Source organism: Carex rostrata, chromosome 4 (assembly GCF_964058835.1).
Source record: "Carex rostrata chromosome 4, lpCarRost1.2, whole genome shotgun sequence".
Classification (NCBI taxonomy): domain Eukaryota; kingdom Viridiplantae; phylum Streptophyta; class Magnoliopsida; order Poales; family Cyperaceae; genus Carex; species Carex rostrata.
In genome coordinates this window covers 13,988,737-14,051,867 of record NC_135921.1, presented here as the reverse complement: position 1 = coordinate 14,051,867, position 63,131 = coordinate 13,988,737, and the positions used below count along the sequence as shown (strand labels likewise).

At 33.5% G+C, this 63,131-nt stretch overlaps 4 protein-coding genes across 7 annotated transcripts; 2 read left to right on the top strand and 2 right to left on the bottom strand.

Moving 5' to 3' along the window:
* Nucleotides 1-1,521: 1,521 nt before the first annotated feature.
* Nucleotides 1,522-4,307, top strand: LOC144553531 (F-box/RNI-like superfamily protein). Of its 2 annotated transcripts, XM_078301736.1 has the most exons (5): nt 1,522-1,815; nt 1,942-2,088; nt 2,665-2,800; nt 3,251-3,349; nt 3,897-4,307. In XM_078301736.1, the coding sequence occupies exons 1-5, from the start codon at nt 1,721-1,723 to the stop codon at nt 4,095-4,097; spliced, it is 678 nt and encodes a 225-aa protein (XP_078157862.1). In that variant the 5' UTR covers nt 1,522-1,720; the 3' UTR covers nt 4,098-4,307. The 2 variants fall into 2 exon arrangements, with proteins under 2 accessions (XP_078157862.1, XP_078157863.1); XM_078301737.1 differs by lacking the exon at nt 3,251-3,349 and having other exon boundaries at nt 1,605-1,815.
* Nucleotides 4,308-13,657: 9,350 nt separating this feature from the next.
* On the bottom strand, nt 13,658-16,338 carry CCOAOMT1 (S-adenosyl-L-methionine-dependent methyltransferases superfamily protein). The gene is made up of 5 exons (XM_078301749.1): nt 16,047-16,338; nt 15,869-15,948; nt 15,632-15,776; nt 14,449-14,580; nt 13,658-14,249 (listed from the first exon to the last, which is right to left on the bottom strand). Exons 1-5 carry the CDS (start codon nt 16,179-16,181, stop codon nt 13,956-13,958), a joined length of 786 nt encoding a protein of 261 aa, XP_078157875.1. The 5' UTR covers nt 16,182-16,338; the 3' UTR covers nt 13,658-13,955.
* An 18,383-nt stretch (nt 16,339-34,721) lies between these two features.
* On the top strand, nt 34,722-36,501 carry LOC144552845 (uncharacterized). Of its 3 annotated transcripts, none has more exons than XM_078300853.1 (3): nt 34,722-34,967; nt 35,329-35,609; nt 35,703-36,501. In XM_078300853.1, exons 1-3 carry the CDS (start codon nt 34,803-34,805, stop codon nt 35,731-35,733), a joined length of 477 nt encoding a protein of 158 aa, XP_078156979.1. In that variant the 5' UTR covers nt 34,722-34,802; the 3' UTR covers nt 35,734-36,501. The 3 variants fall into 3 exon arrangements, with proteins under 3 accessions (XP_078156979.1, XP_078156976.1, XP_078156978.1); XM_078300850.1 differs by having other exon boundaries at nt 34,743-34,967; nt 35,329-35,557; XM_078300852.1 differs by lacking the exon at nt 34,722-34,967 and having other exon boundaries at nt 35,217-35,557.
* Nucleotides 36,502-42,032: 5,531 nt separating this feature from the next.
* On the bottom strand, nt 42,033-46,580 carry ALC (basic helix-loop-helix (bHLH) DNA-binding superfamily protein). Its single transcript, XM_078301735.1, has 8 exons — nt 46,164-46,580; nt 45,966-46,067; nt 44,243-44,308; nt 44,081-44,146; nt 43,416-43,721; nt 42,813-42,882; nt 42,476-42,638; nt 42,033-42,386 (listed from the first exon to the last, which is right to left on the bottom strand). Exons 1-8 carry the CDS (start codon nt 46,281-46,283, stop codon nt 42,332-42,334), a joined length of 948 nt encoding a protein of 315 aa, XP_078157861.1. The 5' UTR covers nt 46,284-46,580; the 3' UTR covers nt 42,033-42,331.
* Between the last annotated feature and the right edge of the window lie 16,551 nt (nt 46,581-63,131).

Genomic DNA, 63,131 nt, shown 5'->3' with positions numbered 1-63,131 from the left:
AACACTAGTGGATAGGAACCCTAAGAAACCCTAATTTCTCATACTTGTTAAAAACTCAGATTTTGCTTTAAGACTTTAGTTTAATTCAGTTTAATTGAAACCAAACCAACCTTTGAACAAACAAAAACCTTTTTTACTTTCTTTTACTAAATTAAATTGTTAGGTTAGATTTGATATTCCGACTTGTCCCTGTGGAGACGATCCCTAAGTACTACTTGACAAGGTTGTACACTTGCAACCGAATTGAGTGTAAATTAGGATTTATTACTTGTGTAGTAATAATTCACATCATACATATGCATATATTATACATATACACATATATATACATATATACATATATACATATACATATATTATACATATATTGAAAAAAAAAACATACCATAGATATTTTCTTTCTCCAAATTCTAAAAGAAAAATTAAAAAAAATCCGCGCCTTGGAATAAAAATTCTAAAAAAAAAATTTCCGGGCGCGGATCTTTATCCGTGGCTCGGAATAAAAATTTCGGGTCGCGGAAAAAATCTGCAATCTGGATATTTTTAAAAATTCCACCAAACCATGGTTATTTTTAATAAAAAAAAATTTTTGGGTAAAAATAAAATCTCGGCTGTATTCATGAGTTTTTATTTTTTTTCAGAAATGAATTTTTTTTAATTTTTTTAAAATTACATCTCACAAAATTCCGTGACAAACTAACGTACCCTAAAATATTACTTTTTCCTTACTGTTTAAGACAGCAACGAGAGAGTTAACGACTTAACGTCAATCGGTAAAAGCTTGAGTATGTAGCATACCTGAATTAATTTTTGAAAACCTTTATAAAAACTGCAAAGTCGTGAGGTCCTCACCAACCTACCTCCCCTTCAAAATTCAAAAATAATACATTGACTGCGCATCTATCAGCCGTCCGATCTCTTGTGAAACAATCCAAAACGAATCATGATGAAATCATATGACGGGCAAGCTGCGAGGTAGGTGCATCCATAGTTCCGTACATGTTGTGCGCTGCATAAGATCTCACGTGGGCTAAATTTTCTTGTTTGTTACTGTAACGAGTAACGACCTTATGATTCTTGAGTGCGTATCCTCTGAGATATCTCAATTTTTGCATGACCGACGTGTACTCGGGGATATCTCAATATAAACTTTGAGATTCGTGTAGAATGTATTAGAACGGGTTAGATGTTCTGGAAAAACACTCAAAGTTTGAGATATCTCAGAGATGTGAATTCATGATTCTTTTACTGTGGTCCCTTCTCACATTATCATTACACCTAAAAGTATCTCAGAATCTGGATTTAGATCTAGACCGTCAGATATGTAGTGGCACGAATATTGAAACAACACTTGTATACAATTTCAGACTGAATTGGTCCGGATTCTGAATCTAGATCTAAATACAAGATTTTAGGTACTTTAGAGGAACCTGACGCAGATGTCCGCTTCCGTGACCTCTCCGTAAGTAACTGTCAGCCTTTTTTAGTTTGAAGTAACCCCATTTTTCTCCCGCAATGCTCTTCCTTCCTCGTCCAGTTCCTCTCCAGTGCCATTCAACAGCTCATCTTCCCCCCCCCAATTACCTTGAGATTCGTGCGACAAAGCTGGACCTCACACTGGGAACCGAGGCAATCGAATACTGGAGAAGAATATTTTCTTCGTCGGTAGCGTCTATTAATTCCTCCGCCTAGGAAGTCATAGAACTTCCCTCTCCAATTAATGGCGACGGAGACAGAGGCGGAGATCGAGAGGCTTCCGATCGACCTACTGGCTTACACCTTCTTCCTCCTTCCCTCCTTCCGCGACTTAGCCCAGTAAGGATTCGCCAATCTCTGCTGCTATACTAATTAGTAATTACAGTTTCCTGTTGTATGCTTTATTTTTGTTTATTTTTTATGTGATGTTTTTGAATTGAATTTTACCTTGGTTGTTGGTTGAAGGGCTGGTGGGGTATGTAAGAAATGGAGATGGGCAGCGCTGGTATCACTGGCAGGGAGAGAGCGGCTGAGCTTCGCCGATCAGCAGATGGATGATGAGTCGACAGCTCGACTCGTCTGTGCTGCTGACAACCTTAAAGAGCTTAATATGTAAGCAGCATGTTGTTTCCTATTTCGTATCGTTTTACATTTCACACCTTATTATTTTTAGATATATCATAGAGAGAACCTTCTTATTTGGATAATTATAGTGGTACTGGTTCTGTGCTGGTCCATCTTCACTGACCTTTACCCGTTGGAATATGTGGAAAATGCATACTGAAATTAGTAATTGATCTTTTAGATAAATTTACTTTTGAATGTTGGAGTACATCCATAGACTAAAGTATTTGGCATCCCAAACAAGCCAATTCAATCAGCCTTTTTTTTTTCATTGTAAGGTTAAGTTTGTGTAAAATAACTTTTCCATCAGTATCAAATTAAAGATTGGATTTAGTGTTGTGAGAAGAAAGTAAATATTGATGACCTGCCTTGATTAGTTACAGAAAATTGACATACAGTCCAAAATCAACATGTAAATTCCTTTAAATAGTGAGTACTAATTTTAGTATGTCCGTTGAGAATTTGATTGCAAGAATGCCGAGGATAATTTCTTTTTGATATTGGATTTGCTCACATATGCTATTTCATGTTTGTTGACTCTTTTAAAATTTACACTCTTTCTAGTTCGCGAAGCTGCTGGGGTTGCCAGATCACTGATGAAGGACTATTCAAAATTTCATCAGCAAAATGTGTTGGGAAATTGACATCTATTTCTCTGTGGGGAATGGCTGGAATAACTGATTCAGGTGTTATTAATCTGGTAAGAACCTCATTCACTGTCATAGAAGTTCTTCGTACTATCAATTATCCTTCCTAATAGTAGTGAAGCAAGATAACTCCTAAAGGTGAATTTCAGAAATTACAAAAGCATCATATTGTACCGATGATTACCGTGGTCTTAGTGAAAAAACTAGGGCTGAATGGTATACTAATGTTACAGATGAAGAACGATTAGGTACAGTCAGTAGAAAGCACAGAAATTTAAGAAAAAGGCCATATTTTGTATGTACATGTCAGAAAATCTTTAAGCCTCCATGCTCAATTAGGCAAATAGAGCAATAAATCTAAGAATGTAGAGATCAGAACTGTTGTAAATGGTCATGGCTATGGTATGATCCAGAACTGCACTGGCACTGAACCCAATATAGCTCCAGAATCTAAGAGGGGCCCATGCTGGAATCTATAACAGTAGGTCTGTCTCTATCTCCAGGTTTCAAAAGCCTATTCTTTGCAACATCTTAACATTGGTGGAACCTTTATTACTGATGAATCATTATATGCAATCGCAAATCACTGCCCAAATCTGAAGGCAAGTTCCATTTATGCTTTTTTTAATGTACATTGTATTGCACTAATTTTGATGGTCGATCCGTAAAATTTCTGAATGCAATGATTAGGATTCTGTTGATAAGAATTTTGAGAGCCTATATTGCCTTGCTACTTGGTCTTGTATTCTCTCACGAAGGTAGAAAGAACAATTTACCGTTTGTGGAATGATTTAAAAAATTTTGATGGCACGAGCGGAAAATATTACTACCCTGTTTTGAAGTTTAGTCGGCGTTCCCAATCTTGTCCTTTGATGATAATTGATTTTTACCATTTAGTTGAATTCGGTGTTAGAGTTGCTTCTTCAAATTTCCTCTTTATGTCTTTTACTAAAATAACTCTTGCTGCATTGCATTGAGCAATGACTAATATGTTTCCGACTCATCTAAGATGTAGTCTGGTTTATGAGTCATGAGACTCATGACAATAAAAATGTATGATTGTTAATAGCAACGTGAACCAATTCATTTCAATGCCTACTTGTGAGATGTCAGACAAATATTTCATTCAGTTAAATAATTATTATGCAGACTATAATTCTATGGAGCTGCCGCCATGTTACAGAGAGTGGCTTGATTGCACTTGTAAATAAATGTCGCAAGCTTGAATCTATCAATGTTGGAGGAATGAGAGTGCCTCTAGACTGTTTTACTGGTTTGCGCACTATTAGCCCCGCACTGCAAATAAGATCTGTTTCTCAGCACTTGAATATTAGCACACAAGTGGTGTAAGGTACATACTTCCATTGATTTGTTGTAAATAAAAGATAAAATCACATATTCACATTGTTGTTTATATATATACATCCCAGTGCATGATTAAGTTATTGTGATCAATTAAGAATTGTAGATACTTCTTTGCAAATAAATTAACTATACTACCTTGTGAATATTTCATATTTGTAAGGTGAATACTATTCTTCAATGATGTAATTTATGACATGTGGATATACTTCTATATTTGTGAGTTGGTTTAGGTGTTTTTCTCACCTTTGATACTAAAAATGAGGGTGTTTTTCTCACCAGCAAGTACTCATTTGAAAATCATATGTAATTTTTGTATAGAAAGAGTAATATGACAAGAAAGTTTGCGTCGTTAATTGGCAATACAATAATAAAAATATGATTCGAACCAAAAATATAATTGAGAAAATTTAAATTCTACTCATGTAATAATGAGTAGAGATCTAAATAATGTCAGAGGTTTTGGTTCCAAATCATTTCGAATAAAATTAAATCTTATGTAACTCTTGATAAAATTTATATGATTTTTTTTTATACTTTTACTTCTATAAATTAGGGTTGCATTTAAATAAATGAAACTTAGCATTTAAATTGAATAGTTCATATTTGTATTCTTAAGATATGTTTTCATTTATGGTTATAGTGTATTTAACTTTCATGCTTTATCTTTCTTCCTTGTACTTTTTTATAAGTAATGCACGGATTCAAGGGTAAATTGGACAATAAAAGAAAAAAGAAATCTTACTGCCCTTAATATTACAATTTTTATTCTTACCTACTACTTCATTTGGTAGTTGTTGGTTAAGAACAATCGGTATCGGGGTATAGTAGCAATCTGAAAAATGTGAATACTGGTTCTTTACCTAATTGTAGAAAAGCTAATTTTAGTGGGGAGATTTTAGATGTTTTAGAGGGGATCTCTGTAGGTAGAAAGAATACACTATTATGAAGGTCATGTTATCTAGTCCTGGCACCAGAGAAGATTTTTTACGAGGAAAACGTCCTTGTGACAACGCTATGCTATTCCTATTTCCGATTCGCAGTCCTGTTTGTTTTCATTCCTACTTGCTATTCAGGGATGCCTGATCTTGCTTGTTTCTTCATTTCGATTCTAATTATTATTAAAAGTTTGGAATTTTAAAAGACAAAGCCACAAAGGGGAGCAGAATGGTATGTCTGTTAAAGCACTAGAGCTGTTTGCTAAAATGAAATAGCGTTTTCCTAAAAAAAATAGGGAATTTTTAATTCTTCTGTTATTATTCAGGTATTAACTTGTTTATAAGGCATTAGTGGTACGGATTGATTTGTTTTTTATCAGATGCACTACAAAAATATACCAACTATTCTCGAGAGTAAAAAGTGACTATCTGTAGAATTCACATCCTTTGGGATATCTCATATTTTGCGTGACTTTTTGGGAAATCTCAGCCGTTCAAATACGTTCTGTACGAATCACAAAGCTCAAATAATAATGACCTCCACGCTATCTCCGAATAGGCACCACACACGTCGGTCACGTAAAATATGAGACATCTCAGAAAATACACAGTACTCCTATTCGCAAGAGTACACTGACAAAAATTGTAATTTTTTAGTACGTTAGTATCATTAATAGATGTATGTGCGAAAATATCATCAGTAAAAAATCACTTTTTATGATAGTGAGTCAGGGGTGAAAACGGAGCGGATACGGAGCGGAAAATTGTAATTTTTTAGTACGTTAGTATCATTAATAGATGTATGTGCGAAAATATCATCAGTAAAAAAATCACTTTTTATGATAGTGACTAGGGGTGAAAACGGAGCGGATAACGCTGATATCATATCCGCATCCGTCGGATAATGAGCGGATACGAATACGGATACGAATACGGATACGAATACGGATACGGATACGGATAGTAAACGGATATCAAAATTCAAAACCAAATCCACCTTAAACGGATACGGATACAGAACGGATAGTCCACGGATACGGATTCAAATACGGATATAAAACGAATAATGGTCGGATAATTAAATTATACAAATATCAATTAACAAAAATAAGAAAAATATATCAGAAAATCAAAAACAAAAACAAAAATGGAGACAGCCATACAATCCGAAATGGAGAAGAGAAATATTAAGAAGAATAACTTGGAGAATGGGAAATAGCTGCGTGCAGGAGCGCCAATAGCGAAAAAAATAATAGAACGGACGGTCCGGTCAACCGTACTGATTGAAGTTAGTCCCACTACGGAATTTATATGTGCAACTAAACAATATATATGGTAGCGAATAGAGATGCAATGAATATTGCAAGGTGACAGACGAGAGAGGGCACAGAATATTTAGTGCGGATATTGTTCGGATAGATACAGATATCTGATCCGAACAATCCGGAGCTCTTCTGGGATATCTCCGTATCCAAATCCGGAGCTCTTCTGGGATATCGGGTTATTATTCGTATCTGGTAATTATCCGCTTCGAATTAAAACGGATTCGGAGCGTATATCCGTCGGATAATCCATCCGGCTCCGTTTTCACCCCTAATAGTGACACATTTTTATAGGGACGAATTTGATTGATACAAGTTGTGCTTTCTTGACATAAATAATGACAGCTACAGAATCCCCTATCTTGTTTTGTTCCCTTTTTTTTTATTTTACTTTTACTTCTGCCAAACATTTGGAAATGGGAACTTTAGATAACTGAGAGATATTTTGGTTAGCCGTGGTTGGTGAGATATTTTAGTCGGTATCACTGTATCAGAAGATATTTTGAATTTCTCGCGAACAAAAAGTGATAGAGGTCCTAAAGTTAATTACTGTTTTGGTAGGTTTATTTCTTAAGGTCAGTATCTCTGAAGTGAAAATGATCCGTTGTAGAGATTTAGATAGGTCGGAGATGTAAACTACTCCGGGAGTTTAAAATATTTCAAGCGTCATATCTTAAAAAAGTTTGTCATAGTTTTCGAAGTTGATGGGTCAAAATCAGAACAAATAATATTTATAATTTTTATTGTCTACTTTATAATCAATTCACAAGTGCATGAACCTATCGTATGATATAGATCGGGGGGTCGATCCACATGGATAGTGTATTATGAGATTTAATCACTAATTAAGTCTAGGTTATCGGTTCTTTAGGTTGTTTGATTGAGTTGCTTGGTTGTAATGTTCAATTACAACAGTGCAATAGATAATTGGTTGTTTAGAAGATGAACTTCTAGGGATCAGCCATTTTATCCTTCTTACTCGTTTAATCTAGTTACTGGTCAAATAAGCAAATCGCATGCAGTTCTGTCACCATCTGCATGCAAATGCGCAAACCTGTCAATTATGGTTTCTACTCCAATTGGAATCGCATGCGGTTTGGCCAGAACCGTACACGCCCTGTACTAGTATCAAATGCAATCTGAGAGTTGCTAATCATGTTCTAGTCCTAATCACAGGTACCCTATAGTACCATAATTGAAGATGACTGGTAAGGGGATGGTACCTTAGCCTCACCTTAATCAATCGCATAAAGACTACAATGATTTAAGTTCGCAGTTACGTCCTTCCTTTATACCTTCCGTAGTTGAAATAATCAAGATTACCCCACCATCAGTCTATTATGTAGTTGAAATAACCAAGATTACCCCACCATCAGTCTATTCCATAGTTGAAATAATCGAGATTACCCCACCACCAGTCTATAGAACGCGACGTTCGTCTGTAGATCTATATTCCAATAGGTTTCTAACTAAGGTCGGATTATAAGGGATCAACAGGTACATCTATTTCCCTTATTGAATCTAAGATAATTGTACCATATTCCCATCGGTCAACTATATATGCCTACCATGGAGTGTACATCGCCATGGTGTCGAGGTTAAACGCACCAAGTTAGGTAGTAATACAAAGAATAAATCACAAAAAGTATTCAAATCAAGTGCAAATGATAAATATAAATAAATTTCTAGATTAAACTCATAAAAATTCAAAATTACATGCCTTCACCCTAGAAAATGGTTGCTTAGCCACTCATGGCGAGTTCAACAACAAAAGATACAAGAAACATGAATAAAAGCGATAATAGAGAGATAGAAGGAGTACACCTAGATAGTCTCTTCTCTCATGCATGCCATCTTCAATTCTTGCACTAGCCTCTCCTGGAGAACCCTAGATCTATCTTATATATAATACATAAGTACACTGAGTTCTCTGAGCTGTTCTAACAAAGAGATGAGTTCCTATCCGTCCAAATGTGTTAGTGGGCTTAGTAGAGCTTGGCTACCAAGTTTAGAGCTGTAACCGCTGATCTAACAGTTATCACGTGCAGATATCGCATGCATATGAATATTCAAACACACGCATATATGTAGAACCACACACACTAGTGGAGAAACTGGAATTAGGATCGGCCTATCTAGATCGGTTATTATCAAACACCGATACTAATACCTATCTGGATCGATTAACTTCAAAAAATCAATCTTTATAATAACCGGTCCTAATGTATATACTATTAGGATCAATTCTTTAAAATAACCGATCCTAATAGTATTATGATCGGTTATTTTAGAAGACCAATCATAATATATAATATTAGGATCGGTTATTATAAAGAACCGATCCTAATAGTATATACATTAGGATCAGTCTTCTAAAATAACCAATCCCAATACTATTAGGATCAGTTATTTTAAATAACCGATTCTAATAGTATATAAATAACCGATCTTGATAGTTTTTAGGATCGGTTTTTTCGAATTAACCGATCTTAATGCTAATTTAGCGCTAGGGTTTATTTTTGTTTCGCGCCTCTGTACTTAGCCAAAAATTTTGAGTCTCAACTCATCCCTCTCATCCGTGTCTCTCTCTTTCTCTGTCTCTGTCTCTCCCTCTCATCCGCAGTTTTCTCTATCTCCGTCTCTCCCTCTTAAAGCCGCTCTCCCTCTCGCCTCACCCTCTCGGCTCTCCCTCCGCTCGGCTTCACCCAGAGCCCAAAGAAAAAAAATTCACCTGCGCCTCCGCTCGGCGCTCAAGCCGTTCTCAAATCCTCTCAGTGCTCAAGTCCGCTCGACACTCTCAAGTCGCGCTCGGCTTTCTCTCTTCTCTGCTGCCACAGAAGAACGGTTAGAATTTAGATACCAATTATTCAATTTATGGTGTATTAATTAAATTCTATTTTGGTATTGGTAATTTTGTGTTCAATTCAAGTCATCATTGTCTTTAATTAGTCATTTTATCTTGTTGATAACTTGGTTTTAGAATTTTAATGCTGCATGTAATTTGCAAACAAAGCCGAAAGATGCTGACTTCCATTGCAAATATATATGATCATAATCCTTATTTTATGGTTGTGCTATGAAATATTGGTGGTTTCTTTGATAATTATCATGAGTAATATCTTTTTTATCGTGATATGTAATATTAATTTTTTTGGATTTAAATTTCTTGTTATAATATGTAATGCATTATATCTGGATTCACAAAATGTTGGTTCTGCAAAAAAAAGGAATTAGGATCAGTTGTTTCAAATAACTGATCCTAATTAGTACTATTAGGATCGGTTATTTTAAACAACCGATCCTAATGGTACATTATGATCGGTTAATTGAAATAACCGATCATAATTCAAACTTTTAGGATCGGTTGTTTAACCGATCTAGATTAGTTTTGTATTAGTATCGCCTGCATAAAGATTGGTTAAATTCCGATCCTAATGTGTGTAAATAACCGATCCTAATTCTAGTTTTTCCACTAGTGACAGATTCATCGACCTATCGTATTTTGGCTATAGATTTATCATCCGAGCTACGATTGAGTTGATTCAACTTGCATTGGAAATTAGACAATGAGGTCTACAACTTTTTCTATGCACCTCCGTGCGGATGGTGGCATTTGCACGACAGTGACTTAGTGTCCAGAATGCTACGTTTTATGTCCGTTTTAGCTTCAATAACATTGAAAATCTGCAATTCTCCAAAATCAAGTAAAATAGCAAAATGAATTTGATTATATAGAAAATAAGCATTTGTGATTTGATAAATAACAATATTTTAGGTTGAGTGATAGGAAAAAACACTAGATATTTCACCCCTATCAAAAGTGTAATTAAGATTCATTTTAAAGAAATTAACGGTTATAGCATCTCAATTTGATAATTTTATTCTAATCTCAAACTTTAAGAGGCAATTTCATCTGCAATCTAAAAAATATATGATAATTTTATAAATATAAAATTTATTTTAATGAAATTATTTTTAAAACGTCATGTTGACAAATATTGAAGACCAATGATGTAATGTCTTCACTTCTATTTATATCAAATTACAAACAAGTCCAAGTCCATAATTAATTTTTATGAAGATATCAATAATTGTCTAGAAACTATCAAATAAAATATCTTGTAGTGTAGGATGTAGAAATATCTAGAGAAAACCAAAAATATCTTATGTCTAAATGTTTTCTTATTGTATGTACATGACCTCATCTTAACGTTATAGAAGAGATCCGAGAAATATGGGAGAACTTAGTAGTTCATTTTAAGATGAAGAAACTTAGAGAATTGAAACACTTCTTAGGTCTCGAAGTAGAGAAGACGAAAGAAGATATATATATTTGCCAACAAAAATATGCAAAGGAACTTTTAGAAGAATACATAATGATAGAGTGCAAGCCACTATCAACACCTATTGAGGCAAACCTCAAGTTGCATACGGAAGAAGGGAAGGATCTAGAAGACACTTACCGACCACTTGTATGAAGTCTTCTCTACTTGACTCTTACTCGACCTGACATCACTTATGATGTGGGAGGAGTAAGTTGGCATATGCAAAATTCTAGGAAGCCGCACTTAGAAGTTGTCAAACGGATTCTATGATATGTGAATGGTACTTTAGACTATGACATCTAATATTGTAAAGGCGGAGAATGTCAAGTGATCGGTTATTGTGACACTAACTATGCTGGAGACTATGATAGGAGGCGATCAACAACATGTTATGTCTTTAGCTTAGGAATATGAGCAGTGTCCTGGTGCAACAAGAGATAGCCTACTGTGTCACTCTCAACAACCGAAGAATAATACAGAGCAACAGCTATGGCAATACAAGAGAGCACGTGGTTGATATGCTTGTTGAAGGATCTTCACCAACAAATCGATCAAATAACACTTCATTGTGATAACAGGCAGTCATATGCCTACCAGAGAATCTAGTGTTCCATGTAAGGACCAAACATATAGAAGTACACTACCACTTCATACGAGAGGAAGTTCTACAAGATGAGATTCACATGAAGCTGACACCGACAGAAGAGCAAGTTGCAGACATATTCACAAAAGGACTCAATACCAGAAAGTTTGAAGAAATGCGGGCACAACTTAGAATGGTTAGTCAGTCGAAGATTCAAAAGGTGTCGACATTGAGGGGAAGTGGTGAATGCCCATGATGCATGTCTTCACTTCTACTTATAATAAATTATAAACAAGCCCATAATTAATTTTCATGAAGATATCAAGAATTGTCTAGAAACCAGGGGTAGACCCATGTTGGTTCAGGGGGAGGCAACTGCCCCTCCCCCCTGCTGGATTTTGAAATTTAATAGAAAAAATGGGTTCAATTCTATCCTGCTCCTCCTGGAAATGAGTTTGCCCCTCTCTTAACTCATTGGGACGGGATGGAGGAGATAAACTAAAGAGGAAAGAAAGCCATTGTTAGATCTCAAGTTAAATTGGGGAAGAAGAAAACACAAATTGAAGAAGAAGAGTCTAAAAAGTGGAGTAAGAAGTTAAAGACACGTAGAAGCTGCTCTTTTATCTTTTTATTTTTTTTATTTTCACTTTATTTTGTTTTAACATTTGGGTTGGGCCTAGCCTATATATTTGCAATAAGGAACTTATAATTATAGATAGAGATGTAATGGCTGGACAAATGATTTCAAACTTATCTCAATACAAAGAGACACGTAGAGAGTGTTAGAAGCAGGAAATTAAATCTGATAAGCTAATTATATAGTAACCGATTAGTTAATGGATTTGAATCCGATAAGCTATTGGAATCTAATTTTTGTTCCTCCTGATAGAAATCATGCATCCGCCCCTGCTAGCTAGAAACTACCAAATAAAATATATGGGATGTAGAAATTTCTAAAGTAAAAAAAAAAATATCTTAAGTTTAGATGTTTCCTTAGCTCTTATGAAGCTAATATAAATATGGAGTCTTAGTCCCTACTTTGAACCAAGCAAATAAGCAAACAAAATAAGGAAAGAGAAACAGTAAAAGATCTAAAAAGAGTACTGTATTAGTTTGAAGATTTAGGAAATATTGATTAGTAGAAGTGTGATTGTAAAAAAAGTGCTGTAGTAGTTTGGAGGTTTGCAAATCAAATTTTATATGTTTCTGATTTTTTTTATTATTTATTAAGATGGATAAAAAATATAACTTTTTTTTTTTACTATTTATTAAATAATAGAAAGTATTTAAATTTTAAAAAGACAGTTAATACTCCGTTTAGATTGAAACAAGTATAAGATGTACAAACGAATTAACCCTCCGTAGAGTAATTTCCTGCGCACATAAGCTCAGAAGATTTGGTTCGAAAGATATGACATTTCTAAAAGTCCTTTGACTTAGGAAACTGGTCCGGAGCAGAACAGAACCAACCTAACATCACATAGGCCCGACTAAGAAAACTTTTTCCAGTTTGTTAAATGGGATTTGATTCTGTGTGGCAAGCCACTTTTGTAAGCGTATGAGAGCACTCGCAACTTGTTTCGGCGTATAGATAAATCGATAGTATGGCAATATAAAAAGGAAGTCGATCAGCATCATTTACGATCCACCCACCAATCCACCATTCGCCAACTATGTTAGCAAAGTCGTCACGCAATTTACAAATTTCGTACTCTAATCCATTTGGACATCGTCACACCGAGGCGGAGATCCGTTGGAAGAAAGCAACGGGTAATATCTAAGAGAGCGCCAAATCTAGCAAAAGGAAATCGATTATGGATTTATAGGTTAATTTAATTTATTAGCATGTGGTGTGTGTATATAATTGTTAGGACTAAGAATCCAATGGAGAGCAATACTAACTAGCCACTTATAATTCTCTCTCGTGAAATTGCACACTACCTTCTCCCATTTTATAGAAGTTTTTGTACTAAGAAGCACCGGTTCAACAATAAAATAAAAAATAACTTTTTTAAGAAAGTTTTAAGTTTAACAAAATACTTAAATCATGTAAAATCATGACTTAAAAACTTGAACAAATTTAAAAAAGTGGACAAAAAGACCACAAAAAAGGTGACCTTAAGTTGAATAAAGAAGTACCCGTTCAGTAAACTTAAAGACTTCTTAAAGCACTAAAAAGCTCTAAGCAATAGTTGCCGAACACAACCGATATGAGATTATACATTATTGAAAGGGCCAAATTAAGACAATTTCCATACAGACAAAAATGAACGGACCGACATCACATCAGTACTGTTGCATTTATGAAATAAGGCTGCCCCAGAAAAGGGAAATATCCACAACTGTAATACCCCACATTTACGGATCACGATTAATCTTCTTTTGTTGCCAACCAAGAATCTTTGTACCGCATTTACTACAACAGAAGTAGAAAATAATAATTGCAGAACATGTATATATATATATATATATATTTAAGTACACTCCCCTCATGAATGAACATTATTTGTTACAATAAAAGGAACCTTCCATTTGCCCCAAACATCCCTCCATACAAATTCAGTTATCACCAAACATCAGTATAAAATGTTCATATAATAGTAAAAAAGCTCAAGAACAACAGGTATCACTATTAAAAGAAAAAAAAAGGACATCTGTAATACACATAAATGATGCAATCATTTGATGCGACGGGTGATGGTGATGCCATCACCAACCGGCAGCTGGGATAGCTCGATACGAGGATCAGCTGTGAGAGCCTTGTTGAGCTCAATCACAAAGTCACGGTAGTAACGGATGTACTTCCTCATGGGTGCATCTGCTGGTAGCACAACGGACCCATTCCACAAGGTGTTATCATAGCCGATCACGCCACCGACCTTCACTAGCTCAATCAGCCTCTTGTGGTAGTTCAGGTAGTTGTCCTTGTCGGCGTCTACAAAGATAAAGTCGAAGGATCCATGGTTTGCTGGCTGTGATTTTAGAATGAAGCTTTTGTAAGTAACTTAACGCTACAAGTGGCATTGTCTATTTTTAATTTATTTGTATTTTCATTTTGTTAGGGTCGATCTAAACAAGTTTAGATTGAGCTTGCCTGAGAAACATAATAGCTAAGTTCTTAATGTGCAAAACTGAAAACAACAAACTAAAATGAGTAATGAGAGATGTTACATCTTCAAGCAATTGGTCAAGGACTGGCAGGGCGGGTCCCTCACGGAAGTCAATTTTGTGGGCCACACCGGCCTTTTGGATCACAGGTAGACCGAGCTCGTAATTCTCCCGGTTAATATCCATGGCCAAGATCTGTGCAATATAATTAATTAAACTAAATTAGAGATACTAGTACTGTACTGCTGATGTCTATTTCAAGTAGCAATTCAATTTTCATCTGGTATAGTTTTGGAAAAAAAATCTAATCGTGGATTTTTTTTTTTTTTCTTGGTTGGATTTCCACTTGGTGATTGACTAAGTAATTTTTCCTTTTTTGTTTTTTTACTTTTTAGAGCAATTAAAGAAAATTTCAGGGGTGAGAAATAGTCAGCGTTACGTAAAAGTTAAAACAAAGAAAAAAAAAATTTTGAGTTTAAAAACAAAGAAAACTGAGGGAGACATCTGAAAAAGTCTGAACAAAAATCTGAAGTACTATCTTTGTCAGAGGAATTTGCAGTTGAACAATCAAACACCTTCGAAATAATGCCATTTGTGGTAGACCCACTACAGCTGTGAAATGACGCACTACCGGTAATGAAATCAAACCTTGAACTTTCAAAAAGCCTGATAGACCCATTTTATTTTAAAAAAAAAAGAAATCGTGAAGTACAAGTTAATCGTGAACTAGGGGTGTCAATGGCACCCTTTTATCCGTACCGTATCCGAAAATACGGTAAAGGTATTTTTTTTTTCCGTTAGCTAATTGGATATGGATAAGAGTAATATTTTTTTTTTTCATTAACTTATCCGTTTTCGTATAAGATAATTTTAAAAAATAAAAAATATATATAAATAGATATATATTTGTACGAAGATGATACATGACACAATGAAATTTTGTATTTTATTAAATTTTCATAATACAAATTAGTTGTATTTATTATTTTTTTATTATTTTGAAAAAAATTTTATCGAAAGCACAAATCGAAATGTTAATGACATTTTTTTATCCGTTTATCCGATCCGTACCATATTCAAAAAGACGGGTAAAGATAAAGATTTTTTTTTCTTTATCATAACGGGTACGGATATGAAAATATCTCCACCCGATCCATATCATACCTGTTGACTCCCCTACAAAGAACTCAGATCTAATGGGAAGAAAAAATGGAAAATAAAAGTCAAATAAGAATAAGAAAATTACCGTGCCATCTTCTGGAAGCGCAAGTGCGGTAGCAAGGAGAGAATAACCAGTGTATACCCCAATCTCCATCGTTTTCTTCGCACCGATCAGTTTGAGCAATAGATTCAGAAATTGTCCTTCGTCAGCCGACGTGGTCATGAGATTCCTATTAATATCACCATATCCATTACCATTAAATAATGAATGCCAATTCAAAATTATAGTAATCAGGGATTCAAGTTTTTATAAGTCAATTACCATGGATGCTTGGCGGTAATATCTCTGAGCTCCTTCATGCACTCTGGCTCTCGCGGGTACACGCTAGTCTCCAAAATATACTGAAATTGAATGATCAGAAATCCCGAATTAAATCTGAGACGGATCAATACAACACGAAAATATATTTAATTATCATCGAGATCTAAGCTTGACTTACTTGATAGAGATCGTCGCTTTGAAGGAGGCTCTTGTGGCCAACCTCTGAATGCCTGGTTTGCTGCTCGGCTCCATTTTGGGCCTTAGTCTGAGTTTGACTTTCAGCTTTGGTCTCGGTGGTGGTGGTGGTCGACATTGTTGGAGCTTGTTATTATTTCTTCTTTCTTTGATACAAACTACAAAGTCTGTTGTTGCTTGGGAATGGGTGAAGCGGCCAGGCCAGTTAAATATAAAACAAAAGCGACCTCGGATGGAAAGATTATCTAATTCTTCTCTTAAGTACGATATCATGTGGTGAGTCAATATCTGGTACAATAATTAATTTAATTATAATAAAAAACCAGAAATCATGGACCCGCTACAGAGTTAATATTGATACCCGTTTCAGAGTTTTTGGAGCATAAAAAGACAGAGCAGTTGGGAGGAAGGTGGACCGTGGAAAGTAAAAGAGAGAGTAGGCGTGACTGCCACAAAAGGCCCATTTTCGGAGTGGGTGAGGCGCTTGGGCTGGGCTTGATACAAATCTTCTGTGGCCTAATTTGTTAAGAGCTTTTGTGTGTGAAACATCCGAAAAACGCGTCATCTATGAGGATTGAGGAATTGATGATGGTCATTAATTAGGTACAGTACACAAAACTGTAAAAACTGAGACATAGAGGATCTTGAAGCCTACGTTTCTGCGGTTGGTGAGTGACGTTGGAGTCTCTCATGGTGAAGAGGACCCACCACCACCACTTCCGTGGCCCACTCACCAAACACGCTCGATTAAATGAGTCAAAATATTCCATTTAATTTTATATGTCAACAATAAAGCAGTCTGATCGGTGCCACTTAGCAATTGTTAGGCCAACTAGTTGGTATATCGTTTTTTTTGTTTTGTTGCACTACTATTTATTTATTGGATTATGTTAATGGTCCCTGCACCTCTATTTTTCTATTTATTCATATACTTAATTTTTATAACTGTTTTGGGGAACACAAAAGTTCCAGCATTATTTTTTTAAAGTATTAATCTCCATGCACATAAGTATTTATATCTAAGAACATAAATATTTAGACCTGTAAGATGAATAATTTTTACATAAATAAATATTTCTCCAACCAAATCTCAAATTGCATGGGGATACCATATACGTTTTTAGATGTGGATATTTTTTTTCTTAATTCAATCTCATCAACATTACTAACAATTTATGTGGAATTTTATGAATCTAAAACCACGAACGTCTTTTACGTAATTTTCTTTTTCAAAAAAGATATATGATGACATACTTTCAGGCTCGTCCTCACACAAGTATTTATACATCTTCATGCAAGTATTTATCCCTATACTTGAAAGTACTTTTTACATATGACACTGACTGACATATGAAAGTATTAATATCAAGTATTATAAGTATTTATAGCTATACACTAGAGTATTTATATCTATATAAAAAATACTTCAATAATCACTCCATATACGTTTATCATAATAAATATTTTTTTGTATAGATAAATAATTAGTGGGGACAATTATCACCTTCTTTATTTAACGTGGACCTTCTAATTTTAGAAGTGTTTAAATACTTAGTGGGAACCATAATACAAACTTTCTAAATTATAATTGTGAGAATAGAAGGAGAATAGAAGTGTGGAGATAAATATAATTATTCCTATTTATTATTGACACTGAAAATCTGACACATCTGTTTCCTTTCTCCGAAGTCTTTGTAATAGTATTCATGTGATCGCATTAATACGGGGCGGAAATTGAGATCGGTAGATAGAAATAGACGAAGTACATTCTGTTGACGCGTTATTATATTTTCGAATTAGCTTTGACTTTTGACTCGGCTAGTTGACATGTTCTTTTGATTGTTCATATATGCAAAATGTGTAGAATAATAAGATTTCGGATTTTTTTTTTTTTTCGCATTAACATTAAGGTGTAATTTCATATATATCCCTAAAAATTATTATAATTACTTGATATGTATGGTTTTTTCTTTTCTAAATTTCATAATATCATATTTATCCATTTACATTTAAAATTTCAAAAAAATTATCCGTGTTATTGTTTTTTTTTCATTAAAACTCATTTTAAACTTAAAAAGTTTCCATTCTATTCTTTACTAAAAAAAATAAAAATATGTAACATGCTTAATCAATCTTATAATTAGTTGATTTCCGAAGACATTATTCATTTCTCTACTGTGGATGCTTACACATGCATATACTTAAATGTCATTCTGTATGCGTCAGAAGTAGAAAAATAATTAATTTGTCTTCGAAAACAGACAAATTAGATGATTGAATTCTTTTTAACCAAACTACGCATTTTAATTTATTTTAAATAAAGGATAAAAATAGGTACTTCTTATATTTAATATAAAACTACAATAAAATAAGTAAATTCGTAAGTGTCTTAAAACACAATAAAATAAGCAAATATGATATTATGAATTTTAGATGAAAAAATACGTAATTTCATAGTTTTTTAAAACTATACATGCATAAAATTCCCCCTAAAAATAAAAAGGAAAGAAAGATCTCGGATTTTCTCTCTCTCTCTCTTTTTTTGTTTTACTCAGTGTTTTAAAATGCGGCCGCATGGACCGCATATGCGTATGCGGTCGGCAGCCGCGCTCAAAACGGCCATGTAGTCATTCCATGCGGTTTTGAGCATGCGGCTGCATATGCGGTCCGAATATGCGGCCATGCAGTCCTTCCATGCGGATCAGCAGCCACCGTTGGATCAGCAATTTTCAAAGTGGCTTAATAAATAGTAAAAAAATTCAGAAAAATATAAAATTTGGTCTCCAAGCACATATTAATATGGAGAACAAGATGAACGGTTCGGATCGACATTTTGGATTTTGAAATTTTAAATTTGGACCGTATGCATACAAATGCACATTAGTCACACACACTCTCTCTCTCTATATATATATATATACGTGGATTTTTATTTTAAAATCCGCATATATAAATCCGTATGAAAATCCGCATATGCGTCCGCATACCGCATATGCGGTATGCAGTGGCCTTCCGCATGCATGAACAAAACTGCATTTTAAAACACTGGTTTTACTCAAATACGATGTTCACCAACCACCATTGATTATGTCTTGTACTATTTATATTAAGTAGGGTTTTATTTTTGTGATTGAATCTTCTGATTTAAAATAATGTATTTAGTTGATTTGTTAGCATTATCCATCTTAGATCGGAAGGTCCCAATTAAAATACATGAATACATCCATCTCTAATTCTCTACCCTAGTTTGGTTCAAAACCAATAAAACTAAGGAGGCTGATAATTATCCCCGCACCTCCCACCCCGCAATTAACCCCACACAAAACGTCAAAAAACTTCAGCTGTCATTTTCTTTTCATAAGGTATTAATACTTATGTACAAAAGTATTTATCTCTAAGAACGAAAGTATTTATCTCCAAGTACGAAAGTATTTAGGGGATCATGCAAGTTTTTTTCATGGAGGGTGGAGGGAATCTCAAATCACATGGGGACCAGGCACGTTTTTAGAGGTGGTTTTTTTTTATCTCATTTCAATCTCGTCCACATTTCTCACAATCTATGAAAAATTTTGCGAATCTAAAACCACGAACGTTTTCTACGTAATTTTCTCTTTCAAATGAGATCCATGTTGACATACTTTCGAGCAAGTCGTTACAGAAGTATTTATCCCTCATAGTACAAGTATTTATATCTATACTTGAAAGTATTTTTTTGAATATAATACTTATAATACATGATATTAATACTTTCATATGTCAGTATAAATACTTATAATACATGATATTAATACTTTCATATGTCAGTATAAATACTTATAATACTTGATATTAATACTTTCATATATCAGTATAAATACTTATAATAATTGATAGTAATACTTTCATATGTCTGTATAGGTATAAATACTTGCACGATGAGGGATAAATACTTCTGTAACGACTTGTCCGAAAGTATGTCATCATGGATCTCATTTGAAAGAGAAAATTACGTAGAAAATGTTTGTGGTTTTAGATTCGCAAAATTTCTCATATATTGTGAGAAATGTGAATGAGATTGAAATGAGATAAAACTAATTTGGAGAGAGATAGAGTGGGGGGATGGTGGGGGGATGGAATGGGGGGAGTAATATAATTGTTCAAAAACTAAACCATAAAACAAATTTAAAAACCGTTGATTTGGTTTGTTCAATGAGTTTGATAAAGACATTCTATAAACAATTAATATCATAATAGCCAACCACTTATATTTATAGTTTTATACTGTTAGAAATACATAATAATAAACAAATCACCGTACCAGCTAAGCTGAGTCCAACTCATGAACTAAACAAAAAGGCAAAATAGCTTTATTTCTTACCAAAACAGTTCAGTTCCAACAAACATAATAAGAAAGAAAAAGTCAAAATCGAATTACTTTTTCAAAACAAATGAACGGTTAAGCACAGCTTGAAAAGTTTCTCTGAACTTGTCTCTGTACCGGGGCCAACTAGAAATTTTGATAGAGGAAAGGTTAAACAATATTATTTTTTCAAATTTTTTTAATAAAAATTAAAATTTATATTACACAACATAATAATAAGATGCTTTACTATTTTATTTTATATAAGAAAAATTATTGGTAAAAGTTATTTTTACTGCATCCCATTCCCATAGAAAAGGATACCAAAGAATTAAATCAACACACTAAAAAGCATGCTAATACATATCAAAAATAAAATTTAAATAAATGTTCCATTAAATTTCAATATACGTGAATTTTTTTTAAAAATTATGAAGTTGATTAAGCATCTCATAAACATAGTGCAGATGCGCTCATCTATAATTCACTGACAGACATAACCGCAGACAGCCCACAGGTTTGAATTCCCACGGTAACGCTGCATGAATAAGGTATCCGATGAAATGATAGTGTTTCTTCTAGAAAATATTTGTAATCAAATATGAGCATAAAATTTGTTTTAATCATTCAAATTAAAGAACCTATGAATAATATTTGCATTTGATATACTTGATTTTTTTTTAAGAAATAGTAAAGAGTTTTGCTAACAGGATAAATTGGAATGGGTCGCTTTAGGTATGTTTCAATGTGAACTAGAATAATTAGAATAGCAAAATTTAAAAATAGTAAATAAAAATAGAGAAAAAATAGTGATTTTCATATTAGTGTGAAAATGGTGTTTTTTCGAATCAGTGAAAATGTTGTTTGGATTGTACATGTAGAATAGTGAATAGTTGTAATCAATTAAGAATAGTGTTAATAAGGTCCTAATTAAGATAAAAAAATAGGCAAGTGAGATCTCAAATGAATTATCACGACATAGAGATAGCGGAAGTGGTGTCAAATTTATTTTTTCGGGACTTTGTTGGCAGAAAATTCGAAAAGGAAGTATTTTTTTTCTCTCTTCACATTTCTGAATAGTTACTATTCTAACTATTCCGAATAGTAAAAATGTTGTTTGGATGCACATTGCTATTTTGAATAGCTACTATTTTAGAATAACCTCTATTCTTGTGTCATCCAAACATAGCCTTTTTTTTTTCTAAAATTGTGGATATACCAAGAATTGAAAATTTTACTAGCTCGGGCAGAACAAGAAAATTGAGATTATTGAAGTTCAAAAATCAACTATATATAATTTTATTTAGAGGACTCAAAAGAATTAATGAGTCCGGTTAGTATGACATCGGTGTCATATGACACTAACTACAAAATTGATTAGATAGACTTCAAACGACTAATCTAAACCGTTCAAACCAATTTACTTTATGAGTGATGAGTTTAGATAAAAAAAATTTATATTTTCTAATTATTTTAGTATCAAATCAAGCGGTAAAAAATGTTGAAAAATGAATGCATTAAAATTAATTTAAAAACTCACACATTTGACAGCTTGTCTTGATACTAAATAAATTCGAAAAATTATAAATTTTGCATGTAACACACAACTAATGAAATGGATGGGTTTGAACGATTTGGATTCACCGTTTGAAGTTGATTCGATAAGTTTTGGAGTTGGTGTTATATACGCTGAAATGACACTAATATTATACTAATCAAACTCAGTATTAATGTATATCAAATTTATAAAATTTATTGGACACAATTACAAACTGAATTTACAAGGGCGCTTGACATTATTTTCATCGTAGCCTTCCGCCCTAGTGGGATCGTATTGAAGCAAGTATAAACATTTTTGTTTGAATCAGGAGTCGGAGGTTGCACCATGTTCGGTTTGATAAGTTGGATTTGTATTAAGATTTGTGTGTACTTTTTTTTTTGAAAAATAGTGATATATATCACCGATTTCATTGAAATTAGAAACCATGACATATTTGACATTGTACCTAAAATTGTTATCAAAATCAAATACGGCAAATCTTTACAGCTGTTCAAAACAAAAGCAGCAACAAAAGAAAATATCAAAACATCATAACATGCTGCATGCATAAAACTAAGGCAGCAACAAAAAAAATACCAAAACATCATAACATGCACAAAACTAAGTACTACAAATCTAATAAGTCTTCATCCTCCTCATCTTTTTCAGACATTGGAGATGGGGGGTTGTCATTGTCAGAACCCTGCATATCTTCCACTAGTGTTTCTTAGGCAAAGGACAACAGAAAGTCCATCGCTTGAGTCGTAAATTTGCGTGTACTTAATTAATGAGTCGTAATATTAATTGGCACAAATATTGTACATATACCTTAATGCAGATTGAATAATTTGAATCAAATATAATATCAAATTTGATTTGATACCCACTAAACAATCTCATTCCTTGAGCCGGAGAGTAGCGAACCGAATAGGCCCTAGTTAGTTTGCAAAAACAGTGTCGTTAGCCTGTCAGGGCTAGGGGCCTTGTCTGGCCCCATAGCAAACAACGTTTCTTTCACTTCTTCAACTGTTGGGATTCTCTGTAATCTTGGGTGGGCCTGGGCTGGAATGACTGAGAATTGCAGGCGATTGCAAACCTCGATATAACTAATTGGGTCCGGGCCCTGTGCTGACTGGTGGGGGCAGAACAACTCTATGTAGTGATTCACAAAAACTCTTCTAATTTATGCTTCCCCTGTTACCTGATCGCCATTATCAGAGTGTATATGGGTAATAAGGTTGACCCTCCTTCTTGTTGTTGTCATCGCATGGAAGAAGGTTATGTTTCGGTCCCCCAAGAGGTTCCACTAAATCCGCGTCCGTTGTCTCCAGTACTGTTGCACATTATCCGCCACTTCGTTATATTCCAGTATTAGATCTTGTTCGTACCCTTGGTTTTGCAAGGCTGGGTGAAGTAATTGATGTTAGTAAATTTGGTTTTCGATCTCTTTGAGTCTGTGTTGCGGGTTTTGGATAGCAGCCGCCCATGATTGGATATTCCTTTTCATCGCCTTTATTGCCTCAGCCCACAGTTTGCCCACATAGCTCTTCCAAGTTTCAAGGCATACCTTTTTGAAACCTTCATCACTTTCCCACCATTTTTCAAATCTGAAAGGCGGTACCCGAGACGGTCTTTTGTTTTTTCTTAGAAGATATTGCGAAGAGAGAGCGGGTTCAAGATGGAGGAATATTCTCATTGCTTTTCGGTCATTCACACTTCATAGTGTGTACCAGTGCGTACTACCCTCGCTTTTAGATATTGTTGTAGGCTACAGTACTGCCCCACCTTTCTACTCCTTGTTTACACATGAATTTATCTGAAGTTTGATTGGACATTATGGATTCAAACTCTGAGGTAATGCAGAGAATCTGTGTCACACCCCGCGGCCACGGGTCGCAACAGTCCCCCGCCGTAAGCATACAACGTCGTGTATGCTTACAAGGCAACTCACAATTCAAACAAATAAAACAAGTAATACACAGCAAATTTCTAATATATGATCAGAGTACACAGTCTGGTCAGAACATAATACAACAAAAGTATCTCATCCGGATACCAACCATGAGGCCTACACTAAATCTATACAACAAAATAAATCTAGGGTCATGTAATGGTAAGCTACTAAGGCCTACTACTCGCGTGCCTCTCCGGAATCAGTCGCACCGGTACCTGTAAATAACCCGGGGGTGGGGGTGAGAATATAATTCTCAGTGCGAATTTGCCACAGTTTAGACTATTGGACTTGTAATCAAACTCCATATTCAAAAATGAAACCCAAACCAAAACAATTCAAACAGATATATATTCGTAAATAACAGAATGCCAATGCTCGACAACAATTAATCCAATTTGAACCACAGTTAACAGAATTTCCAAGATGAATTTCAAACACAACACATATTTGGCTTAACTCGACTCATTAGGGCTTGTAGCAACTACAGATGTTCTTTCGAGCTGGACCCTTTATCAAACCCACATCTGTAGGGTTACTGACACCTACAGATGGCCCACCGAGCTGGACCCTTTATCTGACACCCATCTGCAATCGCTTGGCTTAACAGTTATTAAGGTCTGGTTCAAGTCACATAAAGAAAATCATCTTTAGAATCGTTTCCAATATTCATAATATTCAATTGACCTTCCAAATGCATTAACACGTAGGAGAATTCCACCGAGCCATAGACGTTACACACTAGTCACCCACGATTTCAATCCACACATCATACATAATCACCCTCCCTCGTCCCAACCGGTACTGGGAAACATTGAGGGCCGTTCACCTAAGGCCATTTAGGATCCTGGGAATCAAAGTCAGCATACAGCCCGACTTTGCAAATTCATTGGATCCAAGTGCTTAACTTTGTAAATCCATTCACATACATATCAAATCGTGGTGACTTTCAATCAAATCAGATCATAATAGATCGACACAATCTACAACCATACCAGCATGCAAATCACTCAAGTCACATCAATTCGAGTTTAATTTGATTGGGCTATGCAAATGTTTTACACAATTCAATGATGCAATCAATGATATTCAACATGACAAACGAATACACAGTTTAATTCCTGAAAATAAAGTATCAAACAAGTCCAAGAATCCCGCACCTGAATACGACGAGCGTACCGCTTAATTAAGGATCGGACGTCTCGAATTGCCTCGCAACGTCTTGCTCAACCGAGCCTACACCTATATTACACGTATACTAGATTTAACATTGGTTCACTCGACCGAGCCTACACCTATATTACACCTATATTACTCGAGTTACTTCTAGGGCTTATACCTTCTTTAATCAATTCCTATGTTTTTGGTATCAATTCTTTTGATTTCTCTTTTCTTACCAACAATCTCATACATTTACCTCTAGGTCCTCTTGACCATATACAATTCCAATTAGGTAGCAATCCATTCACCGTTTCACTACTTTGGTGCTCGGAACAATTCAATTTACCGATTGGTTAAACCCTAATTTTGTCAAAACCTCAAATTAACCGTTAAACGTTCTAGAAATTCAAGATCAAGGGGCAACCCTACCGATTACAAGTCTAATTGGTTGGGTTAAACAAATCAATTCACGATTATGCCCGATTTCAGTTTTGGCACGAAACCCTAGAAATCAGAATCCACAAATCGGAAGGAAATTGGGAAAGAATCGGTAAACAGATGGTCAAAGAAGCTCAAGGAGCTAGTTTACAAGCAATTCGAACACAAATCTCGGGTTTAAAACGAAAACCTGAGAAATCGAGAAATCTGAGATTTTAGAAAGCAACGGAAAGAGAAAGAAATACCGAATAGGAGAGCTAGGAGAGATCCACGGGCGCTTACTCGGTTCCAGCTTCGATTTCTCGCAACAATCGGGGGCTTGAGAGGGAAAGGAAGCTCTCACGCTCTTTTTCTTCTCTCTTAGCGAAAATCACAAAATAATGGGGAAAGGGGCGGAGGGGAAGAGAGAAAGAAAGAAATTTTGGGCTTTTATGAAAAGATACCCTGAGTGCGGACGCACTCAATTCAATGCGGGTCGGCCACCCGCACTCAGCACTTAGAATAGATTTTCAACAGTTGAAAATACACAGAAATATACACAAGTGCGGACGCACTCATTTTCAGTGCGGGTCAATCACCCGCACTCAACACTTAGCAGAATTTCGGCAGCTTGGAAAACACATAAAAGAATACCCCAGTGCGGACGCACTCATTACTTAGTCAAATTTTCATGAAAACGGCACTGAACAAGGAAAATGTCTGAGCGTAATGCGGACGCACTCAATTTCAGTGCGGGTCGGTCACCCGCACTCAGTACTTAGATGGATTTTGGAAATAAATTCAATCAACACAGAAGAATACTCCAGTGTGGACGCACTCAAATCCAGTGCGGACGCACTGAGAAGAAATTCAAAAAACAACTAAGGAAAACAGAATCCAGTGCGGGTCAGTCACCCGCACTCACCACCAGTGCGGACGCACTGGACCTATAAAGGTTCAGAACTTCGAAATTCCGACGCGGTTTTGATTCATACTTAATTTACTTATTTAGGGGAACCTTAATTAAGGTTTAAACTTCCATTTTGTTAGCACGATTTTCGATTCTTGCCTTTAAATCATTAAAAATTAATTGTAAAAGTTTTGTAACGTAACAATCTGTACTCCTTAAATGCTACATGTAAGGTGTCAATACCACCCTTTTAACCGTTTATCCCATCTACATTGTATTAAATAAGCCGGATATGAGTAAACTTTTTTTTTATTAGCTTATTGGGCGTTGGTAAGGATCTTTCCTTTTGTTAGCTAAATGGGTAAGAGTATGGATATAGGTTATTTTGTACCCATACCTCATACGGTAATTATAAAATAATGAAAATTATATATAGATATGTTTTAAATTTTCTTGTTTTATTAAAAAATATTAATTGAAATTGATTGCATATTTGTATTTTTATATTTATATTTATATTAGTGATTGTATATGTGTGTGAAATGAACAAGTTTTGATAGTCTATTGCTAAAAAAATAATAATACTAATTATTATATTAATATTTTTTTTATTTGTTCGTTACCATTTTATTATCATATAATTTTAACAGATAAAGATAGAGTAAAATAAAATCAATTTTTAGAGCCTGTTCCACAGCCTTAGTTCCATTAAAATTTGATGAGTTTGAACCATCTGTAATTATAATTCCATTTGGATGTTTAGCATGTCTATGTTTTTTTCAAAGCATTTCGTTGGTAATTTCCAACCAATCCCAATTCAGTGAAATTTTATGAGAAAACTTCCGATTGGACGGAAATTATTCACAGAAAATTTTGAGAAAATAAATAAATATGAAAATACTTCCACTGGAGTCGTACCGTACCCATTTACAGCACTATAGCTCGATGTGTCCTGCCTAACAAACGCCGACAATTTCATTGCAACATGCGTGTAACGACTATATTACGAGACATCCACCTGTAAAAATTATTGATAAAGGACATATAACAACTTCGATTGCAACCTATATATCTTAGGTTTCTCGGTTCACTAATGTACTTCCCTATACTAATTATTAACTACATGCTCAATTAATTAATTTTCTTTGTCGAACCTTGTCCTTCTTTAATTTGCTGATTTGCCTTCATTGATGTGCATGCATGCCCTCTACATTTCCTCTGGAATTATACAGAAATACCAGATCAATGGAGGGGCCAAATTAAATGTTTTTATATTAGTGGATCAAAATAAATAAACAATTAATATCCTGGTTTGTATAGATATGAAAATCTAAATATTCTTAGAATCAAGAATATATTTAAAAATACTGTTGCAAAAGGAAATGTAGGTGAAATTAGTTGTTTTGTTGGTCTGTAACCAACCAATTAGTTCTGTCAGCTTCAAACAAAATCAAATAAATACAACTCTTTAGAAAACGATCGACGCAACCACTGAAAAGCTAAAATACCTAAACCAAAACAAAACTTTATATCTATTGTATGGAAATAAGCATCATTTCAATTTTCAATTAATATATTTCAATTTTATGCTTAGTTGGTACATTTTGGTCTTGAGTTGATGTCACCAGTGGCGGAGCCAGCTTATTCCAGGGGTAGGCAGTCGCCTACCCCTGGATTTTGGAATACGGTGTCAAGTTTGTATATAGTTAGTTTGGATTTAGGTTTTGTCTATTTCTGGATTTGAGTTTTGTCTATCTCTGGATTTGAGTTTTGTCTACTCCTGACTGAGTCAAAGCTCTCGATTAGTAAAATTGGTTGAGTCGTCGTTACAAATTTGGTAGTCTTTCATCAATCAATTTTGAAATATACCGACAAGAGGAAGGTAATTAAGAATGATATGATAGTGGAACTACAGTAAACATTTTTTTTTTAAAAGGAATAAAATAAAATGTTTTATAAAGTAATATACTAAAATTTAATGTAATGCATTAAATTATTTTTATTAGGTTTAACTATTCAAAATGGATTGAATTTTAATAGAAGAGTCTTGTGAACTATAATGCAAAGTAAAATTTAATACTTCAATATTTCAAATTAATTTTTGTATCTTAATAATTTTTCAAAAAAATCGAGTGTTCGATCTAATTCGGTTGATTTATACTGATTTTCTCAATTTTAATTTATGGTCAATTACCGATTCCACTTCCAATGAAAATTCTGGCTACGCCACTGATGTCACTAGTGCTATGTCTTTATTAACACATATCCTGTATTACCCAAAATTTAACTGGTTGTGTTTTAAGTTTTTAATACTTAAAAGGATGGAGCTTGAACTCAAATAAAGAAATCAAATACAAAAATACATCCTTAACATCCCATACTAGACTAACCTAAAACTGCTTAGGAAGACAGAAATTAGATGATAGAGACCTAAATCAATCATTAATTAGGTCATAAAGAAACAACTGAATAAGATACACGAGCCGAAATTACAAACTGGACTAATGAAGTATGACAAATTAAGTAGCTTGCTGAAGGTGATGGTCACACTAATTTTTTATATTGTTGGAGACAGTTTATCATAATTTCATCATAAGTAATATGGTTTTGAATAGAATACAATCAAGTATGATATGTAATAAAATTCCTTAACTTGCTAGGAGGTCTAGTGCAACATATACTAACCTGCAAACATGATTTTGATTTGTGTCACCTGAGACTTAATTTTTTTCGTCTATTTGACTAATTTGCAAAACATATAATTATTGAATTTTACTATTTCTTCTATTTTAGAATTATGCAAGTTCAAGCAAATTGAAATTGCAATGTAAATTGCTTGAATTGGAAAAATCATGAAGACATTTATCAAGAATTTAATTTATAATATTTTAAATTTGGTAAAGTGTGTTTGATGTTGTTTCAACAGGATACAAACATCGGTTACGTTTGTAAAACGTTATAACGATTATACCTGTAAGAAAACGCTGTGGAACAGCTTGGTCAAACTCAGAAGGAATCACAAAAGTTATAATGTTTTACAAAAAGTTATAACGTTTTAAAAAGTTATAACATTTCTGAAAAATTTATAACTTTTATGAAAAATATCTGTGAAAAAAGTTATAACGTTTTTAATAAAGTCAAATTCAGAAGGAATCACAAAAGTTATAACGTTTTACAAAAAGTTATAACGTTTTAAAAAGTTATAATATTTGTGAAAAAGTTATAACGTTTTAATTAAATTTTCAAACTTCATAAATTTCTATTTTTGATCAAGTTTCCACATAATTAAATCGTTGGTAACGTTTTATAAACGTTGGTAATGTTTTAACTGAGCTCGCAGAAAAAGAAACCCTAATTCATATTTTGAACTAAAACGTTGTAATGTTTTAATAAACGTTGTAACGTTTAACAAACGTTTGTAACATTTTAAGTCAAAACGCACCTTTTGGAGCTGTGTCTATAAATAGGGCTTAGGGAATCCGGGTTGGACATTAAATTATTAATTTTTGTAACCGTATCCATAATTTAACCGGTTATATTTTTTAAACCATATCCTATCCAAATTAATCGGATCTGGGTTGGGTCCGGGTCGAATCCGATTCGGTTCCAGATCAAATCTGAGTAATCGGGTAAAACTAGCACCTTTACTTATTTGACCTCGATCACACCCCCAAGCTTAAATGTTTGTTCGTCCCAAACAAACAATATGAGAATTTTGTTTGTCCCCAAATAAAATGCGAAGATTACGAATGTGAAAGATTTGATTGTCCCCAAGCAAATCTAAACAATTCGTTCCTGGGTCATATTACCTTAGTTCGAACCTTTAACCATTTCTTCTAAACCAAATTACAAGACTTGTCAAATTATTTCAGATCTAAATTTGCCATGAAATTGCTTGCTCAAACTCTAATTTTGTACTTGAATGTAGATCTTTTAGGAATAGAAACCTTTGCATTCACAATACCATTCTTGACTTTAATCGGAATATTTCAAAAACAGAATTTTTAAAACTATTACTATTAAATCCTTTGCATACCTATAAAGAATATAAACATTCATTTCACAATTTCCTTTATAATTTGATCCCTTATTCGACCATACCCTTGGGTTTGAGATAAAGCTAAGTGATAAAGTGTGTTAGTAAAATATGACTTATGCAAATGTAAAAATTTTGAAAATTTAATGAAGAGGTAAAAATTAAAAATGCAGAAATTAAAAATAGAAATATATAAAATCCACATTCTCACTCGATCCGGTTTCACCCTTCTAACGCATAGATATAAACGAGATGTTATGTTTTTCGAATGCACCTAAGGATTTCATCGAGCCCTAGATCAAGCCGAGTGGATGGGAGATCTTTCAAGCCTATTGACAACTATTCTTGTGTAGGCGTCCGTACTCATTTTTCTATCTTCACCCTTTATTCATATTTTTCTATTTTCTGATTTTTTTTTTATATTTTTGTATTTTTCTGATTTTTTTTTGTGTTTTTCTTGTATTTTTGGAAAAGTAAATAAACACATATATATAAATGCAAAGTTTGGGTCATGTTTACTATGAATACACACAATTCCTAAATACGCATACCTAGAAATTATCCTTAAACTTCATCAAATTATCGGGGTCAAAATTAAAAAAGAATGTAATTTGAATATTTTCAACTTTATAAAAATTTTCATATGTAACAATTCTAATAAATCCATTTCTGACATTATCATGCATATTTTTGACAAATTTCATATTTTGAAAATCTTATGTGCATATATAAGTTTATATATAATCAAAATATTAAACATTTAATAAAAAAATCTGCATATATAAATCTGCATATGCGGTCGTATACTGTATATGTGATATATATGCGGTGGCCTTCCACATACCGCATAAAAACCGCATTTTATAACACTAATTTTGACCGAGTATTTAACTGAATTTGATTCGATACCGATCAAAACCCTGCCTCCCTCTTTTTTTGTACAGAATCAGATGCAAACATGCTAATCATTAATCAACAAGCGGGGAATTAGATGCAGCGAGAATGCACCTCCGTTGAAAACAAAGAAACTTTATTTGTTTAAATTTGATCCAATGCATGTATTGAGTCAGAGCAGTAGCACGAAGAGCTGTGACCTCACAACTCGCAAGTTCGAACTCGATACATTCATGCAGATATGATACTTATCATGCATAAATCATGCTGCTCTCCCTTAGACCCCCAGATATCTCAAACTTTGAGTGATCATCATGTGCAAAATTTGGACCATTCAATATTCTCTCTGTACGAGTCTCAAAGCACATTAAACTGCCCCCTCCTAGCATTTTTTTTTTTTTTTTTAATTGCAAAACTGATACGTATGGTAATATAGAACGAAGTACGACTGTTGAACTGACCTAGAATGAGAATTGGTTTGTAAAAATTGAACGAAAGAAAGAGAATGGCGCAAAGGGTTTATAATTTGAGTGAGTCTATGGTACTATCCATATCACGGGTTGTTACCGTGCTACGGCTCTATATTCGAGTTTTCAAATCCTAACGGTCGATCCGAACCGTTCATCTTGTTTTCCATATTAATATGTGTTTGGAGACCAAATTTTACATTTTTTGAAATTTTTTTACTATTTTTTTAGATATTTAGAAAATCACTTGATCTGAAAATTCTGGACCATCCAAAAACAGTGATTTTCATTCAATCTAAAAAAATAGTAAAAAAATTTCAAAAAATGTAAAATTTAGTCTCCAAACACATATTAATTAATATGGAGAACAAGATGAACGGTTCGGATCGACCGTTAAGATTTGAAAATTCGAATATAGAGCCGTAGCACAGTACCAAATCGTAATATGCACAGTACCATAGACTCACTCTTATAATTTTATATATATGAAGAGCGGCGACACGACACGACACGTAGGAGAATTGACTGCTACGTGTCTGGAGAGTTGACTCTTACGTGTCTGGGCTGAGTTTTAACTTTTCAGCATCGCTGCTGGTCCCTAAAATAAAAAATGCATTTTCCTTCAAAATTTGAAAATTTTGGGCCAGTATATCTTCATCTGATAAAGCCCATCTCATGAACTATTATGATTATCCCTTTGCAAATCTGAAGAAATCACAGGCATTTTTTGACGCGTTTTGTCCCGAGTTTTTTAAAAATACCCAAATTTATTAAAATTTTATTATAAATAATCAGATGTTTAACAAAATTATATTTTTTTCCAAACCGTAAGGAAATTTTACGGTTTGAATTAAAAGTTCAAACAGTAAGATTTCCTTACAGTTTGGAATTTTTTTTTTTCCAAACCATAAGATTTCCTTATGGTTTGGAAATTTTTTTTTTTTTTAGTCCAACTTTGCACCTCTGGTTAATATATCAAAACACCTTTAAAAATCATGAAAATTTACCGACATGCATTTTTTACTTCATAGAATAAGGCTGTGAAGTTTCATACAAAATCTCAAAACAGATAATTGCCCGAACTGCTGAAGGAGTGCTTATGAGCCCAAATTTGCACCTCTGATTAACATATCAAAACACCTTCAAAAATCATAACAATTTACCGACATGCATTCTTGACTTCATAGAAGAAGACTGTGAAGTTTCATACAAAATCTCAAAACAGATCGTGAGATATCGGCTCTCAAAAATTGCCCAAACTGCTGAAGGAGTGCTTCTGAGCCCAAATTTGCACCTCTGGTTAACATATCAAAACACCTTCAAAAATCATCAAAATTTACTGACATGCATTATTGACTTCATATAATAAGACTGTGAAGTTTCATACAAAATCTCAAAACAGATCGTGAGATATCGGCTCTCAAAAATTGCCCGAACTGCTGAAGGAGTGCTTCCGAGCCCAAATTTGCACCTCTGATTAACATATCAAAACACCTTCAAATTTGCACTTCTGAGCCCAAACTTGCTGAATGAGTGCTTTTATTATGTTTTATTATGTTTTCCTCTAGCGCAGTATTATGTTTTATGTTTTATTATATTTTGTTCAATTTAGCTTCGTTATTTTATTATGTTTTATGTTTTATTATGTTTTGTTCAGTTTAGTTTCGTTATATTTTATCGTTTTTGGATAGTATTTAAAAATAGCAAAAAATACTATTTTGTTTTAAAATTCGTACAAATCTCTAACTAGATAATTCGAACAAACTGAACAACATACTATTTCTTACAATGATTAAAAATAATATACTGAAAATAATATATTTGAAGGTGTTTTGATATGTTAATCAGAGGTGCAAATTTGGGCTCAGAAGCACTCCTTCAGCAGTTCGCGCAATTTTTGAGAGCTGATATCTCACGATCTGTTTTGAGATTTTGTATGAAACTTCACAGTCTTAATCTATGAAGTCAAAAATTCATGTCATCAAATTTTGATGATTTTTGAAGGTGTTTTGATATGTTAACCAGAGGTGCAAATTTGGGCTCACAAGCAATCCTTTAGCAGTTCAGGCAATTTTTGAGAGCCGATATCTCACAATCTGTTTCGTGATTTTGTATGAAACTTTATAGTCTTGTTCTATGAAGTCAAGAATGCATGTCGGTAAATTTTCATGATTTTTGAAGGTGTTTTGATATGTTAATCAGAGGTGCAAATTTGGGCTCAGAAGCACTCATTTAGCAGTTCGGGCAATTTTTGAGAGCCGATATCTCACGATCTGTTTCGTGATTTTGTATGAAACTTCACAGTCTTGTTCTATGAAGTCAATAATTCATGTCGGTAAATTTTAATGATTTTTGAAGGTGTTTTGATATGTTAATCAGAGGTGCAAATTTGGGCTTAGAAGCACTCTTTCAGCAGTTCAAGCAATTTTTTAGAGCCGATATCTCATGATCTGTTTTGAGATTTTTTATGAAACTTCACAGTCTTATTCTATGAAATCAAAAATGCATGTCGGTAAATTTTCATGATTTTTGAAACTATTTTGATATGTTAACCAGAGGTGCAAAGTTGGACTAAAAATATATATATATATATATATTTTTTTTTTTTTTTTTAAAAAAAAAATTTCAAACCGTAAGGAAATGTTACGGTTTGAAAAAAAAAATTCCAAACCGTAAGAAAATTTTACAGTTTGAATTTTTAATCCAAACCGTAAAATTTCCTTACGGTTTGAGTAAAAATATAATTTTGTCAAACATCTGGTTATTTATAATAAAATATTAATAAATTTGAGTATTTTTAAAAAACTCGGCGTTTTGTCAATGCACACCACCAAAAAAAAAAAAAAAGCTTTCTATTAACAAATATTAATTTGGTTGGGCCGAAAGACTAATTTCAGAAAAATCAAATTATATTTATATTGAAGGTATCGCGTGTCTAATTACTAATTAGAGAAAAAGAAATTTGATCTATCTCCGCCTCGATCCATCTCGCCAATCCCCACGGCCAGGACTAGGAGGAAGAAGATGAAGACAGAAACAGGATCGCATCTCCCCGAAGGAGGAGGAGGAGGAGGAGGAGGAGGAGGGGGAGGAGATAAAGAAGAAGAAAACAGGCATTCCGAGTTAGAAAGCGGCCCATCTGCAGACGTCATTTGTGATTTATCCTTCGAAATTCAGAAACACCCTGAGGTCACTTTCTTTCTCTACACACACACACACACATATATATATAGCTAATTAAGCTGATTGGGATTGATTATTAATTAGATGGTCTCAAATTAATCTTGATATACCACAAACAGACTGTTAATTGTTTTGGTAAATTAATATCAAAGTTCAATTCAGTTTTTAAGCCCTTCAATTCCCCTCTAAATAGCTTCTTATTTGGCATTATATTATCTGTTTCACAAAACAACCTAAAGCATGACAGATTTTAAAATTGTCATACTTCCCTTTAGATTGACTGACTAGTTTGTTTAAGAGTTTGCATTAATTAATGAATTCATTTTTAATTTGCTGCTTAATTTTCAACCTTTTTCATATCCTGTAGGATTATTATTCTGACTCTGAGGGAGGAGATACACAACCATCATGGAAACCTCCAATTCCTATAGAAGATGGCATTTGGAAACCAATTCGTGTGGAGACAAATGGCGAAGGCAGGGAGAGACTCGTGTATCCAGATCCATTAGTCGAGATTTTTGACGTGAAAGTGGACCTATGTGGGAAGGAGCACGGAAAGATCCATGGCAAGATCCTCTTCGACTGCACTACCTACGGTACATACATCTTTGATCACGACAAAGAAAGTGCAATCATGATTCACAAAAGGTTATATATCACTTCTCTCACTCTCTCTCTCTACATATATACCCCTTCTCTCACTCTCACTCTAACTCTCTCTCTCTACATTTATTTTTTTAGGGTTCCTTGCCGTTTAACGGTCCTGATGTAGCCCCTTTAGGTTATGATCCCGTCGTGATCCTAGTGGACCTCAACATAGATGACGACAAACTATGTGAAGGTGTTGTGTATTGGAATTATCTTTACAATCCCATCAACGAGTGGTTGTGTAGCAAGGTTGAAGGACAGAATGGTTCCGTGCAGGTGATCTATAATGGGATGAGGGGTGCTTGGCTTGGTGAGATAGATGTGAAACTTATCAAGTCAACTGAACAAACAATAGGGTTCAGAATTCATGGTGATATTATTGTTTACATCAATGATATGTCGTATGTGAGAAGCTTCATTTTCAGTAAGAAAAGCGGTGATGGCTTCACTATCAAGTCTATGGAGTCCATCCCCTTGTCTAAATCTTTGTTTTGTTGTCGTTACGGATCGTCCCTAGTTGTTAAGGTTGATCTGTGCAATTCTGACACAAACCAACCTCTTGCACGTGGCGCATTGCTTTTTCCGCCCGAGTATTATGGTGACTCTGTGGGGAAACTCAACAGTCCGTATGGTGAGATTCAAGTAAAAGTTAATTGGGTGGACTATCTCAAACATTCAAAAACACGCGAGGCCCTACGACCTAGTGTTCCTTGGATAGACAAGTATTAGCAAGAGTTAATTGGTTGTTCCAAGCTCAACCTCTCCTCCAAATTAAAGAAAAAGTACAAGTTGCAATATATACTTTTGATGGCTGTGCTCTTTTATTGACCTTTGTTATTGCAATGCTATTAATCGTTGAAGTACCTTTGTTGGTTCAGGACATGCCTTGCTTAGTTAGAAAAATGCTATTGTCATACCTTTGTTATTGCAATGCTATTGTCAAACCTAACATGTTTTTGATTGAAAAGAAAATTTTAGAAATGAATTTATTAGAATTGTTAATTTCTATAAAGTTGACAATATTTCAAATTACATTATCTTTAAGTTTTGATCTCGATAATTTGATAAAGTCTAAGAATAATTTCTAGATATATGTATTTAGCAGTTGTGTGTATTCAGAGTGAACATGACTCGTACTTTACATTTATTTATAATTCTTTACTATTTCAAAAATGCAAGAAAAATAAAAAAAAATATTCAGAAAATAGAAAAACACAAAAATATGCATGAAAAGATGGAGATAGAAAAATGAGTACGAGTGCCTATGTAAGAATGGTTGTCAATAGGAGCAAAAGATCTCCCAATAAAAGGACATAAAAATACGAATCATTCTACCTGACTTGATCTAGGGCCCGATGAAATCCTTAGGTGCATTCCACTACTAGATTTCTGACTTTTTCCATGGGCCCGACGAAATCCTTAGGAACATATAACCTCTTGTCTGTATCTATGCGTTAGAAGGGTGAAACCAGAACAAGTGAGATGGTGCATTTTTGCAATCTTGCCATTTATTTTATTTTAAATTTTTATTTGCATTTGCATAAGTCATGTTTTACTAACACGTTTAGTCACTTAGCTTTAACAAGTCTTGTAGTTCGGTACAGAGTAATGTTTAATGGTTCGAATATAAGTTATGGAGTGCGTAATCCACTCATACCCAATATCCTATGAATATAAGTTATCTTAGATACAAGTAGAATAGACTGACCAACCACCGCTGGTATTCAAACTACAATAAGGGACTTATTAGGACATGGTTTCACAGACAAATGTCGCATTCCATTACTAATAGTGAGGTAATCTTAATTTTTGCTATTACCAAAGACTAGAGGAAGGACCGACCAAGTGAACTTACTCAATTAGGGTATTGTGAGACTGACCGGAGATCAACACTAGAATAGGATTAGCAGCTCTCAAATCGCATTGATACCAGTACAGGACGTGTGCGGTTCCGACTGGAGTTGAGACCAAACTTTGTACAGTTTACCAGAACGTGTGAGGATGCAGTTGACAGAGCCGCATGCTACTGAGTAACTCTACAACTGACAGGTATTAGCAGTAGCATGCGATTGGTGACAGATCGTGTGCTATTGTTATGACAACCAGAACCTAGATTATACAAGTTTGAATGATAAAATGTCTGATTCCCTAGAAGCCCATCTTCTAAACACTTAACCTACTATTACTCTGTTGTAATTCAAATTACAACCGGGCAACCAACAACCAATCAACCAAAATACAACCAACCAATCCTAAAGAACCGATAACCTAGATCTTAGTTTACATCTTAAATCTCTTAATACACCATCCCTGCGGATCGACACTCCAATCTATACTATACGATAGATTCATACGTTTGTGAATCGAAATTAGAGTAAACATTAGGATTATAAATATTATTAGCATTGATTTTCACCCTATCACAGATATAATGATCACGAATGGAGTTACATGTATAATGAGCTCACTAAGAATAGCACACAAAATCGTGCTTTACCGAGTTTGAAGATGTGTTGCAAAACTTGAAATATGATTTCAATTTTTTTTTATACATGGCTAATCATAGTGGATGTACTTGGAACGAGGATACACACATGTCAGATGTGTCCGAAGATGCTTGGACAGATCCTGAAGTATTTGAGCATTTCATAGTCTGTTAAGCTTTTAATTAATCAAAGAAAATAGGTTCAGGTTGTACACAGTTTTAGGATTTTTTTTCTAGATTTTTTTTGTTTAATGCCTCATCAGAATCAAACTGAGTAGGCTTCGAACTTATGGTGGTAAAATGGGATTCTTCCACCAAATAGTGTACTAGTACTCAAAGTTAGAGTATTGGATCTCACTTATTGCTCAATTGAGCCAAGCAAATCAGGTACATGATCAGGTTTGGAACAAGATAGAATCCTTGGCATTACCAACAGCAATTCACGTGGATATGGAGATGAGTTTAACTTGTAATTCTTGGATAAGAGGTTGTTTTATCAAAGAAGTTGATAACGAACGCTTGATGATGATTGTCGACCGTGCAATTGGATTGTTTCGGTCTGGTCAACTAGCTCTCAATTCCTAACTAGCCCAAATACACTCGATAGATTTGAACTACTTTTGTTAAATAGGTTAATGATATATAAATTAACTTTTATTCAAATGACATAATTTATTATAGTTTATGTCATATTTTTTATATAGTAGCTTATATATTGAACTTGGATCACAATATATTATAGGTTAATTATATGTAATTGTGTTGAACATCTAAAATTAAACCCGGTGATTATGTTTTTACTTTATTATGTTGTGTGATTAGTATATATTGTTTTGGATTAAGCTCGTCCAATAATTTGATGCAGATTGTAGTATTTTCGGTTATATTTTTTATTTATTCATTAATGTGCAAATGAATTCTTGTAGTTTGTACATATTAATAAGTCAATTGAATTATTGTAGTTTGTACATTTAATAAGTTAATTGAATTATTGTAGTTAAAACAATTAGATGTTCTTTCCAGCCAATAATCACTCTACATGTTTTATAATAGGGGTAGGATAGTCATTAACTTGATATCTCATGTAACAATATATATTTTATTCATTTAAGCTTCATCATCCTAATCTTATATGTGCCAAACAACTCTTTTTTAGCACAACTTAAATTCTTAAGTTGCAGTCCTCTAAGCTTCCTTGTCGAACACTACCTATGAGCTTTGTATAAATAATATTATGTTGATGACAATCTTATTTTGAGGAGGATTAAAATAATTCATGGATTTTATTTCTCAAGCCCTCAACGTATCTTACATCCTTTATCTATTTGTTTTTTCAAAGTCAAAACAGTCAATTTGAACTAATAAACATAATTTTCAAATTAAAATGTTTTTGGAGATCAAATTTTGTATATTTTGGAACATCTTTACTATAGTTTTAGATAGTTACAAAATGAGTGTTTCTGGACCATTCCGAAACATTGATTTTGTGTCCTATCTAAAAAATAGTAAAAAAAAAATCAAAAAATATAAAATTTAGTCTTCTAAAACATTTTCATATAGAGATCATGTTAATGGTTTGAATCAATTTTGACCTTAAAAACAAAGATAAAAGATACGAGACATGATGAAGCATGAAAAATATGATTTATTTGAATCCTCCTCTCTTACTTTACTCTAAGTTAATGATTTAATAGTTAAATAGCGATAAAATGGGATAGTGTAGTAATCAAGAACCAAAACTACTATTCCATTCCTTCTATATACTTGTTTCTTAGTTAATATTTATTGATATGGACTCAAGTGCAACAAACTTGGCCACACTGAATTATCTTCCACTGCAACAATGGTGCAATGAAAATGGAACTGATCCATTTTCAGAAAGTTTAGGGTTGTTATAAATAGCTAACTATAGCTACGCAGTAGCTATACTATAGTTTTTTCAGACCTCAAAAGTTATAATGCTACACAATAGTTATACTATGATTGTGATATAGCTTTTTCAGACCTTAAAAGCTATAGCGCATAATCGCTATTTAGAACCTTGAAATAAACCATTCTTTTTATGTTCCAACACTACAATTTATTTCCCCACCTTCATTTTTAGCTAACTTTTTTCATTATTTAAAGAAAAGCTATTTATGATTTTAGAAGAGAAGCGAAATTGGAAGGAGGTGAGTAGGGAAGGCGAGGAGGGATAAGACCTTGAAATTTTTGAAATTATATGATCCACGGAACCAATGGTTCGGTGGAAGTCCTGGATGCGAATCCTCTATTGTGAGTTATTGGGATGAGTGAAAAAAATAGACAGTAGACAAAGTGCACTTTTTTTCTCCACCAAATTAATGGTTCGATGGAGCTGTGTTTTGTAAATTTCTTCCGCTCGATACTTTTTAGTTAGAACATTTTTGTTTAATTATAATTTTAAAAGAATGACTTTCAGTAAGAGAAATTTAAGTATTTTGTTAATCTTTGGATGAGGAAATAAATAATGAGTAAGGCTTGGGTGCTATGGATAGCATAAGGTCATCCGTGCTACGATCTTAAAAACTTATCGTATAAACTTTAAATTTCGATTTAAGTAGCTCAATAAATTAGTTATATAATTAACTTGTAGAATATTAATTTTTACTATTTTTAGAATTTTTTTTACTATTTTTTATGATTTATGAAAGATAACAAAAAATAGTCTAAAATATTGACAATTTTTTTTATTTTTATGTCATCTTTCATAAATCATAAAAAATACTAAAATAGTAAAAATTAGTAACTTGCAAGCTTATTATATAACCAATTTATTGAACTACTTAAATTGAAGTTTGAAGTTTATCCAATAGATTTGTGAGACCGTAGTACGGAAGTCCTTATGCTATCCATAACACCCAAGCCTTACTCATATATAATTCAGAACTTTTATGGGTATTTATCAAAGGTTTAAATAGCGCTCATCGCGTCATAGCAGACTGGTTAAAAAAACAATGTTATTCTCAAATAGTACCGCTAGCGCTGGTAGTACCATAGCTTTTATGGTCTGAAAACACTATAGCACCGTTATAGTGCATTATTTAGAATCTTGATATTTATGTATGCAGTTTTGCTAGAGAGAAAAAAAAGGGACTTGACAGAGTCTACATGGGCACTTGTGTTGTCTCGGCTTATAATGGGCCGCCCATGTCCTTTCCGACCAGGTCCTTTCTTACCTACCTCGTTGAACGTAAATTTGTCCTCCACCACTTGATAAGTACTAAAGCTTCAGGTAATAATTTGTTGAGTAAGGCTAAGGTGCTATGGGTTGCATAGAGGACTACGGTGCTATAACTTAATATTTAACTTTTCAAAATTTTAATGATCGATCCAAACCGTTTATCTTGTTCTTCATATTAATATGTGTTTGGAGACTAAATTTTATATTTTTTGAAAAAAATTTAATATTTATTTAGATAGGTAGAAAATCAAATACCTAAATGGTGCAGAATTTTTTAGATCAAGTGATTTTCTACCTATCTAAAAAAATAGTAAAAAGTTTTCAAAAAAGTACAATTTAATCTCCAAACACATATTAATATGGATAACAAAATGAACAGTTCAGATCGACCATTAAAATTTTGAAAACTCGAATATTAAGCCGTAGCACCATAGTCCTCTATGCAACCCATAGCACCGTAGCCTTACTCTAATTTGTCGTCTACCACTTGATCAATACAAAACTCCAATCAATTGTTACTTGTTAGAAGTTAGAACACGCTTAACGCACAAGATTTGGAATTCATATCACCTAAGCTAACATATTATTCCTGTTTAAATCCGAACCATCCGAGCATAATCTACACAAATATTAAAGGGATTCTGTGCATCCATCTCGGACCGAATTGGTCCAGATTCTGATCGAACGATCTGAATCTAAAAGGAAATATTTTGTTGCCTCAGAGGATAATAAGGAATTATTTCAAGATATTGGTTAATATTTAGGTCAGGCTAAATAATACAAGCGAATTTACGCCAATAGTACCATGGTAGTCTAATATATACCTATTACATACTGTTACTCGGAGCTTCAACGACCACTGAATACACCTTTTAAGGATTTGGTAATAAACTAGCAAATCCCAAATCAAACAGAGCAAATTCTAACACATACAACTAGATTTACTAAGCCTTATGACACGGATTAGTAGAATTATTGGCATTAATTCAATGCCTTATCTAAAGTTGGAAAAAAAAAAAGCTATATTATCAGGCTTCAAGTATCCTTCAATTTAGTTTTCAATTCAGCCTCAGAACTTCCTCTTTGCAACCTTATCCGAAAAAAGATGCAACAAAGAAGTCAGTAAAATTTATAAACATGGGCACTTATCAAAATAATATCATAAATTTCAAAACTTACCCGTGCAAATGTTGAACATAAATCTGGCTTCCAGGATTATTTCTTGTAGGCAGATCGTGTGGTTGATTTCTTGCCACCGTGAAGTGATCATTGTTCACCATTTGAGATGCTTGAGGTAAAAAATTTTGGGATGGGCCCACATCTGACGACTTGATCTCGTTCGCTTCAAAATTAAATACCAATTGTGAGACTAGAAGAAACAAATTTAAATGTTGAATTTGAAAATCCAACTTAGTCCAAAGATTTTTAACTGATTTGACAAATTTACATGTTGAATTTAAAAATATTTTTGAACTTGTAAGAATAAAAAAAATATAAATGATAGATATTTTTATACCAGGTGCACGTTCTGATGTCTGTCCAGTAGAAAGTTGCTGAGTTGACAACATCTCGTTTCGAAATATCATCTAAAAAAATATATTTCAGGGAAAATCTGATCAATTGGTATTCAGAAGAAATTAGTACAGTAATCTTTTTTAAGTAGATTATTTTAACTAGATAATGCTTGAACAACACAATACAGGACTCTAAAAATTCTGCAAGAATAATATCATGTACTTGGAGATAATTTGACCCACAATTGAGAAGAATAAAGTACTTGAAGTGTAGAAGGAAAAATACCAAGTTGTCTTTACAAGTACAACCAATAATGTAAGGGATCCAAACAATATAGTACTTTGTGTATGATGTCAGCCAAGTATTACTAGGTGCTCATAGAGTGCTGTACTGGTATGAACTGACTGTGATGAATCAGTCGAAATTTCAGCTTTTGGTGTCCCCTTTCTAAACTTATTCTGAGTGTAATTGTCCAAATAAAATTAGGAAAGTGGATTTTAAACTGTGAATTAGAAAATCATTTTTATTGTCCCATAATTTATCTTAGCTGATTAACAGTAGACATTGGTATTAAATGATACCAGTTCCATTTCAGTAATTTTACCTCAGTACAGACTGGCATCGAAAAGTGTTGTGAGGTCTCAGAATGAAATAACGGCTCATGGCTGTTGCCATAATTTGGAACACTGGGTCCCACCAGAGGTTGACGAGGGTGCATGGCATGATTTAGCGGGTCAAACAGCCGTGGAGTTGCCACATCTGGGTTAACGGGTGGGACATCCAAACCCGCACTTGCGTCAGCGCCTTGAGGCACTGAGACACCTGCAAGCATCTGTGAGGCTTGGAGATGCTGAAGAGCACCCGAAAGATAATTTGGGTCCAAGTACAAACCATTTCTCATTGATAGCATCTGTAAAAGATAATATATGTCAATGATATTATTGTTTTGAAATAGCATTTTAGCACTAAACTCCAAAAGGTTATCCAAAGATCAGGCTACTCTCCATTATACCGTTTAATAACATACAGAATATAAATTTCTCTGAATAGTACACGTGTTTCCAGTTATGTATCAATTCAACATATTATTCTGGTATCTCAAAAAACGGACATGAACATCAAGATCTTACAATTTATAAAGGAGTAAAAAATTGATTCATTGAAAAGTCCAATACAAAACAATGCAGTTACTCATGAAGTGTTAACTCATGTAACTCATGCTCTCAAGGAATAAATGCCAAGTGAATAACTAAAAATATAATACATTACCTGTACTTGGAGTTGAAGCTGCTTGAGATACTCAATCGCCTCATCGAGCATTGATGCCTTGTCCGTCTACATTCAAATGTAATTATTATAGAAATGTACATAAATAAATAAATAATGAGAGCAAAATCAAAGGAGGAAAAAAAGTTCCGCATAAATCACTACCTTGTTGGAGTTTGGTATCAGACTTTGTAACGCCCGCATTTTCTCATTTATTCGACTTCTCCTCCTCTGTATCCAATGAAAATAACACATAAATAACAGGGGCAGCACTAAAAAAATTCAGATTTGGAGGGGGGGGGGGGCTGAATCAAAAAATGCATACTATGAATATATGAATTTGTGGACATTGGAATTTGAACCCAAGTCTCCACAACCACAGAATGGAATCCTAACCACTAGGGGAGCTGAACTATAAAAAAAAAAAAAACTTTACAAAAAAGATTCAATTAAATTTCAATATGCATGATTAAAAAATTTAAAAATCATGGGGCTGGCTTAAGCACCCCTGGATTGACTTCTGATCTGCCCCTAATAAATTGTATTGTAGTCTGCATAGCTGTCAGATTTGGTATCTATAAATATATAATTTATAATTGGAACACATAATGAGATTGGTTTGGGAATGTAAAGTTCTATGAGTAGTGTGAGACCGAATCCTTAGCAGTCAGACTACTTAATTTATGTTTATTTCAACAACATAAAAATGTTGGTAACAATAAAGAACATTTCAAACCGAAAAATAAATATATATAATAGCAACACGGTGTGCCTCTTTTTATATATTGACATTATGTGATTTTAGAATTACTTGACAACATGAAGTTTTCCTCTAAAATTATATAATATTGCAAGAATGAGGCTATGGTAATATGCATATTACGGATCAACCCGTATTATGGATCCATATCTCTATTTTAAAAGTTCAAACAGTTGATCCAAATTAGACATAATGTCTGCATGAAAATGTACTTGAAGACAAAAATTTACATTTTTTAGAAGTTTTTTACTTTTTATAGGTAGAAAACCACTCTTACATATAAAAATAATAAAAAATATTCTAATGTAAAATTTGGTGTCCGAGTACATTTCATATGGAGATCATGTTTAACGGTTCGGATCGACGTTTTGAACTTGGAAAATAGAGATATTGGGTCCATAGCATGGGTTGATCCGTAATATGCATATTACCATAGCCTCACTCAATATTGCAATTCAATCTATAAAATACAGAATCTATTGTTTATCATCGTAAATTTCACAAATGTTCATTATGGTAATAGTGCAGTGAACAACAAGGATTCTGGAATTGTGTTCATAGATCATCCATAAAGTTCTAAGAGGTGATTCCATGGTATAATGATTTGTTATAAAATATTCTTTAATAATTTGGAACAGTTTTCCAACAGAGTCATATAGTCATAGAACTCTTAAGATCCGATCCAAAGCATGTCTATAAAATAACTTGCAATGCTACCAATTACTATTGAGGCTGGAAGAAACAGAAAGAACCATCTAGTGATTGTTATGTCTAGTTTATGAAAGACATTCCCACCATCTGCTTTTGTAAATCTAGTGTAAAAAGTTGCATTTTTCTTCAATGCCCTTGAGATCCTATCACTGGAGCAGAAATCCTTATTTAAATTTATTACTCAAGGGGACGCAGGTTCAATTCTCATGAATAGCATCCGAGGCCTTTTAATAAAAAAAAAAACAAAATTGTATTTCTCACAATAATTTTTTCCCAATCGGTTGATATGATAAGCTCCACACACAGAGCACAAAGTTCAGTCTATAGCATTTCTCCAAAAAACAAAATATCAACCTGCTATTCTATTAAAACAGTATTTTACTTGAACATTGATGCAAAAATAAAAGATGAAATCACCTTCTCTGACAAATTGTGAACCTCAGCCGCTCGGCTTCTCTTGCTTCCGGAGCTTCTCGGCTTAGATGTCTTCACGGTTTCTTTTGAAACACCAACCCCATCCTACAAACATAAACAAATAACAACTACCATTTTAATTAACAACACAAATACAAGATATGTATTTTTCAAATCAACAAGCAAGCTCTCACAAAATACCTCGCTGAGGTCAAAATCTTGCTGAATCCTTTCATCCGAGTCCATGGACTCGCCACCAGAGCTCGGATTGAAGGATGATAGAAGCATTTTGAAATTGGTGATGTTGTTTTGGTGATCCATGGAAGGGGCAGAGAGAATGAGAGCAAAAGATTTTTGCTCAAATATTAAATTAAAAGTTTCCTCAAAAAGAAAAATTTAATCGGAAGAGAAGTCGTTTGAGTGACTTCAGACAACTTTAAGGCCCATACCTATCATCTCAAATTTGGTTCAACTTTTGGGCTAGCTTTACCTGAGATGGAGAGAAAGGTGGAGAGAGAGAGAGAGAGAGAGAGAGAGATGGAGGCATACAGCACGCAGCCACGCACACTAGGACAGCAGGACTAGCAGAGCACAGCACGGGTTTTAAGTCTCTGCAACGGGTCGCATTTATTGCTGATAACTTAAGATGCCTTATTATATACATTTTTTGTGTGGAGTTGGTTTTACCAATTCGTCTCCTCTGCGTTACCTCAAATTTTGAGTTATGATCTCGACCGTTCGATATTATAAGCGTGGACGGATTGACCCGAATTCTGATCTCAAAAATTAACTCAAACGGTACGTTAATTCAGAGGTACAGATTCTGGTTTTAAAGGCTCTGAATAGTATTTCGATCTTCTCGATTGTCTCTCTTATAGTTTACCTCGTAATCCTTGCTATTTGCTAATGCTCGTGGAAGTACTATATTACATGCGGAGTTTCAACTTTAAAGTGTCTTTTATTTTTTCTTTAAATTATATATTTATATGTGATTTTTTATATGATTTTAAAATAAAATATTACAAGAATTATAAAAAAAATTATCATCATTTGTAGTATATAAAATATATATGAATCATCTCATTCACGTTTTATTCTCGTAATAATTTGAAAGTATAGTTCCTCTTCTGAATCAAATTAATAGTAATCGAAGTTAAATATATGAGAAAATTAATTATATAATTTCAAATATTAATCTTTTCCAATCATATTACGCTAAAAATTCTTGTTGTGTTCCTACGTCACTCTTAACTGCATAAAACAGTGCAAAAATTAGGAGATGGCTCAAATGTTTTTAGTTTTGGTATTTTTAACGTGTCCTATTTTTTTAAATCATAATAATAAAAATATAAAACTTTAATATTATGATATATATAATGTTCTCTACATGTATGGAAAAAATAATTATGTGTACAATTAATTTGTTTTATATAAATTAATAAATTGATACTAATTAAAATAAATTAAAATTTCATAACCTTTCATATATATACATAAATGGTATAGATTTTAAAATTAAATTATTATAGTGTTAAAAATTAATACACAATAAAGAGGCTGATATATTGAAGTATTTGACCTCTCTTAATATTAAAACAAAGGAAGACTAAAGTTTGTAAAAATTAATCGGTTGTTTGTCAGCTTAACACCAAAACTTATTGAATTGACTTTATAAGACAAACCTAAATTGTTGAATCGGTATACTTTACAAATATGTTTACATCTAAAATATAAATTAATTTAGTATAAAATTAAGTGGTACGGAAATGAATGTACTAATATTAAGTTGTAATTTTTCACCAATGTATTTATCTTCAATTATAGTCTATTCTAACTTGTTTGGAACAAAATTTGGTTGTTGTTGTTGTATTTTCATACTAAATTAATAAATTATGTATATAAATATGTCTTGTAAAATAGATGAGTCTCAACACTTTGAACTAAGGTTGTAAACGAATCAGATATTATGTCTATCTTTGAATTTTGGAATCTGAAAATTAAATATGGATGTTCAATATTCAAATATCTATGCAGATACAAATACATATATAATTTTGATATTTTATTATCTGTATCTGAATAGTCGTGATCCATATTTATTTAATATTTGATTGTGTAGATAAATTTATATAAAAAATAAATAAAAGTGAATACGAATATGGTCTTACTACTGTGTGATCTTTGTATCCGATCCGTTTGCATCTCAAATCTGTACTTGTCATTTAAAGTTAATTCCAAAAGTTTTTAAAAGTAAAGTTCAAAGCTTTTCAGTTTTCACAGCTGTTGAATTTATTTCTTATGAATGAGAATGACAGCAGTTAAATTAAATAATAAAGAGAAAGAGAGAGAAAGAGAAAGAGGTGATATACACATTACATTTGTCATAGGCATAGCTTATCCGGGGGCCGGGGCACAGCTTTTAAAAGGTTGGTCCATTCATATTTTTCTGCAAAAGGGTTCCAAGTACAAGACAAATTAATGACGCTCATCTCCGTTTCCGAGATACCCAATTCCCCATATTTATTACGCGTGGAATTTGTGGCAGGGGACATGAAGGCGTATGCATTCTAAGATAGTTACTCGATTCAAACCGCTCAATCTTATTTTTTATATTAAAATATATTTAGAAATCAAATTTTTTATTTTTTTTATTTATTTAAAATAGTTACAAAATCACTATTTCTGAACCCTCCAAAAACAGTGATTTTGTACCTATCAAATAGCAAATAAATTTCAAAAAAATATATAATTTAATATCTAAGCTTATTTTAATATGGATGTTATGTTGAATGTTTCAAATCGACTATTTGAACTTTGAAAATAGAAATAAAGATGTGAGGTATGGTTGGGGCTAGAGGTTGAATAAAACCCGTTAAGGGTATACCCGCCCGTACCCGCCCGTACCCGCCAGCTAGGGTACCCGTGCCCGAGCCCGGGTATGGGTCGGGTACTCGGGTACGCGGGTAAGGGCAAAAACCGGACCGGACCCGTTATTTTAGACCAATACCCGAGTTTACCCTACCCGAGTTAACCCGTACCCGACTAAACCCGTACCCGACTACCCGAGTACCCATACCCGTATACCCGAGTACTGTTCATCACAGTTAAAAATTCAAAAAATTTGATTTTTCCTCCCAAAAAAATCAGAAAAAAACCAGAAAAAATCAGGAAAAACCAGAAAAAACCAGAAAAAATCAGAAAAAACCAGAAAAAAAAACAGCAAAAAAAAAAATTAAAAAAAAATACCCGTACCCGCCATACCCGTACCCACCTTACCCGTCAAGGGTACACGGGTAAGGGTATAGGACGGGTAGGGTATGGGTTTTGAAAATTATACCCGCCATACCCGTACCCGAATACCCTTGTACCCGAGTATACCCGTACCCGAGACGTACCCGTACCCGAGACGGGTATACCCGGGGTACCCGTACCCGCCCGAGTTGCAAACCACTAGTTGGGGCACAAAACCAATGGTGGTTGGCTATGATTGGCTATGAAAAATTGTAAATATGTCCTCGATTTTTTCAAAAATTGAAAAATGCCCTCGGGCGGTTGGCTATGATTTTTTTTCTTTTAGAGTTTTTTTAATATGTATAGAATGATTTTGTTCTCACTGCTTCTATAATTTTTATTTTTCTTTTCTTTTCTTTTTTGGATACACTTATTATTTGATTTTGGTCTATATTGGTTTCACAGTAAAACATATTGTATAACTAAATAAATAAATATTACTTGAGTTTTTTCAAAGCTAAATATATCATGTACATTCAATTTGAAATTCAAATACATCTGTCTAAAATAGCTCAAACTCAGAGGGGGCTAACTTTGACCGAACTCTGACCAACCATAACTTTCTATAGAAACTATGCTTTGAGTGTTCAACCACTTTTCGGAAAGCTTGGGAGGAAGGGATATGAATTTTGAAGATAAACCCTAAAACTCGAAACCTTACAAAATGTCCCGCGCACTAAGAATTGCCAAAAAACATTGTTTAAGGCCTCAAAACTGCAATTAATGTTTATGAAAACAACAGTAAGTCAAAAACCTATTGTATAAATTTTAAATTTTGATCTAAGTAACTCAGTGAATTGGTTATATAATGCCCATGTAGAATACTAATTTTTACTATTTTTTATGATTTATGAAAGATGACAAAAAAATGATTTAAAAATAAATAAAATGGTCAATATTTTATGAAAGATAACAAAAGTATATTTTCTTGATACATGGTTATATACAATATCCAAGGTTCAGTTCTAGTTTCCCACACATATATTTTCTTTGTCATATATTCTATTTACAAAATCAAAGAATAAGAGCATTCAAGAAGAAAGAAAGAAAAAATCACAGAAGCAGTGAGACTAAATTACTGTTAGTATTTATATGTAAAATATTCATTCTACACATATTAAACATCTCTAAAAAAAATTATAGCTAATCGTTCAACAGTGAAGCGATCGGGTATGGAAGTGGATCGCCTCACAGTAGATCGATTAGGGCATATTTTGAATTTCTGAAAAACCAAGAACATATTTGTTATTTTTTTTAAGAGCAATAATAAAAGAATTGAAATCAATAATACATTTTAACTCTGCTCTTCATTATATCACTCTTTTTTGACCTTTTACCTCATTTTGTGCGATTAGCTTATACATTCTATGGATCGATTACAGATACAAATATTTTAAGAAATATAAAATGTGACATATATTTTATGTGTGTGTTGGATTATGAGCGAACTTTTGAAGGTAAATTTATAATTCCATTCGAATTAACGAAATAGCTAGAGTTTCAATTGGTATTCAATCCGATCAAAACAGAATTTCGTAAAAGCAGATTAAATTAATTAGTTGAGTTGAATGAACTTGAATTAAGCATTGTTATCTATCAAATAAGATATATATTCACGTGAAATGAAAGAGTAATTACTGTGCGCAAGTTTTTACTTGACAAAGTAATAAAATGTGTTGAAATCATAACTTAAAATGAGGCAGACAATCAAAAGTGCTACATTAGCTGATGCAGTAATCCAGTTTTTTGTAATATTGATGTGATGTTATATGAAATTAGCTAGGCACAAGTAATTATTAAAACAAACTTAGAATGTAAATCTGAACCACCGGTTTTAGAAGAAATCATTAACCATAATTAACATCTGATCTAGTGACGAAAATAATATTTTTTGTATGGAAAGTCGTATGTTCGAAATTTAGATGAATTTTTTTTATGTATATTAAATAATTAAATAGCTTGACCTCTGACCTTTACTCAAAAAAAGAAAAGAAGAAGAAACCAATAACAAAATTTATAATTACATCATAAATTTAAATTGATTCTTTGAATTAACAAAAAAAAAATATGAAGTAATTAAATTATCTAAATTCATGTGATCTAAACAATACAAAGTAATTCAAATATCAACTTTTGTCCAGTGACAAAAGATAATATTCTACTTGTGAAATATTATGGGTTTGAAACTCATTCAAAATCTTTTATAGATACTAAAATTTAAAAACTTAGATTTCCATTATTTTATAAAAAGAATATAAAGTGTTGCTGTCATAAATTATTCTCTGAAAAAAATAATGATTGTAACATTCTATAATGCAGAAATGAGTATTTCTACAATACAAATTCATATCAATTGGCATTAAATATAATCTGTTCATTACATATTAGCACAGATTTGAAAGGGATCTGGTGCATTATAAGGGCATGTTCGGATTTTACTGTTTATGTGGGAAAAAAAAAATTCACGTGTTCGGATAATAAGGACATGTTTATAGTGAATTTTTTTTTTCACATAAACAGTAAAAATTAGTTCAAAATTTTTATAATATCATTCTTATTTCTATTCCCCTTCGTTCGCCAAACACGCCTTAAGCGTGGACCGAATCAACCTGGATTCTAATTAGACGGTTCTGAATTATACTGAAATGATGCATTAATGTAGAGAATAAATGAGATACAATTACTCCAAGTCCAAGTGGAATTCGTATCCTCTGCATTAACTCAAAAAGGAATCATATGAGTTAATACATATGGACCGTCCGATCAGCTTCAAGATCCGTCGAATTAAATGCGCACTAATATTGACAACTCCTATGTTTTAGACAGGCGTCGGATGGACTCCGTTTACAATCAGACAGCCAATATCTATTAACTCAAAAGATGCTCTTTTGAATTTTGAGTTAATGCAGACGATGCAAGCTCAGTGTCGAACCAAAATAATTTGGTGTCTATTTGAATCGTAGAGAATCTGCTTTATGATCACCGCAGGGAACCGCACTGAGCCGAGCCGGTTCCCCTAAAGAAACTCAAATTTTGGATTTGACTCAGACCGTGCAATCTACACGGGCGCAAATATTAAAGGGAAAAGGTCGTTCTCATCAGAGATCAGACGATCCCGAACGAAACTAAATATTTGAGTTACTTTAGAGATTAGGCCCCTGGATCTGAACCCAGATATTTTACGGTTGGGACTGGAGAGCACCGAGCGTTGTGTATGTTCTGGAGCAGAGTGAGGCTCTACAGACTGCAGGCTGTATTCTATTGGAATAAGAGCTGCTGCCTGCTGAGGTAGATGGATGTCTTTAATGTTTATTTATTCACACGGTCACAACTCACAACTCACAAAGAGAAAAAGCTGCTCTGTACTGTTAACTTTTTTTTTTTTTAAAAAAGGGTTGAACGAGAGAACTGCTCATGGTCTGCCTTACTCTCTGTGGCCATCAGAAGTCGTCACTATGTAGCGAGCAGTGCAGCATACTTTAGTGTAAAGGTATTTACAGAGCTGTTTTTACTTCATGCAGAACATTAATAAAATACTTTTGTATTTTGCTTTTATTTGTGATGTGCTGCAGAAAGTTAAATTAGTTTTGTCGATATCTTTACCTCTAGTTCATAGTGACAAGATACCTGAATTATACCCGTTTAATTCTTTTTTGGGGTGATGCCGAACCGAACGCCGAATTATTCAGTTGACCGAACTTTGACCGAATTAAACCTGAATAATTCCCGAATTTTACGAACTTTTCCCAAATTTTACGAATTATTCACAATTTTTTTCTGAAATTTTTCCAAAAACAATTTTGTTTTTGTTTTTTTGCTCCCTTGTAGGACTGAGATTTCTGATCCGAATAATTCCGAATCATTTCCGAATTATATCCGAATTATTCCCGAATCACGAATTTTTGATTTCGCCGAACCGAACCCGAATAATTCATTTGTCACTATGCTCTAGTTTACAAACAATAAGGCTTCGGTTACATACATCTTCATGGATAGAGGAATAATAAATCCACTCCAAAGAGAACAAAAACTATTTAATAAGTCGAATCGCAAGCTTCAAGAAAAATCTGACAGTTGTCAAACTTTTTTAATTTTAAAAGGTAGTTGATTGAAGATCCACCGTTTTTATTAAAAATCAAAAGAGTTAGATTTAGATTATTACTGGCAAAAAAGCTCGTGGCTCGTGGTTCGCTTGGTATTCGTTCGTGACTTGATTGACAACAGCTCGTTCGTTAGTGAATCGAGTTAAAATTAGTTCGCTCGCTACATACTTGAGTCAGAATTAATGAGTTTGAGTTTGGCCTGTCTCGGCACGAGTCAGCTCAGTCGTTAACGAGCTATTTAATAAACATAGTTTAATAGTTTAATCAGATCCGTTCACTTCAGATTGGGGATATTATGATCTATGGATGTTATAGCCAGTGTTATGGCAATTGCACTTTGGACTGTATTTAAGTTGATTAGTAATTTTATATGGAATATGTGTGAATTAATTATAAGCAATTAAGTTAATTTGTATGAATTTGTTTGATTTGGTATGCATGAATTTATTATGTAAATATATTTGTATGAATTTAGGATTTTGATATATTTATATGTATGAATTTAGCTGTAAACTTAATTTATAGTAGTTGATTTGCTTAATTACAATTGAATTAAGAGCATTTCTCAGTAATTAGTCATATAAATATTATTTTGTTTTAGCCATAATCGATAAGATGTGTTATGAAAATTTAAAATATAGCAAGAAAGAAAATATACAAATTTATAAATCTGCCAAACTAATAACGAGCTAGCTCAACTCGCTCGGACAAGCCACGAGTTGGTCTTGAGCAATAGTTTTAGCTCGGGACCTAAAATCTAAACTCGCTCGCTCAGCTTGATACACCAACAAGCCGAGTATGAGTGTGACCTAGCTCGCTCTTTAACAGCTCATTGCCACCCCTAATTTAGATACCTAAAGCAGATATCTAAAACTCAACCGTAATCTCAGTTACAAATATATATCACCAAAATATCAACTAATATATCTGAGCAGCATGACCCAACAACAAAAGAAACCAGCAACAACAAAATAGAACTGTTCCAAACAAAAAACATGCAAAACACATACAAAACCACCATATAACACTAAATATTAGCAGTCTAACGGATCCCAGTCAACATCACCATCATTATCCCTATCTACGCCAGACATTGGACTGAGAGGACTGCCAAGACCAAAATCCTCCCTAATAATTGCAAAAAAATGGAGTTTTGAGGCCTTGTGTAGTCCAGCTCTGCCATGGATGTGAGAACCCCCACTACCTCCTTCTCCTCCTTCCGAAGTTGATCTAGTATTTCCTTAACATCATAAGAAATTATGAGGTTTAAGTTTGAAAATGAATCATCATTTCTAGACTGACATCAAAAACTAGTTAAAGCAATCATTTTGGTCTCTAAAATTTTAGTTGTGGCTAGGGCTGTCAAAAAAGCTCGCGGCTCGCTCGCTAACAGCTCGCTCGGTAGTGGACCGAGCTGTTAACGAGCCAGCTCGGCTCAGGCTCGGGCCAAAATAAACGAGCTGAGCCAGGGGTCAGCTCGGCTCGTTAAGCTACAGTGAATTTAGGGTTCAGTCCCGTATAATTTTAAGTCCAGTCCCATTTTTAAAGGCGCAATTATGCAAAATTGATGTATTTTTGGTTTGGGAAGAAATAATATGGCTTTAGTTGCTTGAAGATGTGCCTGCTGGACAATTTCTTAAATTTTTTGAATGGGATTTCTTATTTTTTTATTTTTGAATTTGTATAATAACAGCCCAATAAAGCCCAATGAGCCAGCTCGTCAGCTCGCGAGCTAGCTCGGGCTGGCTTGTCACAAGCTGAGCCAGGAGTTTTGGCTCGAATGACCTAGGTCCAGCTTGCTCGGTCCAGGCTGGGGCCAAAATAAACGAGCTGAGCTGAGGCCCAGCTCGTTTATAGCCCTAGTTGTGGCAGAGGCAGTGATCTTAAAACATACTTTGTTACGCTCAAGCCAAACTGTCCAAATTACTGCACTTGTAATCATTTCTATTAATAACCTATCTTTTAAAAGGAATACCTGCATCTGATAACCATAAGTCATCTATAGTGGTACAATTAAAATGAAATCCACTATAAGATGCTAAATAATCCCATAACGTTTTGATACAAGAGTATTCTACAAAAAGATGGTATGTACTCTCAGGTTGACCACAAAACAGATAGTCAAGGAACCATGCCAACTTTTCTTTAATAAGTTAATCCTAATTAAGATCTTATTGTTTCTAACTAACCAAAAAAAAAAAAAAAATCTTAATCTTAAGTGGTAGTTTGGATTGCCAAATAGTATTATATTCTTTACTAGGTATACTCCCATAATCTAACTTTTTATAGAAAGAATTAACTGAAAAGATATGCTTAGTGGACTATCTCCACATAAGCTTATTTTCTAGCTGACTGAAAGTTGTCAAATAAAAATAATTCCACACCTTAAAATGCGTATGCTACAGAGGCCACATTGAATATCTGGGATGTTTTTTCATGGACGATATTGAATGTGAGAGATCTTGAACTTCACATTGTTTCGTACATATATGGGATGGGGCCTGATTGTGTGCCTAATGATAAACACGCCTGTACTAAGCGGTACGACGCTTGACAGTTGACAGTTCAACTCTGCGTTCATTCTTTAAATTTGTATGATTTGTCGACTGATGGCAAAACTTAAACCTTCCAACTTTTTTTTTTTATGTGATAAACCTTCCAACTTGCTCTCGTAGTCAGAGCAGATTAGTCTGGCTCTGGCTCTGGCTCTGGCTCCTCATAAATGATCAATACTGGTGAGAGGAAAGTGTGAGACTTGGTGTGTAGAAATTGAATTAGAATGGGAGAAAGAAACATGAAACTCAACAGTATAAATTTCAATGCATTAATTATCGGTCAGTCTGTATAATTTGTTGGTGTTCATCGAGGGACCATGTCGGTTTTTTGTTGTGTGTGTGTGGGGGGGGGGGGGGCATTCTTTAAAAGTTGTGCACATTGAGTCGAGTGCTCACGAATATTGATGTAAATCGGACGGTTTTAACCACCCCCGCTATGTTCGGGTTGCAGGATGAAAGTTGACGCAAATGGAATCAGGGGCATTCCGATAGAAATCAAACCAATTGCGGCCGATGTTCGATCGGAGCCGTTGATCCGTATCACTATTTGTGCGAATCAAGTGTGCTCAAATTTGATTTGATGCCGGTAGGAAGAAACCCTCCATCCTCTGAGATATATCAAACTTTTAAGTGTTTTTTGGAGATTCTCAACTGTTAAAATAAGTTCTGCACGAATCTCCAAACACAAATAATACTCGGTTCGCTGCCTCTGCCTATCCCGAATAGGAACCGTACACGTGGGTCACGCAAAAATTGAGATATCTCAGAGGATACGCACTCCCTATTTTAATGGTAGAAATCGGTGCAGTTGAATAATTTAAACCCAACTGGATCGGGCCCAAATTTAAACTGTGGATTAATGCAAACCCGTTGACCCGGCCCGTGCCTCTACTCTCCATAAGGGCATAATGTAATGTTTGGTGCTTTGCTACTTGCTCAAAGCTTGGTTTTGACACCTCTTAACCTCTTTATTCATGTATTCATCTTCTCAATTCTCATCACGTTGTTTGTTTGCCAATCGGAAGAAGAAAGAGATATGTCGTCCGTTTAGCGGTGACTCTCAAACCTATTTGACATATAGAGAGATTTGCTTTAAGATTCGTACAATCTTAGTTAAACAGTCCGGATCTGACTTGACAATTTAGATACCTCAACTGATCTAATTTCACAGAGATTGGCGTAGGTATTTGAAACAAATTGCTAAACTAGAGGTGAATTACCACTAACGAGAATATTAAAGCCTGTTAAAGGGAAATGCACGTGAAATTTTTGGGTAAAGACTTAATAATGTCTAATGGAAACACATGGGGACAATGTAGAATCAATTCCTTTCCCCTGTCCCCTCTCCCCTGCTGTCTGCTGAATTTCTGATCAATAAGAATTTTCATTTTATCACCATTTTATGACCGTTTAGAGAAAATAAAATAAATGAGGTACATGACTACATGTCTTTCTTTTCCATCAAAATAAAGTTTAATAAAGTTTCGTTGAGAAATACGGTATAAGACTTCACTTCAGAAGTGGAACTAGAAAATTTAGATAGAGATGATTGGAAAATAAAATATAAAAATATATTTTATGTGAGAGGTGGGATTTGAATCAAATACATCCCACAACCCAATAAACAACTTTAATATCTATACTACAAGTAAATATTTGTTATTTTACGAAGGAGCTAAGTTATATGAAATCTTAAAAAAAAACATAAAGTTCAATTAAATTTTAATATACATAATTAAAAAAATAAAATTATAAAGTGGATTAGTCAGTTTTGAAGTACATTAAGATCCTCCACTGCTTCACTTTTTTCAAAATAGATGTCTTTTATGCTCTCAGTGCAAATTCTAGACATTTGTTCCGAGTCAAATCTTAGAAATGAATAAGATACTTTGTATGTACATTAGTGCGCCATTTTATTCTTAGAAACTGATATGACTTCAGCAAATCAAATATAAAAAATCAGAGTTCTAAATAGCAATCCTCAAGCATATTTGGACCATAAAAGTTATTGTTCTATGGGTGCTATAGCAGCGCAATATGAGCATAGTATCGTTTTTTTAGCCGTTCCACCATGATGCAATAAACACTATTTAAACCTTTAATCAAAATAGTTCGAACTTGCCTCGAGCTTGATTTCTTTATTTAATTTTATTCAAGGATGTCATAAAAATTTACCTTACTTGATTTACATAATTTTAATTTATTAAATTATACTTTTAATTATTAATGTGCTCTTATCAAATTATCAAAATAATTTCTAACAAACAAAGTATTAAATGGATATTAAATTATTTTTTATACTTGCTCAACAAAGATATATGAATAAATAATTGAATATTCTTGCAGTTTATATTTGCACAATATTTGTTATTATTTAGAATTGGCACAATTAAAAGTTTAGGTAAACTACTTCATTGTACTAGGTGGATAGTTATTTGTTTTGGTGATTAGAATTTTTTTGGTTATAAAATATAAATTGATTAAAAATTATTAATTAATTGAAGCACATTTGTACATAAAGTAACGTATAAATATTAGTTTATGTATCCGGTAGCATTCATTTGTACATAAAGTAACATATCATTTAAAATTTGACAAATATGGATTTGGCATATAGTTGATAACATTTAGTGAATAATATATATACTATCGGTGTTGACATTTCATTTGTCTAAATCAGACTTGATTTATATAAATATCTACTCATGAACGCAACGTGTATAAATGCATTCAAGCAACATTAGTTTCATTATTTTAAATTGTTATAACATTTAGAATCACACCAATAAATTTTCTGCAATTAGTTAATAATATTTGGACCATTATTGCAAATTCTAATACCACTAAGCGGTTGATAGAGATACAACTTCACGCAGGCAGGAGCTAGTGGTTGTCCATTCTTGCAAATTCTAATACCACTGAGCGATTGATAGAGATACAACTTCACATAGGCAGGAGGTAGTGGTTGTCCATTATTACAATTAGTACAGCTTGGCGGTTGAGAGAGATACAACTTCACGGAGGCGCGAAAGTGGTTATCAAACTTGTTCTGATACCACTTGACACAATCTCAGATTGTTCCAACTCTCAACTCCGCTAGTGACATGTTTTGAATTGATTTAGTAAAATTAAAAACAAGTTATCATGTTAAGTAGCAAAGTAGAAAAAAAAGAAAAAAAAAGATCAGAAACATTCCATGTAATATCAAAGTCTAAAGAAAAATATGACATATCATTTCTTCTTATAATAAATCCATCACATGATAATAACTTAGAAAAAGTTAAAAGTCTAACTTAGTTAATAACACATAATGAGTCATTTTTGAAAACTCTAACATAATTAAAATAATATATAAATATAAATAGTCAAACATAAAAAATAATAACATAATTATGTTTCACATAAAATATAACATAATTTAATTATGCAATTAATTATCATAGGAAATGATGAACTAGTGGATCCCTTCTTGAGTCTTGTACCTAGCTATTCAGAAAAGTTAGAAAACAATTAATCCGTATTGAGTCCGAGTTGGGATTCAAGTTCTGATTTAAGTCGAAGCTGAAATTCTAGTTTTCATCAATCACAAAGTTTCGTACTACCTCTATCAATAATTGGATGAAAATATTAATAATGCTATTTTAACCTAGTACAGCGCACAAATTATCTATGTTTTCATTTGATTTCATTCTCTTCAAGCTGTGCAAAGTCGAAACTATACTGTCAATATATTTATCTCATGCTGCGCCTTCCACAGTTCCACTGCAGTCACCTTTTGTACTTCGCTGACCCAGCACCACGATCAGCATTGCATTTGCTCAGGTTCTTACTGACGCCAAACTCAGTCTCAAGTATCAAGTCCGCTAGTGACGGGTTTTGAAATAATTTAGTGGAATTAGAAACAATTTTGTAAGGGAAGAGATAGATTGCTTTGATACCACTTGACGACAGCACGTCTCAAACTCTACTTTGTGTATACAGGTTTTGTTTGGTTTAGTGAGAAGTTTTGTTTGATTTAGTAAGATATTGAACAATTTAAGAGGAGATTAAGACAAGAAGAGAAAAATCACAATTCACAAGAAAGAAGATAATAAAGCATTTCATATATATATTAATCAAAGTGTAAAGAAAAAGATGACATGTCATCTCTTCTTATACTACATTCATCACATAATAAATAACTTAAAAAACTAAAAGCCAAACTTAAAAACTAACAACACATAATTAATGATTAACTCTTGAAAACACTAACATAATTAAAATAAAATAGAAAATATAAATAATCAAATCTAGAAAATAGTAACATAATTAAATTTCATAGAAAACACAACATAATTTAATTATGCAATTAATCATCATAGGGACTGATGAACTAATGGGACCCGTGAGACTCCTTGAGACGTGTGCCTAGCCATTTAAAAGGATTGAAGGACAATTAACCTGTACTGAGTCCGAGTACGAATTTGAATCTGGATTTCGATCCAAGCCAAAATTTTGGTTTGCTTCACTTACGCTGTTATAACACATCTCGCATACAATATCAGTATCACAACTCTTAGTCTTGTGGCACCTAATCTATTCCTTCCTGTTGAGATCTAAAGAAGAGAAGGGGAGCGTGCATGATATAATGATCTAATAATCTACAGCCCGCCCAACCCATCTACCTGCCTTTGCCCGTGTGTCATTTTCTTGCTCCGGTACTCCGCTGGTTGCCAAATATGTCTACTGTATTTGTATTGCCAAAATTTTTATTAATAGAAAATTAATTAATTAAATATCGATAATGGAGATGGATCTGAGTTTTTTCGAGATATAGAGAAAACGTGATAGTTTATAACGTCTTCTGGACGTTATAGACTATTACGGCCTAGAACAATACTAGTTCCTGCCAAAATAATGTCAGTTTTTGTCAAAACATGGTCTGTTTTTGGCAGAAATAGAGGCTGAAACAGGCTGTTCTTAGCTGTGATGATCTATAACGTCCAGAGGATGTTATAAACTATCACGTTTTCCCAATATCTCAAAAAAACTCAAATCCGTTCTCCATTACTGATATTTATTTAAATAATTTTCTATTAATAAAAATTTCGGTTTGTATTGCTATTTCCCACTTCATCATCTTTGAATGATTGATTCCAATAGGGTCCTGTATTGCTGCTAGTCGCATCTTAGTTGATCAAACCATTCAGCGATCTTCTGTGGTTACTGCTTTTGTCTGACAATTTACATATATAGAGTTCACGATGTAAATTGTCACTTAAATATACATGTGAACCAATTAAGTCGAGTTGTCGACAACATCCCGGTGATAATTCCATCCGTGGACCAGTCATTTAGGACATATTCAGCTGCCAGGCGAGAACGGGAATGTGCTTGAGTTCGGATCCAATTTAAATGATCGAAATACTATGCACGTGGAAAAAAAAACATTCATTCTGAGTGAATTTTTTTTTCTCACAGATACAGTAGCAGCCGAAGAGGTCCTTAAAATAATATGAGTATATATATGATTATTATATATCGATCACTTCGAATCACATAAAATACATGCAAATTAACTTCACCTGATATAACATGTTCAATTTTAGAACGCGTGTTACGGAATATTATTTTTTATTAGAATATACAAAAAAAAAAATATATTTCCGATAATTGTAGTAAGATATTATCTCTATTATCGTAGGATTTTATTCTGATTTCAGTTTCCTAATCAATAGTCAAACATTGCGGTTTATCTATGTATTACTTTTGAGGTACTTTCCATCTTTTACATTTTTTCCTTTCAATTTTTGTAAATTTAACAAGTAATACTTTTTAGCCTTCTTCATTACATAAACTATAATACGCTAATTTATTCTACCTCCTTAATTTTATTTTTATTTTTTATTTTACTCTTGCTTTGCAGAAGAAAACCTATTTTCACCTTAAAAAAAGAAAAAGAGAAAATTAGTTATCTTGTATGGTTATAGGCCGACACAATTGGTCATCAACATTTTCTTTGAATTGACTGATTTAAGCCAAATTAATTGAAGTGGACCCCAGGAACCAACCCACCAACTTTTTTTTTTTTAGAAGAGCCCACAATTTTCTCTAAAATGTTGGATTAAAAGAAATGAACCATTTGTGAACGCTCAAAATCTATCTTTCAAAGGTTCAGGCATGATGAATTCATATCACCTAAGGTAACTCAAATTTTGAGTTTAGATCTGGACCGTCTGATCTGCTTTGGCATGAAATTAAAGAGGTAATGTGCATTTCAATTTGGACCGGATTGATTTAAATTCTGATCGGACAATTCAGATCCAAATTCAAATTTTGAATTACCTCAGAGGATCCACCACATAATAATACTTACAGAGAACCTTTGAGAGACCTAATTACCTGAGTGTTCGTTGAGAAAAAGAATTTGGTAAAGTTTCATTTTCTGAGAGGGGGGATGTTCAACACTAGCTATGATTAACCTAATTAATAATATATTCATACAATTCAAGTAGGTAAATTGATTGAATAAATTAAAGGAAGAAGACTTATTAGACGACAGTGGTCCTACGAAAGTTGAATTAATGTGGGGTAATATTCCGACCACTGTTTGCTTGGCATGATATGTATCATCTATTCTTCAATATATCATATAATTAATTGCCTTTCTTGGTACATATTTAATTGACTGCGTATTGTACGTTATCATAATATAATTTTCTATTTTTCTACAACGTCTATCTGTCTATTTATTGAACTGGTTAAATTTGGTAATTTATTGAACAGAGAACAACAGCCAATTACCATCCAAAACAAAAGTAGCGGAGCTATAGATTATTTTGCTAATTAATAAAAATGAGATATATTTAAAAATTACAAGTAGGAAAGAATCACAAGGAAAAAAAAAAAAAAAAAAAAAAAGCTTTAAGATTGATTGCTTACATATTCATCATTCATTGGACTTATTGAGCACTACACCACACACTTGATCCATTTATTTACATCATAACAACAAGCAAGCATTCAAGGATGCAATTTGTACCACACAACCACATGCAACTAGCCACTGCCAAGAGTTTCAAAAAAAAAAAAACCACATGCAACTCATCAATTCATCTGATCATAACTTCATAAGTCTAGTTATGAAAGTTTCCCTGACTTACCATGCAATTTTAAACACCGGCGAACATCGAACCGCCGACAAACCAAGAATCTATATATGTTTCAGAGGCCGTATCGAA

Excerpts from the sequence above, each read along its gene's own strand:
- LOC144552845 (XM_078300850.1), top strand. The coding sequence starts at position 35,525 with ATGGCAAGATCCTCTTCGACTGCACTACCTACG. Across the intron at positions 35,558-35,702 it reads CTTCGACTGCACTACCTACG|GGTTCCTTGCCGTTTAACGG; the intron begins GTACATACATCT and ends TTATTTTTTTAG.
- LOC144553531 (XM_078301736.1), top strand. The coding sequence starts at position 1,721 with ATGGCGACGGAGACAGAGGCGGAGATCGAGAGGCTTCCGATCGACCTA. Across the intron at positions 1,816-1,941 it reads TCCTTCCGCGACTTAGCCCA|GGCTGGTGGGGTATGTAAGA; the intron begins GTAAGGATTCGC and ends TGTTGGTTGAAG. Across the intron at positions 3,350-3,896 it reads ATCACTGCCCAAATCTGAAG|ACTATAATTCTATGGAGCTG; the intron begins GCAAGTTCCATT and ends ATTATTATGCAG.
- ALC (XM_078301735.1), bottom strand. The coding sequence starts at position 46,283 with ATGGATCACCAAAACAACATCACCAATTTCAAAATGCTTCTATCATCC. Across the intron at positions 43,722-44,080 it reads AGCTTCAACTCCAAGTACAG|ATGCTATCAATGAGAAATGG; the intron begins GTAATGTATTAT and ends TATCTTTTACAG. Across the intron at positions 42,387-42,475 it reads TATGTTCAACATTTGCACGG|GTTGCAAAGAGGAAGTTCTG; the intron begins GTAAGTTTTGAA and ends TTTTCGGATAAG.
- CCOAOMT1 (XM_078301749.1), bottom strand. The coding sequence starts at position 16,181 with ATGTCGACCACCACCACCACCGAGACCAAAGCTGAAAGTCAAACTCAG. Across the intron at positions 15,777-15,868 it reads ATTACCGCCAAGCATCCATG|GAATCTCATGACCACGTCGG; the intron begins GTAATTGACTTA and ends TGATATTAATAG. Across the intron at positions 14,250-14,448 it reads TTGACCAATTGCTTGAAGAT|CCAGCAAACCATGGATCCTT; the intron begins GTAACATCTCTC and ends CTAAAATCACAG.